The sequence below is a fragment of the Papaver somniferum genome, chromosome 7 (assembly GCF_003573695.1).
Source record: "Papaver somniferum cultivar HN1 chromosome 7, ASM357369v1, whole genome shotgun sequence".
NCBI lineage: Eukaryota > Viridiplantae > Streptophyta > Magnoliopsida > Ranunculales > Papaveraceae > Papaver > Papaver somniferum.
Genome location: NC_039364.1, coordinates 47,003,415 through 47,075,503, shown reverse-complemented (window position 1 = coordinate 47,075,503; position 72,089 = coordinate 47,003,415).

Here is a 72,089-nt window from a genome sequence, read left to right as displayed (position 1 = left end):
GTCTGGCGGTCTACGGAACGTGTGTTCAAACACACGATGGAATGTGAGCAAGTCGTGCAATCAGTTGAAGGAATTCACGAGGTAGTGGGTGGAAAATCGACCAAGTCTCCACACGTTGAGAAACTGGTTTCAAACATGATCTCCACTTCCCCACTCCTTGATTCCATCAACTGTCACACTTCATGGGGTCATGGTGTCTAAAATTCCAGCAATATAAATAAGTCTCTGAATCATGATTGAATCATCGAAATCAACAGTATCATCAATCTCACGTCTCATCGACAACACAAGATCATCAACTCATCAATTGAGCAACTACTCTCAATTGAGCAATTTCAATCATTCAGAGCTTATTATATTCAGAATTCACACACCAAAAATATTTGATTACTATTGATTCCACACATTTCCCATCTTCTCTCCTACAGATCAACCCATCCTTTCTTGTGACCGAATTTACTCTGGAACAATCATTGTCTTGATTTAGGCCGGAGTACTACAGATTGATCTCTCGAATCTAAAGCACCCCCTTTACAGCGGTGCATATGTGTGAGGTTTAACATTTCGCTCGGTTCGAGGAGTCTCCTCCGTACAGTCGTCTCCTCAATTCCTTAAAAACCATCAAATCGTTTTTCCCCATCTACAGGGGGATACAAATATCGAGTGGAAAGAGAAATTGCTGAAGAATATACTAAAGAGAGAATTCTGGAAGAGAAAGCAGTACAGCGTTTTAGGGATTGAAAGGCTCGAGCCATCGCGGGTGAACTATCACACCCCCCAGCTTGTCTATGTTGATGAGCTTGCAATAACCCCCCAGAAGGACGTCTGCCACCAGATATGGCTCGTCTTCTTTTTCCTTGGGTAAACTGGTCCGAACAGCTATCTTCACCGTCATCTTTCTGACTTGAAATGAGGTCACTTTGACCACCATATCTCCGATTTGAAACGAGTTCGGGTGTTGTGTAACCGCTTGAATCTTGGCCTCGTCGGTCTCGATTGCAGCTTCCAAGTTCTTAGCAAAGCGTTTGAATGGCCCAGCGCCCCACTCACATCTCTTGACAGCGTCCGCGCCGGTAATAGCACTAAGTCCCCATGACGGGATAAGAGAAGAAATGACTGGTTGTAGAAAAGATCGTTCGACCAAACTTACTTGCGTTCGGAATCTATGAGTTAGCGCCGATGACCGAGTCTCATTGGTAAATCGTTGATACGGCAGCAGGTGGGACGGATTGTTGGAGATTCTTTCGGGCGTTGACATCGGTAGAGGGGATGTTCCCAGTTTCTCCTTGTTTTCGAGTACCCACAAGTGCCCCAATATCGTGTTGTAACCTAGTTCTTTGAAAATGTGGAACTTGCCATGTGGTATAGCGTCTCATATCTTGATCTCGAGTTTAATGTATCCGTACGCATTCAAGGCTTCCCCCTCCGGGTTCTTAATCACGGATGGGGAATGGGTAGCCTCTTGTTTCGAAAATCCCGCAGCTTTCAGAGTCTTGAAGGTAACAATGTTGAAGTCATAGGCCGCGTCGATTAGTGTGTTGTCGAATTCAATACCTCTTAAATAGGACGTGGTCAGCAGTCCCCAGTCGTCCTTTTCAGTTCCGCTTCCTGAGAGCTTGGGCTCTTGGCGCGACTTCCGTAGTAGGAAAAAGTTGTTTGTCCGACACGACATAATTGAGAGCCGTGAAGATATCTTGACGTTGCACCTTGGAAAGGTAGAGAATTTCGCATACATGTTGCATCATGGATTGTACAGTCTCGTGCACGGAGTCCCCAGAGACTCCACAATTCCTCACCGGAAGTGGATCTCGATGTACTCCCTCGTTCCCCATCTGAACTTCCCCTGCTTCTATATTTTCTTTGAAGATATGCTTTAGTCTATTGCAATCACTTGTTGGGTGATGAACAAATCTGTGGTAGTGGCAGTATTTGGGGCTTGCCATCTCGGCCTCGGTCGGTGGGCGTCTGGGAGATGGTAGTCTGATAACATCATCTTGAATCCATGCTTCTAAGAGTTCGATCACCTCCTCAATGGGAAATGGAAAATCCAGAGCATTTCCTTCAGCTTCGTGATGATGCATGGACCTTTAGTGGCGGACTTCCATGGCGGAGTTGCTCGTCGTGCTGGTGCTTCGCGTTAGGCTGTTGGTCTGCAGCCGGGGCCTTGCTTTTTCCTCCCTCATTTACTACGCTCACAGAGGAGGGACCGGCGTTGTACTGCTTGTTGATGAGACGTCTATTCCCGCGAGTTTCGCGCACGTCTTCAGCTCTGGTTGGTCTAGATCTTTCTAATAATGCTGGCACTGTCGTTGCTGATCTCTTGGCAGCTTCATGGAGTTCAGAGAATGTCTGGAAACGCAGGTTTTCTAGCAAGGCGCGGTAAATGAGAGCCATACAGTTGATGCATTAATTCACCAACTGTTGCTCGGTCACGTTTGGGTCATGACAGTCTAGTGCTTGAACCCTGAATCTCTTGACAAAATCATTTGGATGTACGTTGTCCCATTGGTACATCCTTCCTAGGTCCGAGAAGGTAACTTGTTCAGACACAAAAAAGTACTTCTTGTAAAATGCGGTTACCATGTCACCCCAGTTGGGGATGTTGTTTGGCGCGATGTTGTTGTACCACGTGTATGCTCTTCCGGTAAGCGATTTCGAAAACTCCCTCAGACAAAGAACGTGATTGTATTCGTGTTCGCCTAGGGACTCCAGGAATAGAGAGATATTCTCACGTACATTTCTGGTGCCGTCGTATAGGGTGAATTGAGGAGAGGAGTATCCTCTCGGAAGAGGAATTCTTTGTATTTCAGGTGGGTAAGGGGGTTGACGCTGATGCATGTCTATTTCATCACTCTTGATTCGATTCCGAAGAAGTTGTTCTAGATCCTCTCGTGTGACAAAATTGGACAGCTGATTTCTTTCCAATGGGGTTCTGGCACGAATCTCTTCGTCCGCGGAGATGCGTTCTGCCAAGGTGCTGGCGCCGGGGGTGTTGGAGGCATTTCTTATCGGCTCTGGAGGGCGTGACTCCTGTGGTAGCCGCTCTGTCAGGGCTTTGAGAAAGACGAGTACTTCTTTCTGCGTCGAGACCATGTCCGCCTGGGCTCTAGCGAGAACCTCTTGTCGTTCCATCAAATCAGCAATGGTGATATATGGTCGGCTTCTTCTGGTTCCTCCGGTTTCTCGTCCCATTGGTGGGGTAATTGGAGTCTTAGTGGCGGTTGGAGGCGCCATGATTGACGAAGCATTAGGAGAGGTAGCGGCAGCTCTGGCCCTGGTGACTGGCGACGTAACGCCTGAAGGAGCGCTTTGGGTGCTGCCAGGATTAGCAAGTTGCGCAGGAACATTAGAGGTGGCAGCGGCTCTGGACCTGGTGATTGGTGATGTTACACCTGAAGGAGTGCTTTCGGTGTTGCTTGGGTCAGTAGGTGGTGTAGTGATGTCGCTGGAAGTATCGTTAACACCAGGGACAGATTCTGCGTTGGTGTTCTCGGAGCTTGCAGCTGATCCGGATCTGAGTTCCACCATGTTGAAGTTGGAAGTGAAAGGTGATATCGGAAATTGGAAATTGATATTGCAACCGAGAGATTGATCTCCCACTGTGGTCGCCAATTGTTTGAGGGTGAAAACGGTTTCTGCTGATTTAGGTAATTTCGGGTGTGTGGAAGAGTAGTTGTTTGACGACTTGTATCAGAAAGTGGGAAGCTCACATATGGGAAAGCTAGCAAATATGCTCCTAACCAGAACTTGTTGTTCGGTGGAAATAGGTAAGCCCTATTTATACAAGTCGAAGTGAAACGTACTCTGGTCTCGTAAGAAATGGAAACGGATGAGTAAATGGGAGGAGGTGGTAATCGGTAACGCCTGGAATTGATGTTCCATAATGAAGGAAAGCGTTTCACCATTACTCCCTGTATTTACTAACCGCCTCATCCTTATGACACTGTCTTGAAACGGGATTAGTGTACGCCGCACGCTGTAAACCGCCAAACCAATACCCCAATGAGCATCCCCCAGTTTGTGACATGTGTTGATGTCTCGAGTGTTTTCGTGGAAAACATGTAGCATGTTGTTGCTGTTTGGAAAGTTGAGCTTGGGAGACTTGCCGGCTCGGTGGTGACCTTCGACGGTCGAGATTTTGCATCTTGAGAGGAAGGGTAGCCGTTGATTATTGGAACCCTTCGTTTGGTAGCCAGTGGCATGAAAGCATGCCGGCATGGTTAGGCATGGCCAAGCTAGGATTTTGACATAGTTTAGGCGCGGCCAAAAACTAGGGTTTTAGTATTTTTTGGGCGCGACTAAATTAGGGCTTGGCATCGGGCCAAAGGTTCCCATGCGTTAGCTGGTAACCTTGGACGTCTAAGATCCACATCTTAGATGGAAAGGTGGCCGTCGATTATTGCAACCCTTCGTTTTGGCAGCCGTAAAGGGAAGGCCGACATGGCATGGTTTAGGAGCGGCAAGGTGGCTGGCACGGCATGCCATTGGCACATGTGGCATGGTCGGCATGCCTTGGAGAGGTAAAGCGTGGCCCAAACTAGTGTTTGGGCCAAAGGTTACCATGCATTAGTTGGTGACCTTGGACGGCTAAGATCTGCGTCTCAGATGGAAGGGTGGCCGTTGATTGTAGCAACCCTTCGTTTTGGCAGTCGTAAAGGAAAGGCCGGCATGGCATGGTTGTAGATGGGGCAAAACGATTTGCTGGTTTTCACGGGATTGAGGAGACGACCGTATGGAGGAGACTCCTTGAACCGAGCGAAATGTTCAACCTCACACAGATGCACTGCAAGAAGGGAGTTCTTTGAATTCGAGAGATCAATCTGTAGTACTTCGGCCTAAACCAAGACAATGGCCGTTCCAGAGTAAATTTGGTCACAAGAGAGGATGGGTTGATCTGTAGGAGGGAATCTGAGAAATGTGTGGAATCAATGGTAATCGAAGACTGTGGGTGTGTTATGTATTCTGAATAAGATAAGTTCTGAATGATTGAAATTGCTTAGTTGAGAGTAATTGCTCAATTGATGAGGTTTTGATCTCGTGTTGTCTGTGAGACATGAGATTCTTCGTTTTTCAATCATGATTCAGAGACTTATTTATATTTCTGGAATTGTAGACACCATGATTCCATGAAGTATGACAGTTGATGGAATCAAAGAGTGGGGAAATGGAAATCGTGTTTGAAACCAGTTGCTCATCGTGCGGAGACTTGGTCGATTTTCCATCCACTACTTTGTTAACTCCTTCAACTGATTGCACGACTTTTCCTAATTTTATATTATATTTTTCATGGATTTATGAAAATACCATGAGATTAAGGAGTTTTCATGAGATTAGGAAAATAATAATAAAATAATGAGGAACCATGAGGTGTGGGGCCGACCGGGATCAAGGCATGGCCGGTTGGTCAATAATCACGGCCCCACAATGTTTTTCCTCAAAACGAAGGATATTTGTTCAAATGAAAGGATTTTCATAAGATCAAAGAAAATAACAAAAAATATGATAAAATATAAAACTGGCATGGGATTGGCCACGGCACGGCCGGCCGGTCATGAGCCCAATCCCCTGGCGCCTTGGTCAATATTTTAATTATTTATTATTTTCTTTCCTATTTTGCATAGGTTCATCGTTTCGTCGTATTTTGAAATACTCGTTCGTGCGGTGATTGTTAGTGTATCATCGTTGAGTACACTTGCACCTTTTGAGCCGGGGCTTACTTAGAGGTAGCTCACATGTCGTGCGTTGAATATTTATTACTAACCCATGGAATTCTGCTGGGAAGAACCATAGATTGAAGTAACAAAATATTGCGAAAATATTTGAATATTTTCGGAAATTCAGTGGATGAATCCAAGAATTTAAGAATAATTAACTGATGGCTCTATACTAGCAGAGCAAGCTGTCTAGGAGCATTAATTATTCTGACATGAGCTTGCTGGAGCTTCATATCCTTTATATAGTCAGGTAAAACTTGTTGTTTGTATCCTGAAGACGTTATCGTTCTATACTAGCAGAGCAAGCTGTCTAGGAGACGTCAATCTCGTGATTATATATAGAAATAATTACTGAAATGTTCAGTATTCATGAGATATGCCGTTGTACAGCTGAGAGACTACATACCTGCATGTACTCCGAGAGAAATTATTCTCAGTCAGAGATTCGATGAGAGACTCGTGTCTCAATACTCGCGTCTGATTGCTGGGTCAGAAGTTCGTATAATTATGGGTTTATGATTTTAGCCTTTGTCGAAATCCACCATCTACATTAAGTCCCCTGCTTAGTGAGGAAAGTCGTATTCCTCAATCAGCATTGAATGGTAATTTTCCGGTCATAACAATATAAGTAATTAAACTTAGTTGTAAGTTAAGACGTTACCGAATTTTGATAGTGCGAGCATACCACGACTTGAATGAAGATCTCAGTGGCATGATAGAGCATCGTTTGATGGGTATATATTGGTGTTGAACCGCTGATTCGGATGACGGGACGTTGGTCGTTTAGGATTTGCGGGCCGGGCCCAATAAGGAAATCCTTGTGAAATTAGGTTTTGGAAATAAAATTTGGTATAAAAGGAATTAATCCTTTTCCTTTTTTTTTTTTTTTTATTTATCCTTCACACAAGACCAGCACCTTCATCACCTCTCCATCACCTTCACGTCAGCAGCGAGTGGAGGAAAAAATTTCGCCGCAGCATCGACCGCCGCCGACGTCCGATCACCACCGACCGGCCATATTCCGGCCGGCGTCGACTAGGTAGGCGCAATTTTTTTTATTTTTTTAAGAAGTTGATGAGTTTCATGAATTGATCATGTTTGAGTTATATATATGTGAGCATATATTAGTGTGAGTTTTGTTGAAAACCCTTGTTTTTGAAAACGTATGTTCGTTTGATCGTTAGTTTTGAAAACTAATAATATCCCTGATTTAGGAGAGACATTTTTCACATATGTAGACCTAGGTCCAGTGATAAAACTTAGTTTATGAGCTTTCATGAGAACCAAGGTTTTATCGTAAAAGGAGTGAATTTTCACAAAACCGAAATAAACCCTCGTTTTAAAGAATGACGATAGTACGAAGGAGAAAAGGTTTTTATACATGAACTTGTGTCCAGTGATAAAATTTTGTTTATGAGATTTCATGTAAATCAAAACTTTATCTTAAAAATTGTGAGCTTTCACAATATTGAAATAAACCTTCGTTTTAAAGACGAACGATGATAGGAAGGAAAAGAGTTTTTTTTATATATATATATATAATCATGGTCTGTCCATGCAAAATATATTTGTATACAAAACCGTGACTTGCTTTTACGGAAAAGAGTGTACTCTTTTTTTTTGCGTGAGTTGTTACTCACTAAAAATAAAACGTGAGTTATTATTTCAAGTTTTGTAAACATATATTTTCAAAACTGATTTTGAATAATGTTCAAAGTAAACAATTAATTATGATGAGATATTGTTTTAGTTTTTCAGAATTCCATGGTAAATGTTCACGCAGTGGAAATGTTCATGATTTTATGAAAAATCTGAATTTCGTTCGTTTTTTGTAGGTTTCGAAGGAACGAACGATTTTTGAGGTGTTAACTCTAGCATTAATACACTATCGTTAGTGGAAGCGTAAAAGGTAAGAGTTAAGAGTTACCATTAGATGCTTGTACTTCCTTGATTTATATCTGGGCGACATACTGAAGTAGAATGTAGTATGAACTTTACAGCTACTCCGCAAAGATGTCCAACTCCCAAGCTAACGACACTCCAAGGGACGAAATGTGTATTGATGATGATACCTTCAGAGATGAGACAAGTATGGATGAGACTTCCATTGGAGAAGAAGAGGATGAAGCCTCTGGGATTAAGAATGTCCCGAATATAGATGATGCATTTTTTGCGGAGGTTGAGCAGGAAACTGAGAATCATCTCAAATCTCCAGTGTATCGTCTTCTGATAAATCCCAGAAATGTTACTCAGAAGAAATTGGTGACTTTATCTTGAACGAGGGATCTTCCTTGCATCAATCATAGAGTTTAAGCTTTCTCGACGACCTTTGGAGAAGTTCTCTGGATGGGCGAGACATATGTTGGGTTTCTCTCATGTCAGGGCCATGCTCGATCAAGCGCAAGTGACGAGAGCTATTCAGGCCTCTAGAGACTTATTCATTTTCCATGATGCGATAGGTATTGTGGCTCTACTTTATTGTTGGTGTATTCCCACTCACACCTTTATATGCAGATGGGGAGAGTTTACCGTTACCTTAGAGGATGTGGCTGCTTTGATGCATCTCCCAATCACGGGCAATCTCCCTGGAGATCTTTCAGATGAGGAGATTGCAATTTCCAACATCTTGACAGCTGCAATAGAGGAAGTGAATAAGGCGTCTGGCAGTAATGGTTGTTATGCTCACTGGTTGACACGCTGGTGGCCAAAAGACGAAGTTTATGATAGTCCCATCGACGGTATGTTACCCATTGCTGCCTTCTTATGTTTATGGCTGTCGAGAGACATATTTGAAGACAGTGGAAAATTGTTGAAGCCCTTCATGATCCATTTGTATTCTAACTTAGACTCCTTGGTTATAGACTCCAGTGTATCGAATGGCTTTATGAAGATTGAGTGCTACGCCAATACGATGTTTATTCAAGATTTGATGTGGGATCACTTCAAGAATTATGCGCCTATTCCACGTAATATTTTGAAAGGACCAAATGCTGATGCTCGTCACATTTTCTATGAAAAAGATAATGCCAGGATCATGCGTTGGTCTACAAAGCAGCCTCGGTCTAAAGCACGCCTCATTGATGTGTTGGATGATGAATCTGAGTTCAACTTTCGCCCGTGGGTGTTAGTTCCTTCTTATGTTTCCCAGCCAAAAACTTTCAATACTGGAGAGAGTGTGATGCTGATGTCTGGTGCAAATATGAGTGATGGCGAAAGATCTTTCATGTTGAGTTGCACCCCTGGTCATTTGATATCGGCTATATACGGAGGATTCTCAGTGGAGGAATATAATATTGATAGAGAAGCTCGACAAATGGGTATGGATCAGTGTATTCCAACTTTTCGAAGGAGGAGCCATCAGTTGAACAGCTTAGAACCCATTTAGACCGTACTCATGTGGAAGGAAGTAATTACTCCAGGTTATGTAGACTTTTGGGATCAACAACTTCAGCGATTGCGTGATTACGTGATGGATGGTCAGCCTCCAGTGAAGGATCCTCCTTCTACTGAGATGATTTCTGGTCGACCAAGATTGAAGTATCTCTCTGATGATAAACGAAAATCGTCTCCAGGATCTTCTCAGGTATGTTTCTTCGTATAATCTTCATGAAATTATGAGAACTGTATTCTAATTATGTTACTGAATTTTACCATAGGACAGACGTAATGTAAGACCTCGAATCCGTGTAGATTTCTCAGAAACTGAAGCGATTGTTCACGGTGGAGAAGGAAGAAACAAAAGTTATAAGTTGTTACCTAATACCATAAAGTCCCCAGTCGGTTCTTTGGTGAGTTCTCGGTATTCCCCTTGCCGTGACTTTTTCTCGCCCACATTATTAGGATCATGAAACCAATGTTGTTATTCCGTTGCAGAATTTTACTCCATCAAGTATCGATGGTCTTCGGTTTTCTGCAACAATTCCTGATTTGAGCGATGAAGAAGAAGCCGTAAGTATCCCTTCGCGTATTCAATTATGATGTTTTTTAGATAAAATGTTGATTGTTTAGGATGTGTCCAGGAGGATGTCGTCATGGAGACGGAGAGTGCTGATACTCGACCATCCTCTGAGAATAGAGATGAATGCACTTCCAAAGAATCGGAGTCGAATAGAAGTAATGAGCCCTTTGTCGTTAACACGGATAATCCCAATTCCTCGAACACTTCGGAGACTCCCTAAGTAAGTACATGTCTTGTATCCTATTCATAGAAGTATGAAATTGCTGATTTGTGAATGGATGAACGAGAATCCATGTGTATACACGAAAAACTTAGTCGAAATTCGTCGTCAGAAAATTCAGAACTCAGTTTTTTAGCAAAAACGCCGTAAAACCTTCATATGGAGTCGTATTTTCATGATCTGCATATGCATATTCAATCCCGGAAATTTTCCAATCTTTACCAAAGAAGATTTTTAAGTTTTGAGCACGTTCAGGGCCTGAAAAAGGCGAAATAGTAAACTTCCAGGAGACTTTCAAAACTTTTTCAGATGGTATGTTGCTCAATGTTTTGGCCACATCGCCTTGCTAGTTCATCGAATTGTTATGAAATTTTGACAAGTTGTAGAGTACATCCATACAAAGAGAATGGTATATAAATCATCTGAAGATTCCTTGTAGATTACTTCCAGTTTGTCTTCTAGTACAGGGCAGAGTACAGTTTCTTCAGACGAGGTTACCGTAAAACGTATCTTCATGACTTTCATGTTATTTGCTCGTGTCTTGGGTGCATAATGATGAACTTTGATGATGTTTAATTGCTTGTATACTGTATTTTATACTCTCGCTTGATTTCATGCTTAAATGATTCTAACCTCATGTAATCTTCGTATTAGGTGTCAAATACCGAAGTTGAGGATATTGAATCCAATGAGGATAAATCGAACTGACCTGGAGTTATTGATGAAGAAAAAACCATACCTGCACTTCAAGGCCATTAGAAGGTTGTCACTGAAGTTGTGGATACCCAGATTGTTGCTGCTTCAGTGGTAGAAGAAACTGAAACACCGGTAGAGAATACTGTTGCGCTGATTGTAGAAGCTCCCCCAGTAATTGAGAACCGTACAGTAGTGCATGAATATACAAGTGCAGGAGTTGCTTTTGATCCTCCATTTGATGCTTCACTCCCGTATCATGAACTAGTTGGTGGATTCAGCGTTCCCATTGGATATGCAAGCTTGTATGCGAAAATATGGAAAAAGTTTGGTCACATGATCGTTGATAAGAACCCTGGACGTGCTTATGCCTTAACAATGCAAGTAGGTATTATCTTTCGTGTCGTGAGTGATATATGCACCAGGGCCAGAAATACTATGACTCCGGATATACTCTTTGATTGGGAGTTTAACTTGGAGAATTCAGAAAGACTTGGCTTCAATGTGAAGTGGCTTCGTAAGCAAATGAACGCTATCAAGAACTCATGTGAAAACAACATACCCTTTCCCAATGATGCTCTGATGGAGAAAGAAGACAAGATTTCCAGGCTGACTGAAGAGTTGAACAAGGAGAAGGCGGCTTTGCAGGCCTTGAAGGATGCAGAGGAGCGAAAATCCTTTCTTGCTGATTTTCTTTGATTTCCTTTTTCATGATCTCTTGAACTTCTGAACTTTTGAGAGATGTGAGGTTTTATTTGGGTTTTGATATTAGCTGGTTTTGGATTGGTAGATGGTTAAGGATTTTCTTTTGGATTTGATAAAGATTTTCTTTTAAGAAATATGAACTGAATTTTGATAAACTGCTGAATTCAAATACTGATTGCAAGTATTGCAAACGTTTTGGAGGAATTGAAATACAATGAAAGAAAATCCTAAATGCCAAATCCAGACGTCATGAATGCTTCAAACCCCCAGTACCTCAAATGTTCGATAATTTCAGACAAACGCCTTAAGCCAATTCTCGTGAATTACTGGTAGGGTTCTGCCATCTGTGTTGATCAGTTTGTAGTATCCTCCGGTTATGGACTTAGAAACCATAAATGGTCCTTCCCAATTGGAGTTCCTTGTAGAATGAAGACCACGCTGAGCTGCTTTGATAACCAGGTTCCCTTCATGAAATTTGTTAGGTTTGGTCGTCCGCGCTTTGAATATCTTCTGTTGATTCGGAATTCTTCGTGTGGTGGGATTCCATGGTGGCACATATGGACACTCGTGCAGGAAGGAGTATCCCTCGTAATGTCTGTCATGCTTAGCCACATCTTCAGCAATGAATCTTTTGATAGGATGATCAACTTGAAGAGATTCTTGACTCAACCATTGGGTGAAATATTGCTGAGGCGAGATTATCCACTCATAGCATTTTGCGATTGCTAAATTATTTGTGGAGTGAAGCCCTTGAACCAGATAAGCATATTTGAAAACTGACGATATGGGCACATGAGAAGGAATGAGACTTGCCTGAGTGAGAAATCTCTTGATGAAAGTGTTTGGATGTTCCTCAGGCCTTTCGTAAGTTCTCTCAAGGCTTTGATCTCCTCCAAATACTCGAATGGTGAGATATCTTCTTTTTCTTCCTCTGAGTCAGAGGTTCCTTCAGCGGAGAGATGTGTGATTGAAGGTGTCAGTGTCACCTTCCCATCATGAATCCATGTGCGTCCAATAATCATGTCATATCCCGAATCTTCTCGGATTATGTAAAACTTGGTCTCAGTGCAGACCAAATTTTCTTTGATTTTGAGTATGACGTAGCCGTACGCGTCTCTGAAAACTCCTTCCTGATCTCTGATTGCCATGGGGGCATGAGTAGCTTCTTGTCGAGTAATGCCAGCGACTCTGAGAGTTTTCAGAGGAATGATGTTGACGGCTATGTCGACGTCAACAAATGCTCTCTTGAACTCGTTTCTTTTGATGTGCACTGTGGTGAGCAGTCCCCAGTCATACATTTCTTTGTCCGATTCTAGAGGCTCAGTGAATGTCTCTTGAATCAGTAGACGCTTGCCTGACACGATGTGGTTTAATGCCGCAAAAATGTCTTTCCTTTGAGCCTTTGATAAGTATAGTAATTCGCAGACATGCTCGATTAAGGATTGAACTGCTTCTTTGACGGGAGGCTCAGAGATGGTAAAGGTTCGGACCGGGAGGGGTTTTTTATGTACTCCTTAAGTCCCCAGGTTGATTTCTCTCGATTCTACTTTTTCTTTGAATATGCGTTTCAAAGTTTTACAATCACTTGTGGGGTGACTGACGAACCTATGAAAGCGACAGTACCGAGGATTTTCCATGGCCTCTTCGGTTGGTTCCTTCTTGACATATGGCAACTTGATTGCACCGTCTTGAATCCAGGCGTCCAGTAATTCGATAACTTCTTCAGTAGAGCGTGGAAAATCAGGTGCTTCTGGATCTTCCATGTGTTGAGGAGGAGCTTGCACATCATCCTTCTTCTGCGCCTTTGAAGGGGTTGAGGAAGTATGCTTACGTTGTGGTTCAGATTTCCGTTTTCTCCCTTCCGCAATAGCATTTGTGGAAGTTTGAAGGTTGTATTGTTTGTTGATCAAACGTCTGTTGCTTCTGGCCTCTCGTGGTTCTTCAGCTTTTGCAGTCTTAATCCTTTCTAGTAAAGCAGGTACAGGTAGTTGCCGACCTCTTGGCTGCTTCATGGAGTTCTGAGAAAGTCTGGAACCTGAGATTCTCCAATAAGGCTCTGTAGACTGGAATCATTCCATTGATGCATAGGTCCACAAGTTGATGTTCTGTGACATTCAGATCATGGCAATCCAACGCTTGAACTCTGAACTTCTTCACATAGTCGTTAGGATGTTCGGTGTTCTTTTGAAACATCCTTCCGAGATCAGAGAGGGTGACTTGCTCTGAAACAAAGAAATACTTTCTATAGAAAGCATTGACCATTTCTCCCCAACTGTTGATAGTTCCTGGTGCGATGTTGTTATACCAGGTGCATGCCCTGCCTTTCAAGGATTTTGAAAATTCTTTGAGACGAAAAACATGGTTATGCTCATGTTCACCCAAAGCTTCCAGGAACCGAGAAACATGTTCTCGAGCATTGTCGGTTCCAACGTACAAAGTAAAGGTTGGAGAGATGTAACCTTTGGGAAGAGGAATCCTTTGAGTAGCAGAAGGGTATGGAGGTTGGTGACGATGGACATGTGGGGTCTTGTCCTTTTCACGGTTCTCCAGAAGGCGTTCCAAATCCTCCCGAGTGATGAAGTTTGACGACTCCTTCGCTGACGGATCGTCTGCAGCTTTGCGGACTTCTTCATCATCCACTGTATGAATCGGGATTACCTCAGGATCAGAGTCTGAGGATTTTTCTTTCTCTTTTCTTTTGTCTTGAGTTTTCTCTGACATCTTGTCAGTGAGAGTCTTCAGATAATTAAACAGCTCTTTCTGTGTAGTATCCATATCGGTTTGATTCTGTGCAAGGGTATCTTGCACTTTGATGAGATCAGCAATGGTAGGTGATGGGTTTCCTCTGACTTCCTCAGTGTGTCGGACGAACAGAGGATGACCTTCTGTGTTATCATGAGGAGGAGTAATATCATCACCGCCAGTGTTAGAGGCTGGAATTGTTCCCGGGATATCTTCATTGTTGTTTTTGCTAGTTCTAGCATTATTTGTGTTAGGATGTGCGATCGTACGTGACCTAAGATCAACCATCTTGTGAAATCTTGAGATTGCAACCGAGAGATTAATCTCCCACTGTGGTCTCCAATCTGTAGATGGGGCAAAATGATTTGCTGGTTTTCACGGGATTGAGAAGACGACCGTACGGAGGAGACTCCTTGAACCGAGCGAAATGTTCAACCTCACACAGATGCACTGCAAGAAGGGAGTGTTTTGAATTCGAGAGATCAATCTGTAGTACTCCGGCCTAAACCAAGACAATGGCCATTCCAGAGTAAATTCGGTCGCAAGAGAGGATGGGTTGATCTGTAGGAGGGAAGCTGAGAAATGTATGGAATCAATGGAAATCAAAGACTGTGGGTGTTTTATGTATTTTGAATAAGATAAGTTCTGAATGATTGAAATTGCTCAGTTGAGAGTAATTGCTCAATTGATGAGGTGTTGATATCGTGTTGTCTGTGAGACGTGAGATTCTTCATTTTTCAATCATGATTCAGAGACTTATTTATATTACTGGAATTGTAGACACCATGATTCCATGAAGTGTGACAGTTGATGGAATCAAAGAGTGGGGAAATGGAAATCGTGTTTGAAACCAGTTGCTCATCGTGCGGAGACTTGGTCGATTTTCCATCCACTACTTTGTTAACTCCTTCAACTGATTGCACGACTTGCTCACATTCCATCGTGTGTATGAATACACGTGTCATAGACCTCCAGACCAAAACCCTAGTTAATATCCCCCATGTGACACGATTGACGTTTCGTGATAAATTAGTCAGTTGTTGACTTCATGACTTTATGGGACGACGAGTCCATGTATTTGCTGAGTTGAACATGATTTTACAAAATGTTCTGAGACTCATGAATTGAACGTGTCCGTTGAGACAGAGGTGTAATTCTCACGTTGAGGCGAGCAAGTGTTGCTCATTCGATGAATTGTTGAATATTGATAGTTGAACCAATATTCCTTGGTTTGAGCAAATATTGCTAATGTGAGCAAGTGTTGCTCGGCTGATGAATTATAAAACATTAATTAGAATACTGGTAGTTGAAACGAGCACAATTAATAAGAATATTGATCATGAGATCGTCGTAAAGTTATAAATGTTCGAGTCTGGAATTATGATCCTTGGACTCAGAAACCCTAATTTGATCAATTGATGACCAAATGATGGTTTATTTCAAAATAAACCATGGAACGAAGGAGGGATCTGCTACATGGGATCATATATCGACCATGTAGCGCCCATATGCTCATATGAGCAAATACCAAGGTCTCTTGAAGAGTTGGTGACTTGTTGATGAAAGAATGATCAAATACTGGTTCAATCATTTCTCATATAATGCTCGTCTGAGCTTAGGTGATAAAACCTAATTAATTATGAAGAGGTTAGGGACCGACCAAGGGGTGATGAAACCAGCCCTGGGTGGTCACGGGATCGATTGATGATCATTCTATGAAATTCCAAAATTATTTGGAAGAGTTTTGGACCTAATACGTGCAATTGCGCAAATTAGGTCAAATCGTGAAAATACGTGGGACCGGCTTCTTGCAAGACAAAGAGACAACCTTGGTCAATCAAGGTAACATGCTCACGTCGCCAGGGTGTCCGTGTCTCAGTCCTGAGAATTTTGATATTTTCTGGCGTGCGTTTGAGCATCCATTTGAGAAAATATGACAAAATCAGGGTTTTGCTGAAACTGAGGAAACTTCATGAGATGAAGGAAAATAATGAAGGAATAATGAGGCGTGGGACTACTGAAGCCAAGGCATGGTCGGCCGGCTAGTGTCCACGGTCCCATGGTGCCTTTTCCTAATTTTATGTTATTTTTCATGATTTTATGAAAATATCATGAAATCAAGGAGTTTGTTAAAATTAAGGAGTTTCCTTAAAGTGAAAGAGTTTCCATGTGATCAAGGAAGCAAATAATATTAAAAAATAATAAAATAAGGGTGTGTGGGACCGGCTGAGGCATGGCCGGCCGGCTGGGGCCCGGTCCCGTGTGTTTTCCCTAATTTTATGTATTTTTTCCATGATTTGAAGGAATTTTCATAATTTGAGAGAAATACCATGAAATCAAGGAATTTCATGGGATCAAGGAAACCTTTAAATAATAATAATAAAATAAAGGGACGTGTGGGATCGTCTAGGGCATGGCCGGCCGGCTTGGGCCCGATCCCACGGGTTTCCCTAATTTTATATTATATTTTTCATGGATTTATGAAAATACCATGAGATTAAGGAGTTTTCATGAGATTAGGAAAATAATAATAAAATAATGAGGAACCATGAGGTGTGGGGCTGGCCGGGATCAAGGCATGGCCGGTTGGTCAATAATCACGGCCCCACAATGTTTTTCCCAATTTTATATTATTTCCTTGGTGCGAAGGAAACATCATGAAACTGAGGAGTTTCCTCAAAACGAAGGATATTTGTTCAAATGAAAGGATTTTCATAAGATCAAGGAAAATAACAAAACATATGATAAAATATAAAACTGGCGTGGGATTGGCCACGGCACGGCCGGCCGGTCATGAGCCCAATCCCCTGGCGCCTTGGTCAATATTTTAATTATTTATTATTTTCTTTCCTATTTTGCATAGGTTCATCGTTCGTGCGGTGATTGTTAGTGTATCATCGTTGAGTACACTTGCACCTTTTGAGCCGAGGCTTACTCAGAGGTAGCTCAGATGCCCGTGCGTTGAATATTTATTACTAACCCATGGAATTATGCTGGGAAGAACCATAGATTGAAGTAACAAAATATTGCGAAAATATTTGAATATTTTCGGAAATTCAGTGGATGAATCCAAGAATTTAAGAACAATTAATTGATGACTCTATACTAACAGAACAAGCTGTCTAGGAACATTAATTATTCTGACATGAGCTTGCTGGAGCTTCATATCCTTTATATAGTCAGGGAAAACTTGTTGTTTGTATCATGAAGACGTTATCGCTCTATACTAGCAGCGCAAGCTGTCTAGGAGCCTTCAATCTCGTGATTCTATATAGAAATAATTAATGAAGTGTTCAGTATTCATGAGATATGTCGTTGTCCAGCTGACAGACTACATATCTGCATGTACTCCGAGAGAAAGTATTCTCAGTCATAGATTCGATGAGAGACTCGTGTCTCAATACTCGTGTCTGATTGCTAGATCATAAGTTCGTATAATTATGGGTTTACGATTTTAGCCTTTGTCGAAAATCCACCATCTACAATGGTTTAGGCGCCGCAAGGTGGCTGGCACGGCATGCCATTGGCACATGTGGCATGGTCGGCATGCCTTGGCGCGGTTTAGTCGTGGCCAAAACTAGGGTTTTGGCGTTGGGACAAAGGTTATCATGCGTTGGTTGGTGACCTTGGACGGCTAAGATATGCATCTCAGATGGAAGGGTGGTCGTCGATCGTTGCAACCCTTTGTTTTGGTAGCCGTAAAGGGAAGGCCGACATGGCATGGTTTAGGCGCGGCAAGGTGGCTGGCACGACATGCCATTGGCACATGTGGCATGGTCAGCATGCCTTGGCGCGGTTTAGGCGTGGCCAAAACTAGGGTTTTGGCGTTAGGCCAAAGGTTACCATGCGTCGGTTGGTGACCTTGGACGGCTAAGATCTGCGTCTCATATGGAAAGGTGGCCGTTGATCGTTGCAACCCTTCATTTTGGCAGCCGTAAAGGGAAGGCCGACATGGCATGGTTTAGGCGCGGCAAGGTGGATGGCACGGCATGCCATTGGCACATGTGGCATGGTCGGCATGCCTTGGCGCGGTTTAGGCGTGGCCAAAACTAGGGTTTTGGCGTTAAGCCAAAGGTTTCCATGCGTTGGTTGGTGACCTTGGACGACTAAGATCTGCGTCTCAGATGGAAGGGTAGTCGTTGATCGTTGCAACCCTTCGTTTTGGCAGCCGTAAAGGGAAGGACGGCATGGCATGGTTTAGGCGCGGCAAGGTGGCTGGTACGGCATGCCATTGGCACATGTGGCATGGTCGGCATGCCTTGGCGCGGTTTAGGCGTGGCCAAAACTAGGGTTTTGGTGTTGGGCCAAAGGTTACCATGCGTTGGTTGGTGACCTTGGACGGCTAAGATCTGCGTATCAGATGGAAGGGTGGTCGTTGATCTTTGCAACCCTTCGTTTTGGCAGTCGTAAAGGGAAGGCCGGCATGGCATGGTTTAGGCGCGGTAAGGTGGCTAGCACGGCATGCCATTGGCACATGTGGCGTGGTCAGCATGCCTTGCCGCGGTTTAGGCGTGGCCAAAACTAAGGTTTTTCCGTTGGGCCAAAGGTTACCATGCGTTGGTTGGTGACCTTGGACGGCTAAGATCTGCGTCTCAGATGGAAGGGTGGTCGTTGATTGTTGCAACACTTCGTTTTAGCAGCCAGCGACATGGTTTAGGGTCAGCATGGCTTTGGTATGAAGGCGTGGCTGGCATGGTTTGTCATTGCCACGATGGTGCGGCGGGAATGCTGGCGTGCCTTGGCGCGGAGACGTGGCTGGCATGATTCTGTATTGGCACGGTGGTGCGGCTGGCATGGGAGCGGAGACGTGGCTGGCATGGTTTGTCATTGGCACGGTGGTGCGGCTGGCATGCTGGCGTGCCTTGGCGTGGAGACGTGGCTGGCATGGTTTGTCATTGGCACGGTGGTGCGGCTGGCATGCTGGCATGCCTTGGCGTGGAGACATGGCTGGCATGGTTTTCCATTGGCACGGTGGTGCGGTTGGCATGATGACATGCCTTGGCGCGGAGACGTGGCTGGCATGGTTTGCCATTGGCATGGTGGTGCTGCTGGCATGTTGGCGTTCCTTGGCGCAGAGACGTGGCTGGCATGGTTTGCCATTGGAACGGTGGTGCGGCTGGCATGCTGGCGTGCCTTGGCGCGGAGACGTGACTGGCATGGTTTGCCATTGGCACGGTGGTGCGGATGGCATGCTGCCATGCCTTGGCGCGGAGACGTGGCTGGCATGGTTTGTCATTGGCACGTTGGTGCTGTTGGCATGCTGTCATGCCTTGGCGCGGAGACGTGTCTGGCATGGTTTTCCATCGACACGGTGGTGGGGCTGGCATGATGGCATGCCTTGGCGTGGATACGTGGCTGACATGGTTTTCCATTGGCACGGTGGTGCGGCTAGCATGCCTTGGCGCCGAGACGTGGCTAGCATGGTTTGCCGTTGGCATGGTGGTGCGGATGGCATGTTGGCATGCCTTGGAGCGGAGACGTGGCTGGCATGGTTTGTCATTGGCACGGTGGTGCGGATGGCATTCCTTGGCGCGGAGACGTGGATGGCATGGTTTTCCATTGGCACGGTGGTATGAGAATTAGGGTTTGGCATATACGAAGGTGATGTCGGGCAATACTAAGGGTTCTACCGTGGAACATGACACACGTATATAAAAAAAAGGTACCTTGGTAATTCTTACGTAGGCATGTTGAATGATTCAATAAATGCGCTAGTGGTCATAGTGACGTCATGTCAGATGTGCAATTTTACGATTTTAACCCTAAGATAAAAACCACCATCAACACTAACTTATATGTGTTGCACATGTCCATAGGATCGGTTCCCCTTTCTGCTATAAACCTTGTTGCACCCCATACAAGGATCAGTTCCCTTTGATATACTGCACCCCTTACTAGGATCGATTCCCGTTCCCTTACTAGGATCGATTTCCTTTCCCTTACAAGGATCGATTCCCTTTCCCTTACAAGGTCAGATATACGAAATCCGATCATACCACATGTGATTACTTAAGATCAGTTTACTAATAAAATTTATACCAATACATAAGTCAGGCCTTTGTGAACAGTTCTACTAAGAACACAACAAGTAGTGTGCGGTTATACTCTATCACACATATTGGTTGTTCATAAGATATGCAATGAATAAAAAAACCAAAAACACCTGGCAATTTCCTTTTCGGTCCACAAACAAGTTTATGAACTTACTTCCTTAGAACACAGGTAAACATTTTTCCTTAGGATGAAATCCTCACCTCATACCCATACATAATCACAATAGCATTCAAATGATTATGGCGATGTCTTATCTACAAAGTTTAATGGTTAAGCAATAAACCTCGTATTGTATTCCTTAATACTATGTCTATCTAGAGTTCATATATGCTTCGCAGTTATGTTTTTCAATATGCACGACTTGAAACATACGTTAGGGAATGAAAAAGTTCAAGTCAAATATCACTAACCTCAAGTGGAAGGATGATTGTTGTCGTTGTAGCTCCTTGCTTCTTCACATCTTCAAGTCTTCGCAATACTTGTAAAGTCTCATATCCTAATACTTTCAAGCTAACCTATATGAAGTTTAACTCTAGTACGTAATCAAGCGACTCTTAACATGAGTTTTGATTCACTAAAATATGACAACCAAACTTGACATACCAACACTTGGTGGGTTCAACCGATCCATGCTCTAACAATCTCCCCCTTTGTCAATTTTAGTGACAAAACTCTTACATCATATGGATAAACAAATTACAATCCGCTTGATTCCCGATTCAACAGCACAGTAAAACTGCTTACATTCAATCCTTGAAAATGCCGCTGTTGACATTATAATAACAAAGAAAATACCCCCCCCCCCCTAAGGAAGATAGGTAGATATTCAATCCGCACGTCTTTGTTATACCACTCATATGACATGTTACTCCCCCTTAGTCTGTGCTTTCACTCTTTCGTTAGATAAAAACATTCAAGTACCAATGTTCTTTTTTCTAGCGATGCCAATCAATATAAATATCAATGCCAGCATCACCTGTTTAGTCCATATATTTCTCCCCCTTTTTGTCACAAAAATGACAAAGAAACGAAAAAATAAAGGACAACACGAAAAGAATCTTACAAATCTCAGAATAGACTTGCGAACCTGTAGAGCTGTACCTACCGTTTCTTTTTTGGGGTCAATATCAGCAATGCAGTTCATCCAATTAGGCACGAGGGTTCCACACATCATTTTCTGATAACCAATATCAAAACCGAAACTACAAGTAGTCTTATTTTGATATGTTACCAAGGAAACAATTGTCCGAAACAATTTTCCCAATTTAGTTTAGCAAACCAAAAACAACTAAGCATATTAGTTCCTCCGCTAAACCGATTGTTCAAAAAAAAACCGCTTAATTCGATAAGACGAAAATAAAGAATAAACTCCATTTTTCTCATCAGATTCTAATTATCCATAAACTTAGACCTTTAAATTTTAAACAAGCCAAATACCAGGTTAGTTAACTAGCATTTCCTTGTTTAGGAATTCTATTAGACTTGAATAACCGAAACCTCACTTCGATAAGTCTAACTAAGATCAGAATTAACTTAGTTTATCCTATCCGGAATCGAATTGGACTAAACAACTCATCCCGTACACATATTATTTCGTTAAGCCATAAATAATTCATACAAACCAAAATAAATCAACTTGCATAATTATTCACCTCAACCGGAAGCAATTGAAACAACATAGACATTATAAGCACCGCAATTGCACCGTAATTTTGTAAGCCTAAACGATTGATACCATACAAAAGCAAGGTAACAATACTTTTTCTTAACCGGAACCAATTGAATCACACACACATCAATTGTACCGAAATTTTTGTAAGCCTAAATAATTGATATCACACAATAAAGCAAGATAACAATAGTTTTTCTTAACAGGAACCAATTGAAACACACATCCACACACACATCATGGAATAAATATCAATTGAACCTAAATTTTGTTAAGCAAAAGCAACAAATATATATAATACAAACTCAGACTTTTCTTAAACAGGACAATTAACTAACAAGATTGTTAATATATTATTACCTCAAATTTCGCATCCACTTCTCCAATATGATTGCATCTTCGTCTAGGGAGAATTGATATTGAAATATCGCCACGTTGTCATCCTTATGCGTGAAAAAAAATAATAACAACACACCTAAACCTTTACCAGAGAAAGGTTGAAAACCGGTTTTAACAATTGCAAGTAAAAGTTGAAAACCGTCGAAACACATATGCTTTTATGCTAAACCAAAACCGATTCAACATATTGTGACTTTTTCACATATTGTTTCTATCAGAACCCTCACAATCCTTTGATAAAGTCTACCTACTAGGGCTAGAACTTAATCCCGCTAAATCAAAAAGTCACCCAAACCATGAGAGTTCATAATATATGAGATCGAATATTAAGGTAGTAAAACCGAAATCAAACATCCCATGAACATACATAGAAATAAGGTAAAAGCAATTAAGCACATGCTATGTAAACCAAAAAATATCACAAGAAAAATTACTCAACAAATAATTTTATTCATAATAGTTTCTTTTCATAATAGACCAATATAATCAATGAAAGAAATCAAAAATTGATGTCTGTTAAACTAGATTAAGTATTACAGCAAATAACTTAATCTCTAGTAGTACTCTCTCGTTTCTTGTGAAGATTGCTTTCAAAAACCGGATTCAAATTCCTCTGAGTACTTCCTCTTTCAGTAGATATTCTCATTTCCAACAGTTGAGAATGAAGGTTTTCTAGTACTTCTTTTGAATCCTTTAACATCAGTTCATGATACCTAATGCAACCTTTAATAGAGTGAATCTGTTTTCTTAGAGAGTCTTGAGGATCATCATGAAGAGGAACATCATGAGTTTCAGTCATAACTGACGCACAGAGTGCTAAATCACCAAGAAATGATTTTTCTTTTTCAGATTTCTCCATTGAAATATGATAGTCTTCTTTTGGACAGGAAGAATATTTATAAGATGGGAGAAAATCAAGGAATATCTAATAATTTTGGTTAAAGGAAACCGAAATTATTCTTCCCCAAAAATAAGACATATTCAATATTTTTTACTAAAGAAACAATCATGAATAACTTGCCAGATTTTATGCTTCCTCACAATCAGAATTTTGGGCAACAAGTGAGGATGCAAAACGCAACACTATCAGTGTGTGTTGAGGTGAGAATTATTCTCACCATTCTTAGCAAAAATATCCTTAGGATAATTTAACAACACGGTAGACTGTGTTCCCTTCTGTTTTTCCTCTCTCTTGTAATTGCGAGAGTTTGCAATCACTTTTTGTAACCCAAAAAGTTTTCCGGTCTTCCTTATCCCTTTTTGAAGGGCTTGAATGAGTTTGATTTCGCAACATGAAGAACTAGTTGTGTCATCATAAAAACAGGTTTCCGATTTTCTTGGTATTTCACCCAATTTTTCTGGTTCAAATTCTACCATACAGGATTTATCTGAAATATACTTCAAAAGGTTTTCAAGATCTAGGCTTAACCTTTCTTTTTCCTTAATTTCCAACTCAAGTTTTTCCAGGAGTTGATTATACACACGTGAATCAACACAATTGGAGTTGGAAAGAAGTGCACTGCAATTAGATATTTCTTCATTGGTTTCTTCCTCCGGAATATTACCAAGAGTGGAGACATATTCCCTATTGCACTTTCTAGTTTTTCTAGTTGGGACAGTGTTTTGCCATATGTACGATTTTACGACATTTGAAGCATTGGACTCCATCATTATCCTTTTTATGGCAAACTGATAATGTATCAGGAACACGTTTATCACAAGATAAAATGTTCTTAATTCGTTACGCAAGAAGCACAATAGTTGAGTCAAGCTCCTATTCAACAGGTGCCATAACCTTTTGGCAACGTTTCCCAGTTTCATTCTTCAGCAGAATTTATCTATCGAAGATCTTTAACTTTCCTACATGGGAGCTTCGAGAAAGTGTAGAAAGATCATTTCCTTCTATTATGGCATGTTTCTTAGATCGTATCTAGATGGTAACGATCTGAGAGTTTTGCATACTATTTCCTTTTCAGGTATTGCCTTTCCAAGGAGAAAAGATGCATTAACAATCTCAGAAAGTTTAGAATTAAACTCCTCGAAGGTGTCGTTATCATCCATATGGAGATGTTCCCATTCAAATGAAAGGGTGAGAAGTCTAGCTTCTTTTTCAGATTCATCTCCTTCAAATACAGTCTCAAGAATATCACATGCCTCTTTAGAAGTTCTACAAGACAACACATGATGAAGAATATCATCACTAACTGCATGTATAATGGCGTTTAAACCATCAGAATTCTGTTTTGCAAGAATCCTTTCTTTAAGAGTATACGACGCTAGTCATTTAAACTCTGACTCCGAATAGTCTATCGGATGTTGGTATCCATCTTCGATTAATAGCCATGTATTAAAATCTTGAGATTCAAGAAAGGCCTTCATAGCCGACTTCCATAATGGATAATTAATTCCATTAAATCTTGGAGGAACGTTAACTAAATCACTTATTAGATTCATTCTTATAGGTTGGATCGCACCAAACACAGATTGTTAGATCTTTTCGTGTTTGCCCGCTCTGATACCAATTGAAAAGGCGAGGGTACCCAAATATAACTCAAGCTAAAACTTTTCCTACTTATAAGTCCTTTCTCCAAAAGTGATTGTCTATGGACTGAGTCGAGACAATGCAACTAATCGGTTCACACTTCGTGTGATCGTCTATGGATACGAGATCAAGACAATACAACAACGAAGTATGTTTACTTGATACAAAGGTTCGGACTTAACCAAACACAATACGATTTCTTATCAAGTAAATAGGAATTAACGTTTGTGTGATTTACTTTAATTATAATGAAACAATTATAATGCGGAAAATAAAAGTAAATGACACAGCAAGATTTTGTTAACGAGGAAACCGCAAATGTAGAAAAACCCCGGGACCTAGTCCAGAATTGAATACTCTCATGATTAAGCCGCTACACAAAATTACACCTAACTTCGTATAGTTGAGACCAAGTAACTAACCCTATAGTTCACTTAGTTCCGTCTGTATTCCCATGCCTCTAACTTGTGAATAAGTCACGTACTTGGAACAATTCCTTTGGTTCGTATTCCAAACTAGGTAAGCAATCCTATTGTGTTTGGAAGAGAATAGAAGATTCTCAAGAATAAACAAACTAGGTGCAATCAGATTTCAACCACCGTTAGTCAATCAAATCAATCGAAAACAAAGATAAACCGCAATTATCTAGTTTCCCACCAACGGGTCGCGCTAGAGCTTCTCAATCCCAAAGAAGACTTTAAAACGAGCGGGCATAAGAGATTTCACCTAATTAGATTACTCTCCACTCTGATAGGCGGTTACACCAGTAACAAAGACAAAAGAGGAAGTTTGTTGTTACGAAGGATTAGTTTGCTAGAAAGGCAAACTTCGTGTATTTATAGACAAGGAAGTTTGGACACCAAGGAATTTCCAAAACCGAAAATATTCTCAAGATATTCATTAAAGCACAAATTCGGTTTCCATGATTCCTGGAAATGCTCTATCCAAAAATAACGATCGAAATCTCTCGGAAAATCTAATTAGTAAATGCACATTACTAATTCTGGAAGTTCCTACAAAATGAAATTAATAACCTTAATTAAAAGATTCTTAACTTACTTATGTTTCGATCCTGGGATTCTCTTCTGTTATCCGTTAAGGAATATCTTTGAACAATTATAGAAATAAACATTCTCATCACGTGTTCAAAGTTTGTCGACATCTTAACTTTGTAAGTTCTATTTCACACTTACAACCTTGAAACCGATTTGCAACACTTCCAAACAAGTTTAGAATTGGTTCATCTGACTTTCAAGAACTATGTGATTGATCAAACCAACATTCAATCACAATCATGGGTTTATGGTTCTACCAAAACAAGTTTCGGTTCTACCTCCATGTGAGTACTATGCATAGTGACACTAGCTTCCCAAAAGTTCGGTTGACTAGGTACTAGGATCGGTTCCCCACATATATATGGTATCTAACTTATATGTGTTGCACATGTCCATAGGATCGGTTCCCCTTTCTGTTATAAACCTTGCTGCACCCCCATACAAGGATCGGTTCCCTTTGATGTACTGCACCCCTTACTAGGATCGGTTCCCTTTTCCTTACTAGGATCGGTTTCCTTTACCTTACAAGGTTATATTCCCTTTCCCTTACAAGGTCATACATACAAAATCCGATCATATCACATGTGATTACATAAGATCGGTTTTACTAATAAAAGTTATACTAATACATAAGTCAGGTCTTTGTGAACAGTTCTACCAAGAACACAACAAGTTGTGAGCGGTTATACTCTATCACACATATTGGTTGTTCATAAGATATTCAACGAATAACAAAACCAATAATACCTGGCAATTTCCTTTTCAGTCCACAAACAAGTTTATGAACTTACTTCCTTAGAACACATGTAAACATTGTTCCCTAGGATGAAATCCTCACCTCATACCCATACATAATCACAATAACATTCAAATGATTATGGCGATGTCTTATCTACAAAGTTTAATGGTTAAGCAGTAAACCTCGTGTTACATTCCTTAATACTATTTCTATCTAGAGTTCATATATGCTTCGCAGTTATGTTTTTCAATATGCACGACTTGAAAGATTCGTTAGGGAATGAAACAGTTCAAGTCAAATATCACTAATCTCAAGTGGAAGGATTATTGTTGTCGTTGTATCTCCTTGCTTCTTCACATCTTCAAGTCTTCACAATACTTGTAAAGTCTCAGATCCTAATACTTTCAAGCTAACCTATACGAAGTTTAACTCTAGTACATAATCAAGCAACTCTTAACATGAGTTTTGATTCACTAAAGTATGACAACCAAACTTGACATACCAACGCTTGGTGGGTTCAACCGAGCCATGCTCTAACAACCTTCCCTATTAACGAAAAATAAATAATAAAAGAACATTAGAAACAAAAGTGTAGAAAGTAATAGCAGTTAAATCTTCCTAACACTCCTGTTACACTCTATGTATGAGATGTCATACAACCAGTGGCCCTCTCTGTAACTGTGTTGTCCTTTTTCTATTGGTTAATTAAGTTAGTGTAGGATATCAGGTTGATAGGCTGTCATTGTGTACGTTAGTAAGTATTAAATATTTGTGTCGGTCTGTAACTGAAACTTTAAGTTTCATTATTTTGTTTTCAGTCAATCTTTCAGAGAGATCATTTCTTGATCTTCTGTTTTCATTTTTCATTATTTATTATCTTTGATGATCAGATATTCAATCAACTATGGTATCAGACTCATAAATCATTAATTTCTGAGGGTTTTCGATGTATTCCGCTACTTTTCTTTCTTTCTTTTGTCTTGTTTATTCCTTCAATTTTCTTTTCCAATCTATTTCTTTCATCATCAAATTTACTTCAAATTGTTCTTTCCTCTATCTGATTCGAGAATTCTCTTGATCATCTATGGAGAATCCAACATCAAATTCGTTCTCCGAAGTTCCGCTAAGTCAATTACATCATTTTGTTACTTTGAAATTGAAGGAGGACAATTTTCTTACATGGAAGAATCTAATGCTTCTTGTGATTCGCAAATACAAATTGATGAAGTATCTTGATGGTTCTTTACCTTGTCCTGATCAATACACTAATCAACACAATATGCTTAATTGAATTGAAAATCCAACATACACATATTGGATCTATAAATACTAAAAAATCACTATGTGGATTCATTCAACTATCTCTGACTCGGTAATTGCTTATTTTGCTTCATCTCCTACTTCTCATCATCTTTGGACAAGTATTGAGGAAAGGTTTTTTCGATCTTCCTCAACTCACTCAATTCAATTGCGTACAAAACTTTTGGCAGTTAAACAAGGTACTAATCTATTTCTGAGTTGATTAATGAAATTAAAACGCTGTCTGACCAACTTGTGGCTGCTGGTGAGACCGTGTCTAATAAGGAATTAGTGGTAATTACCTTATCTGCACTCAATTCTAATTACATTCCTTTTTCTATTTCAATGAGACATAGATTTCCTCATGTTTCTTGTGTTGAGGTCCACAATAATTTGTTTAGTCAGGAGGTAGTTGTTAGTGAAAGAAATACTTCTTTACTTGTTGAATCTAACAATAGTGCCTTTACTGCTAAACTTAATACTTATAAAGCATAATTTTCTTATGGTAGAAGTAATGGTGGTACAAGATCTGGTGGTTTTATGCCCAATTTTGGTAGAGGAGGTGCTAGGTCTGCACCTTATAGCTCTTTTCAGTTTGGGAGAGGAAATCCTTTCTTAACATGTGGAATAATTGATTCTCCTTCTTATGCTTCACCTTCTAAACCACCTCTGCCCATCCAGTCACCTAACACTCTTCTTGAATGTAAAATTTGTAGAAAATCTGGTCATGGAGCATTAGAGTGCATAAATTGACTCAACTTTGCCTATCACAATTCCTATACATCAAATCATCTATGAGCTATGTCGTCTTGTGCTAATATTATGGGTGAGAATCCTTGGCATGCTGATACTGGTGTCGATCATCATATTACTTATGATGAGTCTGAATTGCAAGTTGCTTATACTTACGAGGGTGTTAATGAAATACAAGATGCAAATGGAGAAGGTATGTCAATGACTCTTACTGGTTCTACTTTGAAGTCTACACAAAATCATACATTTAACTTAGACAATATTCTTTTGGTACCAAATGCTGCTCAAAATCTTTTATCAGTTCATAAATTCACCTCAGACAATCATTGTTCCATAACTTTTGATTCTGCTGGTTTCTCCGTGAATGGCTTGTCAACTGGGAAGATAATTTTGCAAGGGCCTCACAATAATGGTATTTATCCTCTACACTTCATCCAAAACTCACAGAATAAAGCTCTCTCTGGTGTCACTACTATCTCATCTGCAGTTTGGCACAGAAGACTAGCTCATTCATCTTTTCAAACTATGAAATATGTTTCTAGTTTATTATCTTTACCTTTTATAGTAAGACATCCTAACTCTTTTAGTGACTGTCAAGTAGGGAGAAGTCACAAATTTCCATTTACTTTACCCACTCATTGTAGTTCCTATCCCTTAGAATTATTACATATGGATCTCTGGGGACCAAGTCCTGTAAGTTCTATCTCTGGCTAAAAATATTAAGTTAATATAATAGATGATTACTTAAAGTGTTGCTGAATTTTTTTGTTTGTTTGATAAGTATGATTTTAAGAGGATTTTCTTTCAATTCAAGACTCAAATTGAAAAATAATTGCAACATTGTATCAAAACAATAAGAACTTATGGTGGAGGTGAGTTCTCGCATAACAATATTAACATCCTTTTTAGCTACTAATGGAATTAGACATGAGTTTTCTTGTCCTCATACACCTGAGCAGAATGGTGTAGTTGAATCAAAGCATAGATACCTTATGGATGTTGGTAGAAAATTTCTCATTCAATCTAGTCTTAGTACTTCTTTTTGGGTTGATGCTTTTTCTGCTCCAAATTACACTATTAACAGGCTACCTACAAAGTCCATTGGTATCAAGACACCATCTGAACTTCTTTGTCATATGGTTTCTGATTATTATTCTTTCAGTACATTTGGATGCTTATGCTTTTCTTGGCTCAATCCATATGCAGCTCACAAATTAGCTCCTAGAGGTATTTCATGTGTTTTTCTTGGTTATTGTACTAATCAAAAGGGTTATAAGTATTTAGATTTCACTACAGAGCAGAGTTTATATTTCTAGACATGTAACTTTTTAGGAATCTTTGTTTCCTCTTAAACAATTTTTCTGTGTTTCTGACCTTATTGTTCCAAAGTCATCTACACATACTTCTGCTGCAGTTAATTCATCTTCAGTTGTCCTTAAATCATCCACAACTTCAGATCCTATCACGCCCGATATAATTGTTGTCTCTGTTCCTTCTGATTGCAATGTCACATCATTATCTACAACTTGAGACTCATCCACCACATCTATCTCAGATACTATTACTTTAGCAACTTGTGTTCATAATGACCATTTAATGACTACCAGAGGCACAATTAGTGTTTTCAAACCAAAGGTATATTCTACTAAACATTCTATTTCTTCAGTTGTAGTTGCTAAGATTCCACCTGCAACACCAACTTATTTCAGTTAGCCTGACAGAAATCCAAAATGGAGAAAAATTCTGGTGGAAGAACATACTGCTCTACATGATGCAAATACTTGGAAAAAGGTACATTTTCATCCTTCCATGAATCTTATTGGGTATAAATGGGTATTTAGGATAAAATACAATCATGATGGCACGATTGATAGATGTAAAGAAAGATTAGTTGCTAATGGGTTTCATCAACAACAGGGTTTGGACTACTCTGAATCACTTAGTCCCGTGGTAAAACCTTCAACTATTATAATCCTTCTAGCAATTGCAGTAAATTTTGACTGGTCTATTAATTACAGAACTTGATGTTAGCAATGTTTTTCTTTATGGGGATTTATCTGAAGAAGTTTAGATGTCACAGCCTCTTGGATTTATTAATCCTAATCATCCAACTTATGTTTGCAAATTGAATAAGTCTATATATGGATTAAAACAGGCACCAAGGGCCTGGTATGCCAAACTGCAGCATGTTCTTCTCTCATATGACTTTATTCTCTCCACAGCTGATACTTCTTTGTTCCTTCAGAAGATTAGTTCTAGAATCACATTTATTCTAGTTTATGTTGATGATATTTTGATAATTGGAAATTCAAAGTGATATTGTAATGATCTTATTATTCTGCTACATAATCATTTTCATATCAAGAATCTAGGTGATTTACATCATTTTCTTGGTATGGAAGTCAAGAGAAACCACAATGGCCTTTTTCTTTCTCAAACCAGATATGATTTAGATATATTAAAATATTCAATGAGTGGTGTCAAACCCTGTTCATCTCCAGTTCCACCTGATTTTAAACTTCAACCATCTTCTAGTGACATTCTATCTGATCCAACTCCATAAAGATCTCTTGTGGGTGCTCTTTAATATCTTACATGGACTAGGCCTGAAATATGCTATTTTGTTAATCAAGTTTGTCAGCATATGCAGTGTCCTATTTCTGATCACATGGCTGCAACTAAAAGAATTTTAAGATACATCAAGGGTCTATTGATTATTGAAAAATCGGGGGTCTAACAACCACACCCGATGGACTAATTCCATTATAATTCCAAGAGAATCAACTAGACAATCAGACTCAATCAATGGAAAATATATCCAAGAGTTATATCTCTGTTTCTCAATGTAATTAGCAAATCAAACAGATAGAATATGTGGGCTTGATTATTATGACAAACAACTTGAACGATACCAAAGACCAATGTTTAAGTGTCAATCAATTTATATCAACAACCAAAATAAAAAAACAATTTATAAACAACTAGAACCGCACCAAAGACCAATGTTCAAATGTCAATCAATTTATATCAACAACCAAAGGTTGGATTATCTAAATGATTGAACTGCGCACAACCTGTGATATTTCAATTATATAAACAAATATAATGCGGAAAAGAAATAACACAGACACCAGAAATTTTTTTAAAAGGAAACCGCAAATACAGAAAACCCCTGGGACCTAGTCTAGATTTGAACACGACAATGTATTAAGCCGCTACAGGCACTAGCCTACTGCAAGTTAACTTCGGAATTGAATGTAGTTGAGACCTAACCAATCTCACATTGATCAAGGTACATTGCGTTCCTAACGCCTCTAGAACCACGCCGGATTCTGGGCACTTGATTCCATTAGTTGATCTCACCCACAACTAAGAGTTGCTACGACTCAAAGTCAAAGACTTGATAAACCAATTTGTCTCACACAGAAAAGTCTATTGAATAGATATATTTGTCTCCCACAGAAATATCTACGAGTTTTGTTCTGTCTTTTGATAAATCAAGGTGAACAAGAACCAATTGATGCACCAAACTTATATTCCCGAAGAACAACCTAGTAATATCAATCACCTCACAATAATGTTAACTGAATGGTAGCGGAACAAGGTATTGTGGAATCACAAACGATGAGATGAAGATGTTTGTGACTACTTTTTATCTTACCTATCGGAGATTAAATCTTGAGCAAATCTTAGAGAAGATACTACTCAATACGATTGAAGAAAGTAAGATCAGAACACAGAACTACAGAAAAAATAGTTCGGTCTGGCTTCAGAATCCCAATGAAGTCTTTAAGTCGCTAACCTATAATGGTTTTTGGAAAAACCTAGGTTAAAGGAGAATCGACTCTGGTCGCAACTAGTATCACACATGAGGTGTGGGGATTAGGATTCCCAGTTGCTAGAGTTCTCCCTTGTATAGTTTCCAAATCAGGGTTTGGAATCAATGTTACCTTGGTAACAAAGCATTCAATATTCACCGTTAGATGAAAACCTGATTAGACTCAAGCTAATATCTTTCAACCGTTAGATTGACTTAGCTTCTTATACACAAATGAAATGTACTTATATTTAGATATGGGTAACCGTACCTAAACCTGTACACCTAGTTGTATCAACAATAGTTAACCGAAGTTAGACATATGAACACTTTCATATCAACCTTGTTCATCTTAACACAACTAGTTCAAATAAAACTAGTTATAGAGTTGTTCAATTATTTATATTCTCATAGAAGTATACAAGACACAGTTGAAGAAAAATCGATTTGATTCACTCGAATCAATTCATGAACATTATAGCCACGGTTTGCAAAAGATTGCATTACTTATTATATAAATGCATTTTTTCATGATCAACTGATTTTAGAACTTAACCCACTCAAGTATGCAAATGGGTACGCATACCTAAGTAGCCGGACTTGGCCTGTGTTCGCCATTATGAAAATAGGTACACATACTGTCGTTCACAAACTCGGTTGAATTAGTATGTAAACGTGTACGCATACTAAATTCCGGGACTTGAATTGTTACTCCAGTACTCATACGGTTATGTATACTAAGTTCCCGGACTTCAACTGTCAAACCGGTACGCATACGGGTATGCATACTATGGTTCCCGGACTTGGAATAACTTGCAACAGTTAGCATACAAGTACACATACCGTGCTATATCCAATCAATGGTTAATCGTTCTAAACTCCCATTTTAATCATTGAAACATTCTTAGAAGACGACAATAGCTGTCTCACACAAACTATTAGCTTCAAAGAAATTTTCAAGTGATCAAATGATCAATACGAAACATTCCGAGTCTACACCAAATGACTGTCTCACACAAATCATATAAAATGTTACCAGGAATTTTTCACATGATCATCTTTTGACTTTCGTCAAGAATATAAGATGTTAAAGCGAAAGCTTACCAACACGTATTTCGAGAAATATGTAAGCGAATTAAACTTAGATAGAAATATCAAATGTGTATAATATGAAGTCATATAGCTATACGACTTTTGTCTCAAATACAAATAGAGTAGAAATAGACTTTTGAGTGATAGAGTTCAAGTCTCCACATACCTTTTGTTGATGAAGTTTCACAAGCTCCCCTTAGTAGTTATTTGTTCTTCAATCGATGAACGCCGTGAAGTCTAAAACTCAACTACACATTCTATCCTTTTCCGAGACTTAGCTATAAGTAGACTAGAAATTAAGATTTATAGTTTTGGCAACTAAACTTGACAAACAAGCTTGAGATAGCAACGCTTGCGAGTTCGACCGAGCAGAGCTTTAACAATCTCCCCCTTTGTCAATTTTAGTGACAGAACTGTCAATATATACAGATTACAAAATAAATAAACTTTGTAGCTTCTCATCCAAATGCTTGATTTCCTTGGTTCTTCAACATTACTCGAAATCTTCGTCACTTCCAAGTACTCCAGTGATTTTGAACGTGTTCAACTCAGCATCATAGTTGTTAAAGATCTGTAGCTATAACAATATATTAAAACAAGATGTTTCTGTATTGTCATTGTATTATTACACAAATTCAAAGTTCAATTGTATCACAACTTTGACAACAATATTATGGTGATATGTATCACTCCCCCTTAGTCAATATTTCATCTCACAATGAAAACCACTCCCCCTTACATAATGATCCGTACACCATATGTATTTGTAGTGTGAACTACACAATAATTCTCCCCCTTTTTGTCAATATAAATTGGCAAATGTACGAAAACTAGCGGGATCATAATGAAATTCTCATAGAGATACTTCATGACTAAAAGAGAACATATCAACCTTGTTTAGATGATTTCACATAGTCGAAACTTAGTGTATTCATCAAGGAGTTTATAAAGATACAAGATAACTCCTGCAATGTTCCACAGTTGCACTCCCCACAAAAATTTGGCAATTAAGCACAAGTTCAATTAAGAACTCTCTCCCATAAAATGTCATTCCTGAAAGAACAACAAGGACGACCTTACTTTTACAAGAAAAAAAAAAAGATTTCTTTGGACATTAACAAATTACATGAAACATGAAGTTGTATCGAGAAAACTAAATTAAATTAACCACAGGAGAACAATTTAGTCGGAAATGCTCACCATAAGAGAACTTACGGAGCCGCACAGTACTTTCACATAGTAGCGGATCAGGGAAAGATCAATATTGCGGAATATACAAAAGTTCATTCTATCTTTTATCAATATTTGCATAATGACATAATAGACTTAACTTTTAACATATACGGAATATCACGGACGTAAACACACATATCCCATAACATTTTTTTGCAATATATAAAACCAATAAAGATTAATACTGCAAAATCATCTTCCAAATAACTTAGAATTTAACTAAATAAATCTAAAAACATTGCAAGATGAAAATCGTTGGCAATAGCTATGTGTAATCACAATATTTGCTATTCCAAACCCTAGTTATCCTTCTTAAAACACAAGAATAATTTCTCAAAAGAAGTTTCCTAGACAACAACACAAAGAGACAAACAAACTCGTAAAGAACATACAAGATGATTTGCCATTAGAAGGTAGAATCAATCTTTTTTCGCACGAATTTACACCAAGAATGGCTACCAAAGGCATATAAAAATATTTTCTTAACAAAAAAGAAAATAGAAAATCATTAACAACCATGCACCATAGTTCACATAAAAGGATTGTGAACATTCAAGAATCCCACAGTAATGCGTATTACTATCCATTCTTGAACTTTCTTCTTTGTGATTCACCAACAACATTCTTACAAAAGCTAAAAATGATCCAGACACCAGAAGTTTCGTTAACGAGGAAACCGCAAATGCAGAAAAACCCCGGGACCTAGTCCAGATTGAATACACATTGTATTAAGCCGCTACAGACACTAGCCTACTCCAAGCTAACTTCGGACTGGACTATAGTTGAACCCCAATCATTCTCCCACCGATCCAAGGTACAGTTGTACTCCTACGCCTCTGATCCCAGCAGGATACTGCGCACTTGATTTCCTTAGCTGATCTCACCCACAACCAAGAGTTGCTGCAACCCAAAATCGCAGACTTGATAATAAACAAATCTGTCTCACATAGAAAGGTCTATCAAATGATAAATTTGTCTCCCACAGAAAAACCCTAGGTTTTGTTCCATCTTAAGATATGAAATCAAGGTGAACAGGAACCAATTGATAATCCGGTCTTATATTCCCGAAGAACAACCTAGATTAATCAATCACCTCTCTACAATCCTTCCTGACTACACATGCGGTTTGTCGAGGAATCACAAACCGTGAGACGAAGATGTTTGTGACTTCTTTATCTTGCATATCGGAGAACTCTCACGATCTCAAGCCAATCAATAGATTGTAATCGTACGATAGAAGATGCAAGATCAAATCACACAACTACGATAAAAGTAGTATTGGTCTGGCATCACAATCCCAATGAAGTCTTTAAGTCGTTAACCTGGTTTTAGAGGAAAAAACCAAAGGTTAAAGGAGAATCGACTCTAGCGAGTGCACTAGTATCACACAGACGTGTGGGGATTAGTTTTTCACAATGCTAGATGTCTCCTTTATATAGCCTTCAAATCAGGGTTTTGCCTTAGTTACAAAGCAATCCATATTCACCGTTAGATGAAAACCTGATTTAGATTCAAGCTAATATTTCTCAACCGTTAGATCGAATACTTAGCTTGTCACACACACTTGGGTACACGTTTACTGGGTTTGCAAAATCCATGCCCAAACATGTACGTGTATGTTGGTTCAACATAGTAACCCAAAAGGTTAACCATATGAGCATTTCATATTAACCTTGTTCTTCTTCACCATAACTAGTTCAATTAACTCAAAAGAACTAGTTATAGAGTTGTTTAATTGCTATGAGATCTTATGTAACTACACAAGACACAATTGAAACAAAGATGATTCAATTCGATTGAATCGGCTCATGAACTTTATAGCCACGGTTTGCATAAAGCATTTCTTAGTAATTTAAGTTTTATGTTCAGAGCACATATTTAGATCACAACCACTTAAACTCACAAACAAGTTCGTGGACTTAAGACTACCGGCAGAGTTTTCCAAACTCAGCAGAAAATCTCGGCAAAGACATTTCCGCCAGTTCACGGGCTAGGTTCGCGGACTAAACACGCAAACCAGCTTTTGGAAAATCCCAACATAAATTCTCGGTAAGAGAACTTCCGTCAGTTCGCGAACTGAGTTCGCGGACTTGGCAAAGCCAATTCCTCCGGTTTCTCTCGATCAACAAAGTTCGAAAACTTCGGATTAAGGAATACATGGTTATGTAATCTAAACTCTCATTCCAATCATTGAGACATTCTCAGAGGAAGTTATATAGCCGTTATTCACAGACCGTTTCACGTCAGAGAAATTCTCAAAGTAATTGAAACTTTTCATGACTTTCGTCACTAGGTGAAGATAAACTTGATCAAAGCGAAACGCTTTACCAACACACGATTTCGAGATATAGATAGGCGAGATATACTCGGCTCGAAATATCAAATATGTATGATCCAGTCTATATAGCATACAATTTTGTCTCATGAGAAGTAGGAGATAGAAGAGATAGACTTTTGAGTGATAGATAAGTTCAAGTCTCCACATACCTTTTTGTATATATGAAGTTCCACGGTTCCTTGAGTAGATCTTCGTCGTTGTATGATGAATCGCCATGAAGTCCTTGAGCTCAACTACACTTTTCTATCCTAGTCCGAGACTTAGCTATGTAGGTTAGAAATCAAGACTCATAGTTTTGATCACTAACATTGACAAACCTGCTTGAGATAGCAACGCATGCGAGGTCGACCGAGCTATTCTCTAACAATCTCCCCCTTTGTCAATTTTACTGACAAAAATGTCAATACATACAGATTACAAAATAAATAAACTTTGTAGCTTCTCATCCAAATGCTTGATTTTCTTGGTTCTTCAACATTACTCGAAATCTTCGTCACTTCCAAGTACTCCAGTGATTTTGAACGTGTTCAACTCAGCATCATAGTTGTTAAAGATCTGTAGCTATAACAAGATGTTTCCGTATTGTCATTGTATTATTCCACAAATTCAAAGTTCAATTGTATCACAACTTTGACAATAATATTATGGTGATATGTATCCCTCCCCCTTAGTCAATATTGCATCTCACAATGAAAACCACTCCCCCTTACATAATGATCCGTACACCATATGTATTTGTAGTGTGAACTACACAATAATTCTCCCCCTTTTTGTCAATATAAATTGGCAAATGTACGAAAACTAGCGGGATCATAATGAAATTCTCATAGAGATACTTCATGACTAAAAGAGAACATATCAACCTTGTTTCGATGATTTCACATAGTCGAAACTTAGTGTATTCATCAAGGAGTTTATAAAGATACAAGATAACTCTTGTAATATTCTACAGTTGCACTCCCCATAAAGATTTGGAAATTAAGCACAAGTTCAATTAAGAACTCTCTCCCATAAAATGTCATTCTTGAAAGAACAACAAGAGCGACCTTACTTTTACAAGAAAAAAAAGATTTCTTTGGACATTAACAAATTACATGAAACATGAAGTTGTATCCAGAAAACTCAATTAAATTAACCACAGGAGAACCCATGATTAATTTAGTCGGAAATGCTCACCATAAGAGAACTTACGGAGCCGCACAGTACTTTCACATAGTAGCTGATTAATGATTTTTCGTGGGTTGTAGTAATGAGGTTCAAACTCTCGGACTTGTGAAGGATAATTTTTTAAACTTAATAAAAAAATATATATATACAATAAAAATATTAACACTGGTGCGAGAAACTGGGACTAAAGATTCGGCCATTTTTCATTTTCAAGTGGTTCAGAATTTAATTCTAGGCGATTATAGTTCAGAAAAAAACAAATATTAACTCTATTCTTTGCCAAAGTAGATTCTATAAAATATTACTTGTATTTTATGAGCATGGCGCATCAAGAATCCCTATGACTAAGCATGCTCCATCAAATAAAATCACAAATAATTAATTAAAATCCTAATTCAATTAAAATTGGTGCAAAAAGTAAATAAAGAATTAATTTAAATTACCACATGGATGAAACACGGCCTCCTCCGTCATCCCAGTGCTTGGGGTTTAACTCGTCATATTAATCATGTTCTCAAAATACATAATTGATGCTCAAAATTTGATTAAAAGAGTGTAAAAGTATAGAACAGTGAATCTACGACCCACAAAAGGCATCCAGAAATCAACGATAGAAGTGTACTGCTGTAGAACAACAAAACTTACTTGCTGTTGTTGACACTGTTGAAGAACGACGGTCCTGGGACGTCTGTTCTTCGTCTTCTCCTTATTCTTCAACAGCAGCAGGAAACTTTCCTGCAGTTCTTCTCTTCGCCTCTGCAACCTCCCTGTGGTCTCCCAATCGACCCCAAACTCTCGACCCCCTTATAGGATACACCAGAACTCTATTTATACTCCACAGCTCCAGAAAATCCTTGTAATAACTCCATATATTATTTGTTTACTTCGCTGCATGTGGACGAGATTTTATTTACATTCTTTTCTTTCTTCTCTTCTCACACGTCTCTGCAGTTGTAAATATATTTCCTAAACAACAGTATACATGAATCCCTGGAGAATATCTTCTTTTAAAGCTTACGTATCTTCCAAATATCACAAAATATTCCGTAACTTTTTATTCCCTGTTTTATAGAACAACCATTATGAGAAGATTTGGTTCCTTGTTTTCCTTCCAAAACACGTCCTCTCGACCTATCAGTCGGATGTCAACATAATGACAACATGATACTCACGAAAATCACCCAAATATTTCTCCCAATTCTCGTGCAGTTGTGAACAAAAAATTCCCGCCAGTTTTCAAAATTCAAAAGGTAGGCGATGACCTACCCTAATCCATTCCTGGGGTCCCTTTAGCAATTCGGGAGGAAATAGTAATTATTGGGGCTGAAACAGTAATTTTTCTGGGGTTCCTCTGGTGCATTTCTGGGGTGCCTTTAGTACTTTATCCTGGGGTGTAAAACACTACTTTTTCGAGCCCATTTCGCCGCAAGAGCTTATTTCTCTAAAAACATCTACAAAAACACAAAATAACACAATAAGTATTTAATCGAGTCTAACAATACACAAAATTGAGAACAAAATAGACACATAAATGCGTCTATCAGTAGCGGATCAGGGAAAGATCAATATTGCGGAATATACAAAAGTTCATTTTATCTTTTATCAATATTTTCATAATGACATAATAGACTTAACTTTTAACATATACGGAATATCACGGACGTAAACACACATATCCCATAACATTTTTTTGCAATATATAAAACCAATAAATATTAATACTGCAAAATCATCTTCCAAATAACTTAGAATTTAAATAAATAAATCTAAAAACATTGCAAGATGAAAATCGTTGGCAATAGCTATGTGTAATCACAATATTTGCTATTCCAAACCCTAGTTATCCTTCTAAAAACACAAGAATAAATTCTCAAAAGAAGTTTCCTAGAATACAACACAAAGAGACAAACAAACTCGTAAAGAACATACAAGATGATTTGCCATTAGAAGGTAGAATCAATCTTTTTACGCACGAATTTACACCAAGAATGGCTACCAAAGGCATATAAAAATATTTTCTTAACAAAAAAGAAAATACAAAATCATTAACAACCATGCACCATAGTTCACATAAAAGGATTGTGAACATTCAAGAATCCCACAGTAATGCGTATTACTATCCATTCTTGAACTTTCTTCTTTGTGATTCACCAACAACATTCTTACAAAAGCTAAAAATGATCCAGACACCAGAAGTTTCGTTAACGAGGAAACCGCAAATGCAGAAAACCCCCGGGACCTAGTCCAGATTGAATACACATTGTATTAAGCCGCTACAGACACTAGCCTACTCCAATCTAACTTCGGACTGGACTATAGTTGAACCCCAATCAGTCTCCCACCGATCCAAGGTACAGTTGTACTCCTACGCCTCTGATCCCAGCAGGATACTGCGCACTTGATTTCCTTAGCTGATCTCACCCACAACCAAGAGTTGCTGCAACCCAAAATCGCAGACTTGATAATAAACAAATCTGTCTCACATAGAAAAGTCTATCAAATGATAAATTTGTCTCCCACAGAAAAACCCTAGGTTTTGTTCCAACCTAAGATATGAAATCAAGGTGAACAGGAACCAATTGATAATCCGGTCTTATATTCCCGAAGAACAACCTAGATTAATCAATCACATCTCTACAATCCTTCCTGACTACACATGCGGTTTGTCGAGGAATCACAAACAGTGAGACGAAGATGTTTGTGACTTCTTTATCTTTCCTATCGGAGAACTCTCACAATCTCAAGCCAATCAATAGATTGTAATCGTACGATAGAAGATGCAATATCAAATCACACAACTACGATAAAAGTAGTATTGGTCTGGCTTCACAATCCCAATGATTTCTTTAAGTCGTTAACCTGGTTTTAGAGGAGAAAACCAAAGGTTAAAGGAGAATCGACTCTAGCGAGCGCACTAGTATCACACAGACGTGTGGGGATTAGTTTTTCACAATGCTAGATGTCTCCTTTATATAGCCTTCAAATCAGGGTTTTGCCTTAGTTACAAAGCAATCCATATTCACCGCTAGATGAAAACCTTATTTAGATTCAAGCTAATATTTCTCAACCGTTAGATCGAATACTTAGCTTGTCACACACACTTGGGTACACGTTTACTGGGTTTGCAAAATCCATGCCCAAACATGTACGTGTATGTTGGTTCAACATAGTAACCCAAAAGGTTAACCATATGAGCATTTCATATTAAACTTGTTCTTCTTCACCATAACTAGTTCAATTAACTCAAAAGAACTAGTTAGAGAGTTGTTCAATTGCTATGAGATCTTATGTAACTACACAAGACACAATTGAAACAAAGATGATTCGATTCGATTGAATCGGCTCATGAACTTTATAGCCACGGTTTGCATAAAGCATTTCTTAGTAATTTAAGTTTTATGTTCAGAGCACATCTTTAGATCATAACCACTTAAACTCACAAACAAGTTCGCGGACTTAAGACAACCGGCAGAGTTTTCCAAACTCAGCAGAAAATCTCGGCAAAGACATTTCCGCCAGTTCACGGGCTAGGTTCGCGGACTAAACACGCAAACGAGTTTTTGGAAAATCCCAACATAAATTCTCGGTAAGAGAACTTCCGTCAGTTCGCGAACTGAGTTCGCGGACTTGGCAAAGCCAATTCCTCCGGTTTCTCTCGATTAACAAAGTTCGAAAACTTCGGATTAAGGAATACATGGTTATGTAATCTAAACTCTCATTCCAATCATTGAGATATTCTCAGAGGAAGTTATATAGCCGTTATTCACAGACCGTTTCACGTCAGAGAAATTCTCAAAGTAATTGAAACTTTTCATGACTTTCGTCACTAGGTGAAGATAAACTTGATCAAAGCGAAACGCTTTACCAACACACGATTTCGAGATATAGATAGGCGAGATATACTCGGTTCGAAATATCAAATATGTATAATCCAGTCTACATAGCATACAATTTTGTCTCATGAGAAGTAGGAGATAGAAGAGATAGACTTTTGAGTGATAGATAAGTTCAAGTCTCCACATACCTTTTTGTTGATGAAGTTCCACGGTTCCTTGAGTAGATCTTCGTCGTTGTATGATGAATCGCCATGAAGTCCTTGACCTCAACTACACTTTTCTATCCTAGTCCGAGACTTAGCTATGTAGGTTAGAAATCAAGACTCATAGTTTTGATCACTAACATTGACAAACCTGCTTGAGATATCAACGCATGCGAGGTCGACCGAGCTATGCTCTAACAATCTCCCCTTTGTCAATTTTAGTGACAAAACTGTCAATACATACATATTACAAAATAAATAAACTTTGTAGCTTCTCATCCAAATGCTTGATTTCCTTGGTTCTTCAACATTACTCGAAATATTCGTCACTTCCAAGTACTCCAGTGATTTTGAACGTGTTCAACTCAGCATCATAGTTGTTAAAGATCTGTAGATATAACAATATATTAAAACAAGATGTTTCCGTATTGTCATTGTATTATTACACAACTTCAAATTTCAATTGTATCACAACTTTGACAATAATATTATGGTGATATGTATCCCTCCCCCTAAGTCAATATTTCATATCACAATGAAAACCACCCCCCCTTACATAATGATCCGTACACCATATGTATTTGTAGTGTGAACTACACAATACTAGCGGGATCATAATGAAATTCTCATAGAGATACTTCATGACTAAAAGAGAACATATCAACCTTGTTTCGATGATTTCACATAGTCGAAACTTAGTGTATTCATCAAGGAGTTTATAAAGATACAAGATAACTCCTGCAATATTCTACAGTTGCACTCCCCATAAAGATTTGGCAATTAAGCACAAGTTCAATTAAGAACTCTCTCCCATAAAATGTCATTCCTGAAAGAACAACAAGAGCGACCTTACTTTTACAAGAAAAAAAAGATTTCTTTGGACATTAACAAATTACATGAAACATGAAGTTGTATCCAGAAAACTCAATTAAATTAACCACAGGAGAACCCACGATTAATTTAGTCGGAAATGCTCACCATAAGAGAACTTACGGAGCCGCACAGTACTTTCACATAGTAGCTGATTAATGATTTTTCGTGGGTTGTAGTAATGAGGTTCAATCTCTCGGACTTGTGAAGGATAATTTTTTAAACTTAATAAAAAAATATATATATATACAATAAAAATATTAACACTGGTGCGAGAAACTGGGACTAAAGATTCGGCCATTTTTCATTTTCAAGTGGTTCAGAATTTAATTCTAGGCGATTATAGTTCAAAACAAAACAAATATTAACTCTATTCTTTTTCAAAGTAGATTCTATAAAATATTATTTGTATTTTATGAGCTTGGCGCATCAAGAATCCCTAAGACTAAGCATGCTCTATCAAATAAAATCACAAATAATTAATTAAAATCTTAATTCAATTAAAATTGGTGCAAAAAGTAAATAAAGAATTAATTTAAATTACCACATGGATGAAACACGGCCTCCTCCGTCGTCCCAGTGCTTGGGGTTTAACTCGTCATATTAATCATGTTCTCAAAATACATAATTGATGCTCAAAATTTGATTAAAAGAGTGAAAAAGTATAAAACAGTGAATCTACGACCCACAAAAGGCGTCCAGAAATCAACGATAAAAGTGCACTGCTGTAAAACAACGATACTTAGCTGCTGCTGTTGACACTGTTGAATAATGACGGTCCTTGGAAGTCTGTTCTTCGTCTTCTCATTCTTCTTCAACAGCAGCAGGAAAATTTCCTGCAGTTCTTCTCTTCGCCTCTGCAACCTCCCTGTGGTCTCCCAATCGACCCCAAACTCTCGACCCCCTTATAGGATACACCAGAACTCTATTTATACTCCACAGCTCAAGATAAATCCTTGTAATAACTCCATATATTATTTGTTTACTTCGCTGCATGTGGATGAGATTTTATTTACATTCTTTTCTTTCTTCTCTTCTCACACGTCTCTGCAGTTGTAAATATATTTCCTAAACAACAGTATACATGAATCCCTGGAAAATATCTTCTTTTAAAGCTTACGTATCTTCCAAATATCACAAAATATTCCGTAACTTTTTATTCCCTGTTTTATAGAACAACCATTATGAGAAGATTTGGTTCCTTGTTTTCCTTCCAAAACACGTCCTCTCGACCTATCAGTCGGATGTCAACATAATGACAACATGATACTCACGAAAATCACCCAAACATTTCTCCCAATTCTCATGCAGTTGTGAACAAAAAATTCCCGCCAGTTTTCAAAATTCAAAAGGTAGGCGATGACCTACCCTAATCCATTCCTGGGGTCCCTTTAGCAATTCGGGCTGAAATAGTAATTATTGGGGATGAAACAGTAATTTTGCTGGGGTTCCTCCGGTGCATTTCTGGGGTGCCTTTAGTACTTTATCCTGGGGTTTAAAACACTACTTTTTCGATCCCATTTCACCGCAAGAGCTTATTTCTCTAAAAACATCTACAAGAACACAAAATAACACAATAAGTATTTGATCGAGTCTAACAATACACAAAATTGAGAACAAAATAGACACATAAATGCGTCTATTAGTAGCGGATCAGGGAAAGATCAATATTGCGGAATATACAAAAGTTCATTCTATCTTTTATCAATATTTGCATAATGACATAATAGACTTAACTTTTAACATATACGGAATATCACGGACGTAAACACACATAACCCATAACATTTTTTTGCAATATATAAAACCAATAAAGATTAATACTGCAAAATCATCTTCCAAATAACTTAGAATTTAAATAAATAAATCTAAAAACATTGCAAGATGAAAATCGTTGGCAATAGCTATGTGTAATCACAATATTTGCTATTCCAAACCCTAGTTATCCTTCTTAAAACACAAGAATAAATTCTCAAACGAAGTTTCCTAGACAACAACACAAAGAGACAAACAAACTCGTAAAGAACATACAAGATGATTTTCCATTAGAAGGTAGAATCAATCTTTTTTCGCACGAATTTACACCAATAATGGCTACCAAAGGCATATAAAAATATTTTCTTAACAAAAAAGAAAATACAAAATCATTAACAACCATGCACCATAGTTCACATAAAAGGATTGTGAACATTCAAGAATCCCACAGTAATGCGTATTACTATCCATTCTTGAACTTTCTTCTTTGTGATTCACCAACAACATTCTTACAAAAGCTAAAAATGATCCAGACACCAGAAGTTTCGTTAACGAGGAAACCGCAAATGCAGAAAAACCCCGGGACCTAGTCCAGATTGAATACACATTGTATTAAGCCGCTACAGACACTAGCCTACTCCAAGCTAACTTCGGACTGGACTATAGTTGAACCCCAATCAGTCTCCCACCGATCCAAGGTACAGTTGTACTCCTACGCCTCTGATCCCAGCAGGATACTGCGCACTTGATTTCCTTAGCTGATCTCACCCACAACCAAGAGTTGCTGCAACCCAAAATCGCAGACTTGATAATAAACAAATCTGTCTCACATAGAAAAGTCTACCAAATGATAAATTTGTCTCCCACAGAAAAACCCTAGGTTTTGTTCCATCTTAAGATATGAAATCAAGGTGAACAGGAACCAATTGATAATCCGGTCTTATATTCCCGAAGAACAACCTAGATTAATCAATCACATCTCTACAATCCTTCCTGACTACACATGCGGTTTGTCGAGGAATCACAAACAGTGAGACGAAGATGTTTGTGACTTCTTTATCTTGCCTATCGGAGAACTCTCACGATCTCAAGCCAATCAATAGATTGTAATCGTACGATAGAAGATGCAATATCAAATCACACAACTACGATAAAAGTAGTATTGGTCTGGCTTCACAATCCCAATGAAGTCTTTAAGTCGTTAACCTGGTTTTAGAGGAGAAAACCAAAGGTTAAAGGAGAATCGACTCTAGCGAGCGCACTAGTATCACACAGACGTGTGGGGATTAGTTTTGCACAATGCTAGATGTCTCCTTTATATAGCCTTCAAATCAGGGTTTTGCCTTAGTTACAAAGTAATCCATATTCAGCGCTAGATAAAAACCTTATTTAGATTCAAGCTAATATTTCTCAACCGTTAGATCGAATACTTAGCTTGTCACACACACTTGGGTACACGTTTACTGGGTTTGCAAAATCCATGCCCAAACATGTACGCGTATGTTGGTTCAACATAGTAACCCAAAAGGTTAACCATATGAGCATTTCATATTAACCTTGTTCTTTTTCACCATAACTAGTTCAATTAACTCAAAAGAACTAGTTAGAGAGTTGTTCAATTGCTATGAGATCTTATGTAACTACACAAGACACAATTGAAACAAATATGATTCGATTCGATTGAATCGGCTCATGAACTTTATAGCCACGGTTTGCATAAATCATTTCTTAGTAATTTAAGTTTCATGTTCAGAGCACATCTTTAGATCATAACCACTTAAACTCACAAACAAGTTCGCGGACTTAAGACAACCGACAGAGTTTTCCAAACTCAGCAGAAAATCTCGGCAAAGACATTTCCGCCAGTTCACGGGCTAGGTTCGCGGACTAAACACGCAAACGAGTTTTTGGAAAATCCCAACATAAATTATCGGTAAGAGAACTTCCGTCAGTTCGCGAACTGAGTTCGCGGACTTGGCAAAGCCAATTCCTCCGGTTTCTCTCAATCAAGAAAGTTCGAAAACTTCGGATTAAGGAATACATGGTTATGTAATCTAAACTCTCACTCCCATCATTGAGACATTCTCAGAGGAAGTTATATATCTGTTATTCACAGACCGTTTCACGTCAGAGAAATTCTCAAAGTAATTGAAACTTTTCATGACTTTCGTCACTAGGTGAAGATAAACTTGATCAAAGCGAAACGCTTTACCAACACACGATTTCGAGATATAGATAGGCGTGATATACTCGGCTCGAAATATCAAATATGTATGATCCAGTCTATATAGCATACAATTTTGTCTCATGAGAAGTAGGAGATAGAAGAGATGGACTTTTGAGTGATAGATAAGTTCAAGTCTCCACATACCTTTTTATTGATGAAGTTCCACGGTTCCTTGAGTAGATCTTCGTCGTTGTATGATGAATCGCCATGAAGTCCTTGATCTCATCTACACTTTTCTATCCTAGTCCGAGACTTAGCTATGTAGGTTAGAAATCAAGACTCATAGTTTTGATCACTAACATTGACAAACCTGCTTGAGATAGCAACGCATGCGAGGTCGACCGAGCTATGCTCTAACAATCTCCCCCTTTGTCAATTTTATTGACAAAACTATTAATACATATGGAATACAAAAAAGATAAACTTTAGTGGCTCCTATTCCATAGGCATAAATTTTGTATTTGTCAAAAGTCCATTCGTCCTTTCATCAATACGAATACTAATTCATGAACGACTTTACTTTTGACAGCATATGGGACCTTCAAGTTCATGGACACAAACAATACATATCCCATGATCAAATTGGAATATCACAAAATCATAAAGATCAATACTGCAATAACATCATCCTCCAAATATTTTAAGAATTTAAAACAAATAAACCTAAAAAAAATAACATAAGAAGATGAAAACAAAAAAATAGCTATGTGTAGTCACAATCATCGCAATTGAAAATGCTAGTTATTCTTCCAAAAAGAAGACATACTAGGCAACAATTCCATTGAGAAATTCTTTATCATTCTCGAACTCCTTGTTATCGGCAACCATCGGGACATAAGGTTCACGGAGATAAGTGTCAATACCCACGAACTGTCTTGGCTGAAGAGGTCGAGTTAGGGTCCTCTGAACTTCCAAAGATTTAGACACGAACGTCTTTATTTCATAAATATCCCTTCTTATTTCCTTTAACTCATCAAGAACATCGGAAAACTTCTGAGAGTTACAAGGAAAAGCCCTGGGTTTTCTTGTATTCCTTCTTTTTCTTTTCAGGGACTTAGAAACAAGAGATTTTTCTTTTTCCTTGATTGAAGACTTAACAATCATGTTGACATCCTTTCCATCTGACGACATAGTGCTTTGAGAACAGTTATGAACAACTGGATTTGTGTGATGGAATCACTTAACTCAAAAAGAAGTCTTATAAAGGATGTCAAAAGGAAAAAGGAATGTAGGGTTCGAAACCTATTAACAGGTTCGTATACGCCTAACTCTAAAACCCTATAAACAGTAGAATTGTCGGTAATAACCCTTTATTTTATTTGATAGACAAAAAAAATAACAAATCTAAAAAACTTTTTTGAAGCCTGGATCAGCACTCAATCTTGTCTCTTTTCGAACAGCCACATGAGACAAGATTTTCCCAACAACACAATCAAGTTGTGTTGTAATGAACAACGATTTGTCCATCTTTTTTCTCATGGGAGGAATCCTCTGATCTTTGTCTATCAAAACGATTTTGACTTTATTTTCTTTTCAAATGGTCTTATTCTATCCTTGGAAACCAACTTCTTAGACGAAGATAAGATCCTACACACCTCGGCGGTCTTCTGAGCAAGTTTCAGCTTCCTTGCTAATCGATCTGCTCTTCGTTGAAGTTTGTTGGCGTGCCTTACTTGGTGCTTGTATTTGTAACACCTTGATAGCTCGCGTCCCTTCATCAAACAAAACGAGCACGTCAATCTTGGATAGTATTCAGGCATCTGAGATGTGCAAGCAGCTAGACATATAGGTTATCCTGAAACATCACTGATAGGGTTTCAGTTATTGGATTCAGTGAATCTTCCAGCTTGATTTGGTTTCGCTCTTCTCCGAACCCATTGACGTTGATATATGTATTGCTACAAGTATCAATACGATGTTTTCACAAAGAAACCCTACACTTGATTTCCTATCTTCATCGGTATCATAGATTTCAGACATTTCATCAAGTGTTACAGCTAGACCTTTGTTCCCAATGTATTTTCTACGATTTGGGCATTCGTTAGAAAAATGGCCAAAAACCTTACACTTAAAGCACTGAGACATGTCCTCGTCCTCAGCCTCGTCAGCATCCCTTTTTTTAGGAGGTACGCGACCGTGAGGTTTGTCTAATGACTTAGGTTTGTCTCTTGAAAACCGTTTACTTCTCTTCAACAGAAGATCCCTAAACTTTCTTGTGATCATGGAGACTGATTTGTCAAGATATTCATCTGAAAAATCATCCTCAGACTGATTATCCTCAGAGAAATGAACACTCTTACCTTTGACAAGTAATTTAGTGTTCTTTTGTGCTTTAAAGGCAACATCCTTACCGACTTTGGATGTATGATCATGGTCAAAGATCTTAAGATTTCTAACCAAGGTGTTTCTGGAAAGATTATCGAGATTATTCCCCTCAACTATGGCATGCTTCTTATAATCGTATCTAGATGGCAGCGATCTGAGAATTTTCATCACAATGTCTTTTTCAGGAATAGTCTTACCCAATGCAAAAGATGCATTAACAATTTCAGACACTTTGTGATTAAACTCATCAAATGTTTCTTCATATGCCATACGAAGGTTCTCCCAATCGGAATTAAGGTTTTGAAGCCTAGCATCCTTTTCACTGGAGTTGCCTTCAAATACGATTTCTAAGATATCCCAAGCATCTTTAGATCTAGTGCAGTTTTTCACATGATGCTGAAGATTTTGGGTAATGGCATGTATGATAGCATTCAAACCTTCGGAATTTTTCTTTTTAGCAGTTATCTCAACAGCGGTGTATTCACCAATAGGTTTGGGAACGTTTACATCACCGACTGCCACAACGGGAGCATCATAGCCATTAACCACATATACCCATGATAGAAAATCACGCGATTTAAGAAAAGAGCGCATAGAAATTTTCCACCATAAGTAATTGGAGCCATCGAAGACTGGTGGTACGTTAATAGAGATAGCACCTCTGTCCATAGAGTCAGATCGCTACAAACACATACTTATAAGGTCTTAAATGTGTTTGCCTGCTCTGATACCAATTGAAAAAGAGGAGGTCTAACAACACCACCCGATATTTCGCTTAGCAATATGTATGGAATAACTCCGAAATATTTTGCTAGAGAATCAACTAGACAGCCAGACTCAATCTAGATAAAAGTATCTCAAGGAATTAATATCTCTCTCTTGATTTGATATTACTCAAGCTAATAGAAATCAGCGAGTCCTAATCAAACACAAGGAATAACTTGGACGGTACCGAATACCAATGTCCAAGGATCAATCAATATCGATCAACAACCAAAGGTCGGATTTCCAACTGATGATCACGAATGCACAACATGTATTATTTCAATTATATAAAATATAATGCGGAAAAGAAATAACACAGACACCAGAAGTTTTGTTAACGAGGAAACCACAAATGCAGAAAAACCCCGGGACCTACTCCATATTGAATACACACTGTATTAAGTCGTTATTCCAAGCTAAATTCGGACTGGACTATAGTTGAACCCCAATCAGTCTCCCACCGATCCAAGGTACAGTTGTACTCCTACGCCTCTGATCCCAGCAGGATACTGCACACTTGATTCCCTTAGCTGATCTCACCAACAACCAAGAGTTGCTGCAACCCAAAATCGCAGACTTGATAATAAACAAATCGGTCTCACACAGAAAAGTCTATCAAAGGATAAATCTGTCTCCACAGAAAAACCCTAGGTTTTGTTCCGTCTTAAGATATGAAATCAAGTTGAACAGGAACCAATTGATAATCCGGTCTTGCATTCTCGAAGAACAACCTAGATTAATCAATCACCTCTCTACAATCCTTCCTGACTACATAGGCGGTTTATCGAGGAATCACAAACAGTGAGACGAAGATGTTTGTGACTTCTTTATCTTGCCTATCGGAGAACTCTCACGATCTCAAGCCAATCAATAGATTGTACTGGTACGATAGAAGATGCAAGATCAGATAACACAACTACGATAAAAGTAGTATCGGGTTGTCTTCACAATCCTAATGAAGTCTTTAAGTCGTTAACCTGGTTTTAGAGAAGAAAACCAAAGGTTAAAGGAAAATCGACTCTAGCGAGCGCACTAGTATCACACAGACGTGTGGGGATTAGTTTTGCACAATGCTAGATGTCTCCTTTAGATAGCCTTCAAATCAGGGTTTTGCCTTAGTTACAAAGCAATCCATATTCACCGTTAGATGAAAACCTGATTTAGATTCAAGCTAATATTTCTCAACCGTTAGATCGAAAACTTAGCTTGTCACACACACTTGGGTAGACGTTTACTGGGTTTGTGAAAACCATGCCCAAACGTGTACGTGTATGTTGGTTCAACATAGTAACCCAAAAGGTTAACCATATGAGCATTTCATATTAACCTTGTTATTCTTCACCATAAGTAGTTCAATTGACTCAAAAGAACTAGTTAGAGAGTTTATCAATTGCTATGAGATCTTATGTAACTACACAAGACACAATTGAAACAAAGATGATTCGATTCGATTGAATCGTCTTATGAACTTTATAGCCACGGTTTACATAAAGCATTCCTTAGTAATTTAAGTTTCATGTTCAAAGCACATCTTTAGATCATAACCACTTAAGCTCACAAACAAGTTCGCGGACTTAAGACAACCGGCAGAGTTTTCCAAACTCAGCAGAAAATCTCGGCAAAGAGACTTCCGCCAGTTCACGGACTGAGTTCGCGGACTAAACACGCAAACGAGTTTTTGGAAAATCCCAGCAGAAATTCTCGGTAAGGCATTCGTTACATCTAGACCTTTGTTCCCAGTGTATTTTCTACGATTTGGGCATTCGTTAGAAAAATGGCCAAAACCCTTACACTTAAAGCACCGAGGCATGTCCTCGTCATCAGCCTCGTCAGCATCCCTATTTTTAGGAGGTACGCAACCGTGAGGTTTGTCTGATGACTTAGGTTTGTCTCTTGAAAACCGTTTACTTCTCTTCAACATAAGATCCCTAAACTGTCTTGTGATCAAGGAGACTGATTTGTCAAGATCTTCATCCGAAAAATCATCCTCAGAGACATGAACACTCTTACCTTTGACAAGTAATTTAGTGTTCTTTTGTGCTTTAAAGGCAACATCCTTACCGACTTTGGATGTATGCTCATGGTCAAAGATCTTAAGCTTTCCAACCAAGGTGTTTCTGGAAATATTATCGAGATTATTCCCCTCAACGATGACATGCTTCTTAGACTCGTATCTAGATGGCAGCGATCTGAGAATTTTCATTACAATGTCCTTTTCAGGAATAGTCTTACCCAATGCAAAAAATGCATTAACAATTTCAGACACTTTGTGATTAAACTCATCAAATGTTTCTTCATATTCCACACGAAGAAACCGTCGGAATTTTTCTTTGCAGCAGTTATCTCAACAGCTGTGTATTCACCAATAGGTTTGGGAACGTTTACATCACCGACTGCCACAACGGGAGCATCATAGCCATTAACCACATATACCCATGATTCAAAATCATGCGATTGAAGAAAAGCTCGCATAACAATTTTCCACCATAAATAATTGGAGCCATCGAAGACTGGTGGTACGTTAATTGAGATAACACCTCTATCCATAGAGTCAGATCGCTACAAACACAGACTTATAAGGTCTTAAACATGTTTGCCTTCTCTGATACCAATTTAAAAAGCGGGGGTCTAACAACACCACCCAATATTTCGCTTAGCAATCTGTATGGACTAACTCCGAAATACTTTGCTAGAGAATCAACTAGACAGACAGACTCAATCTAGATAAAAGTATCTCAAGGAGTTAATATCTCTCTCTTGATTTGATATTACTCAAGCTAATAGAAATCAGCGAGTCCTAATCAAACACAAGGAAAAACTTGGTCGATACCAAAGACCAATGTCCAAGGATCAATCAATATCAATTAACAACCAAAGGTCGGATTTCCAATTGATGATCACGAATGCACAACCTGTATTATTTCAATTATATAAAATATAATGCGGAAAAGAAATAACACAGACACCAGAAGTTTTGTTAACGAGGAAACCACAAATGCAGAAAAACCCCGGGACCTATTCCAAATTGAATACACACTGTATTAAGTCGCTACTCCAAGCTAACTTCGGACTGGACTATAGTTGAACCCCAATCAGTCTCCCACCGATCTAAGGTACAGTTGTACTCCTACGCCTCTGATCCAAGCAGGATACTGCACACTTGATTCCCTTAGCTGATCTCACCAACAACCAATATTTGCTGCAACCCAAAGTCGCATACTTGATAATAAACAAATCTGTCTCACACAGAGAAATCTATCAAAGTGTAAATCTGTCTCCCACAGAAAAACCCTAGGTTTTGTTCCGTCTTAAGATATAAAATCAAGTTGAACAGGAACCAATTGATAATCCGGTCTTGCATTCTCGAAGAACAGCCTATATTAATCAATCACTTCTCTACAATCCTTCCTGACTACACAGGCGGTTTGTCGAGGAATCACAAACAGTGAGACAAAGATGTTTGTGACTTCTTTATCTTGCCTATCGGAGAACTCTCACGATCTCAAGCCAATCAATAGATTGTACTCGTACGATAGAAGATGCAAGATCAGATCACACAACTACAATAAAAGTAGTATCGGTCTGGCTTCACAATCCCAATGAAGTCTTTAAGTCGTTAACCTAGTTTTAGAGAAGAAAACCAAAGGTTAAAGGAGAATCGATTCTAGCGAGCGCACTAGTATCACACAGACGTGTGGGGATTAGTTTAGCACAATGCTAGATGTCTCCTTTATATAGCCTTCAAATCAGGTTTTTTCCTTAGTTATAAAGCAATCCATATTCACCGTTAGATGAAAACCTGATTTAGATTCAAGCTAATATTTCTCAACCGTTAGATCGAAAACTTAGCTTGTCACACACACTTGGGTAGACGTTTACTGGGTTTGCGAAAACCATGCCCAAACGTGTATGTGTATGTTGGTTCAACACAGTAACCCAAAAGGTTAACCAGTTCACGGACTAAACACGCAAACGAGTTTTTTGGAAAATCCTTGCAGAAATTCTCGGTAAGAGAACTTCCGTCAGTTCGCGGACTTGGCAAAGCCAATTCCTCCGGTTTCTCTCAATCAACAAAGTTTGAAAACTTCGGATTAAGGAATACATGGTTATGTAATCTAAACTCTCATTCCATCATTGAGACATTCTCAGAGGACGTTATATAGCCGTTATTCACATGCCGTTTCACGTCAGAGCAATTCTCAAAGTAATTGAAACTTTTCATGACTTTCGTCACTAGGTGAAGATAAACTTGATCAAAGCGAAACGCTTTACAAACACACGATTTCGAGATATAGATAGGCGAGATATACTCGGCTCGAAATATCAAATGTGTATGATCCAGTCTATATGGCATACGACTTTTGTCTCATAAGGAGTAGGAGATAGAAGAGATAGACTTTTGAGTGATAGATAAGTTCAAGTCTCCACATACCTTTTTATTGATGAAGTTCCACGGTTCCTTGAGTAGATCTTAGTCGTTGTATGATGAATCGCCATGAAGTCCTTGAGCTCAACTACACTTTTCTATCCTAGTCCGAGACTTAGCTATGTAGGCTAGAAATCAAGACTCATAGTTTTGATCACTAACATTGACAAACATGCTTGAGATAGCAACGCATGCGAGGTCGACCGAGCTATGCTCTAACAAAAACATATCTTAAGTAATCACCTGTGGTATGATCGAATTTTGTATGTCTGACCTTATAAGGGAAAGAGAATCGATCCTTGTAAGGGAAAGGGAACCGATCCTAGTAAGGGAAAGGGAACCAATCCTAGTAAGGGGTGCAATACATCAAAGGGAACCGATCCTTGTATGGGGTGCATCAAGGTTTATAGCAGAAAGGGGAACCGATCCTATGGACATGTGAAACACATATAAGTTAGATACCATATATATGTGGGGAACCGATCCTAGTACCTAGTCAACCGAACTTTTGGGAAGCTAGTGTGACTATGCGTATTACTCACATGAAGGTAGAACCGAAACTTGTTTTGGTTGAACCGTAAACCCATGATTGTGATTGAATGTTGGTTTGATCAATCACACGGTTCTTGAAAGTCATATGAACCAATTCTAAACTTGTTTGGAAGTGTGGCAAATCTGTTTCAAGGTTGTAAGTGTGAAAGAGAACTTACAAAGTTAAGATGTCGACAAACTTTGAACACGTGCTGAGAATGTTTATTTCTATAATTGTTCAAAGATATTCCTTAACGGCTAACGGAAGGGAATCCCAGGATCGAAACATAAGTAAGTTAAGAATATTTTAATTAAGGTTATTAATTTCATTTTGTAGGAAATTCCAGAATTAGTAATGTGCATTTACTAATTAGATTTTCCAAGAGATTTCGATCATTATTTTCGGACAGAGCATTTCCAGAAATTATGAAAACCGAATCTCTGCTTTTATGAATATCTTGAGAATATTTTCGGTTTTGGAAACTCCTTGGTGTCCAAACTTCCTTGTCTATAAATACACAAAGTTTGCCTTTCTAGCGAACTAATCCTTCGTAACAACAAACTTCCTCTTTTGTCTTTGTTACTGGTGTAGCCGCCTATCAGAGAGGAGAGTAATCTAATTAGGTGAAATCTCTTAAGGCCGCTCGTTTTAAAGTATTCTTTGGGATTGAGAAGCTCTAGCGCGACCCGTTGGTGGGAAACTAGATAATTGCGGTTTATCTTTTTTTTTTTTATTGATTTGATTGACTAACGGTGGTTGAAATATGATTGAACCTAGTTTGTTTATTCTTGAGAATCTTCTCTTTTGATATAAGATTCACTCAAACTAGTTTAGAGTTTCGGAAAGGATCTTTAGACTGTTGTTAGTTCTAAAGACGATCTTGTGATAATCCATTGTTAACAGACTTCGCTCTGTGCGTGATTGATCACAAGAGATTCAAGTGATTATGTGCAGGTTTTTATTTAAGATTTAAGAAGATTTGAAGACAAAGAAGATATTGAAGATCTGACTTGGGTTTTATAATCTTTGGTGTGCACAATACTTGTTTCAGTAAAAGAGGATCCAATTAATAATCGGTTTATCCTTGTGGTAGATTGGATTTATTAATTGATTAGATCGGCATCAATACGTTGCCTTGTGATTAAAGGTATTGATTGGCTTAATCTTAAACGATTACCTTAGGGTGATTGAACATAAGATATATCTAAGGACCCGACAAAGGAGTTTATGTTAAGATAAACGGGAGAGCCTTTGTCCGAATCATATCACTTGGTTGAATAGAGTTGATACCAAACAGATTTGTTGTTCCTTTACTGTTTGGAATACGAACCAAAGGAATTGTTCCAAGTACGTGACTTATTCACAAGTCGGAGGCGTGGGAATACAAACAGAACTAAGTGAACTATAGGGTTAGTTACTTGGTCTCAACTATACGAAGTTAGGTGTAATTTTGTGTAGCGGCTTAATCTTGACAGTATTCAATTCTGGACTAGGTCCCGGGGTATTTCTGCATTTGCGGTTTCCTCGTTAACAAAATCTTGCTGTGTCATTTACTTTTATTTTTCGCATCATAATTGTTTTATTATAATTAAAGTAAATCACACAAACGTTAATTCCTATTTACTTGATAAGCAATCCTATTGTGTTTGGTTAAGTCCGAACCTTTGTATCAAGTAAACATACTTCGTTGTTGTATTATATCGATCTCGTATCCATAGACGATCACACGAAGTGTGAACCGATTAGTTGCATTGTCTCGACTCAGTCCATAGACAATCACTTTCTGAGAAGGGACTTATAGGTAGGAAAAGTTCTAGCTTGAGGTATACGTGGGTACCCTCGCCTTTTCAATTGGTATCAGAGCAGGCAAACACGAAAAGATATAACAATCTGTGTTTGGTGCAATCCAACCTATAAGAATCGAATCTATGATCGATTCATTTAACGTAGTTGCAGGATTTGATTATTTTACAAGATCGTGGTGGAGATCACGTATGAAGTATGTAACACTTCTATTCCTAAATATGTTAGGAATCATGCTTATGTATGTCTTGAGTGACTTACATGTTCCTTTGGTAAACATAGGATTATGTTTCATCTTGTTGTGTGACAATGATGCTAAGGCCTATGTAACAGGTTGTATCTTGAAAATGCATAAGATTCCTCTTATGATTTGTATGAACCATGGTTGTTGTGTTCTTGATAATTCAGGAATCTTAAATATACTTTGGAGGGCCTACCAAACTATATACATGTACATTTTCAGGTATAATTTTGTCAATGCTTCGCAATCTAGGATGCGATTTTGGAAAATTTGTGTTCCTTCATGGAATAAGTTTTCGGCTAATAATTTTATTAACAATGGATTGCTTCATACACCTCACACATGTTTTAATGAAGCAAGTGATCTTTTGAAATATATGATTTTTGATTCTAATGATATTTTCAACAAATATCATATTTTGTTCAATTTTACCTCTGCATACTCTATTAAATTCTTGAATAAATTTCAAGTAATATTATCTCATCGTGGTAATAAAAAAGTACACAGGTTATTGGACAAAAACATGGAATAAACCCAAATTAAAGATCCAATCCATAGAAAATCGGTTTTCCAAAAGAAAGACCTAGACAGGAAATCGGAATTGTTTCCCCACAAGCCTCGGTTTCCGATTTTGAGTGATTTTCCTAAAACTAGTTATTTCCGGTCTTTGTTAACAAGTCTTCCTATAAAAGATAATCTCTTGCTATGTGGTCTAACATATTGGGGAAGATTGCTCAAAACCGTAACTAGGGTTTCTCATATTTTCACAAGTATGAGAAGAGGAAAATCAAGAACTAAATCCGATAATAAACGGTTTAGAATTGAAGATATGGATGAAATCAGATTTCCTAAAAGTATTGATGACGAGCATGAACTTACTAGTTTCGTTGACAGTTCTTGCTTTAGAAAGTACGAAACACTCAAGGGAATGGATTTCACAACTGAAAAGATGTTTAATCCTGATGTCTTAAATAAAGACTGGAGAAGATAGAGCCGTTATTAATAATGGATGGTTAGGATCGGGTGTGAGAGAGGTGTCAACGAGAAAAGGTCAAACAAATAATTTTACGAAACGGCTACTGAGTTGTCGTGCAAAATGCTACGGCTACCGAGTAGCCGTATCAACGGTTATACGGTTACTGAGTTTCCGTAAAGCAGAATTTCACACGGCAACTCAGTAGCCGTGTGATTTTCCTTCCCTACAATCGTGATCAGATGTGATCATCCATGTAGGGAAAGAGGGTGATATCCCTACATGAGTAGGGATTTGGGAGACCATAGGGTTGGGTTTTTGGATTTTTGAGGGAAGTTGAGGGGTAGGGAGGGGATGAACCCCTTCAAAGTGCTAGCTCTTATATTGGATTTTACATATAGTTTTTTTCCCATGAAATACCTTTCATCCTATATGTAAAATAAATAAAAAAATCCCAGAATTCTCATGATACCAAAGGTTCCTCCTATGCCAAATAGAAGGCTAATAGCTCATAAAATAAAATAAGAATATGAAAAATGATTCACTTTCTTTTGGGCTTTGATTCACTTTCTTTACTTTGGTCTGATGTAAGCCGAAAACTTCCTTCTTTTATGTGTTTTAACGTTTTCGATCATTTTTAAAATTAATAAATACTACCTCCGTTTCTAAAAAAAAATACTTTCACTTTTATAATTTAGCCTAATTAAAATGAAAAAGTGAAAGTAGTTTTTTTAGAAACGGAGGGAATATTTTTTTTTTTTTTGCGAAGTATACACATTCTAATTTTCCTTAAAGCTCCTAAAGAATTGCCGCATAAACAATTAGGTTGGGTTGCTTATTTTAGAATGAAGGTGTGATATTTTCAACGAAACTGAAGCGGGTTAGTATTTGTACGTCTAAGATTTTTGGTGTCACAACTCACAAGCATAGTTGCTTATACATACATATTTACTCACAACCAAAATTATTAAAACCGTGAGTATGGTAAGAATGGGATTTCCAAGATCATTTAACTTACTGAAGTTGGAGTCTGCTGAACCAAATGCATATTTTGATTGACTTTATATTATTACTTCAGGTGCGATTAAAGGATTTAACGATGTGCTTTGGAAGGTGAAAAGTTACAAACCATATATCTATAACTTTCCCCTATGATGGTTAGGATGGTGAACAAGGTATTATCCCAAGTTCAAGATTTCATATTTTACTTATAGTAAACTCCAAAAATTATAGGTCCCAAGTTTCTGTGCTATAATAAAATCCAGTTTTTGTACTAATACATGATTCCTTGGAAAATATCTGTATAACTCTGTCATATATATTGGAACCCAGGTGGTCAAAACAGTGGTGCCATATTATCTCATAATTTATGTTTCAATTTTCGCGAAGCTCATCACGCCTTGGTCCTGACCTAATCTTCTTGGATAAGATTACCCCATTGAAGGTGAAAAAGCGGGGGTCTAACAACACCACCCAATATTTCGCTTAGCAATCTGTATGGACTAACTCCGAAATACTTTGCTAGAGAATCAACTAGATAGTCAGACTTAATCTAGATAAAAGTATCTCAAGGAGTTAATATCTCTCTCTTGTTTTTGATATTACTCAAGCTAATAGAAATCAGCGAGTCCTAATCAAACACAAGGAATACTTGGACGGTACCAAAAACCAATGTCCATGGATCAATCAATATCAATCAACAACCAAAGGTTGGATTTCCAATTGATGATCACGAACGCACAACCTGTATTATTTCAATTATATAAAATATAATGCGGAAAAGAAATAACACAAACACCAGAAATTTTATTAACGAGGAAACCGCAAATGCAGAAAACCCCCGGGACCTAATCCAGATTGAATACACACTGTATTAAGCCGCTACAGACACTGGCCTACTCCAAGATAACTTCGGACTGGACTATAGTTGAACCCCAATCAGTCTCCCACAGACCAAAGGTACAGTTGTACTCCTACGCCTCTGATCCCAGCAGGATACTACGCAATTGATGCCCTTAGATGATCTCACCCACAACCAAGACTTGTTGCAACCCAAAATCACAAACTTGATAATAAACAAATCTGTCTCACACAGAAAAGTCTATCAAAGGATAAATCTGTCTCCCACAGATAAACCCTAGGTTTTGTTCCGTATTAATATATAAAATCAAAATGAACAGGAACCAATTGATAATCCGGTCTTATATTCCCGAAGAGCATCCTAGATTAATCAATCACCTCTCTACAATCCTTCCTGACTACACAGGCGGTTTGTCGAGGAATCACAAACAGTGAGACAAAGATGTTTGTGAATTCTTTATCTTTCCTATCGGAGAACTCTCACGATCTCAACCCAATAAATCGACTGTACTCGTACGATAGAAGATGCAAGATCAAATCACACAACTACGATAAAAGAAGTATCGGTCTGGCTTCACGATCCCAATGAAGTCTTTAAGTCGTTAACCTGGTTTTAGAGAAGAAAACCAAAGGTTAAAGGAGAATCGACTCTAGCGAGCGCACTAGTATCACACAGACGTGTGGGGATTAGTTTTGCTCAAAGCTAGATGTCTCATTTATATAGCCTTCAAATCAGGGTTTTTCCTTAGTTACAAAGCAATCCATATTCACAGTTAGATGAAAACCTGATTTAGATTCAAGCTAATATTTCTCAACAGTTAGATCGAAAGCTTAGCTTGTCACACACACTGGGTTTGCAAAAACCTTGCCAAACGTGTACGTGTATGTTGGTTCAACATAGTAACCCAAAAGGTTAACCATATGAGCATTTCATATTAACCTTGTTCTTCTTCACCATAACTAGTTCAATTGACTCAAATGAACTAGTTAAAGAGTTGTTCAATTGCTATAAGATCTTATGTAACTACACAAGACACAATTGAAACAAAGATGATTCGATTCGATTGAATCAGCTCACGAACATTATAGCCACGTTTTGCATAAAGCATTCCTTAGTAATTTAATGTTTCATGTTCAGAGCACATCTTTAGATCATAACCTCTTAAGTTCACAAACAAGTTCGCGGACTTAAGTTAATCGGTTGAGTTTTCCAAACTCAGCATAAATTCTCGGAAAGAGAACTTCCGCCAGTTCGCGGACTGGGTTCGCGGACTGAGTTCGCGGACTAAGCACACAAATGAGTTTTGGAAAATCCAGCAGAATTTCTCGGTCGAGAACTTCCGACAGTTCGCGGACTGGGTTCACAGACTTGGCAAGCTAATTCCACAATCCTCCCGATTTCTCTTGATCAACAAAGTTCGAAAACTTCGGTTCAAGGAATACATGGTTATGTAATATAAACTCTCATTTCAATCATTGAGACATTCTCAGAGGACGCTATGTAGCCGTTATTCACAGACCGATTCACGTCAGAGCAATTCTCAAAGTGATTGAAATATTTCATGATTTTCTTCACTGGGTGAAGATAAACTTGATCAAAGCGAAACGCTTTGCCAACACATGATTTCGAGATATAGATAGGCGAGATATACTCGGATCGAAATATCAAATGTGTATGATCTAGTTTATATATAGCATACGACTTTTGTCTCATAAGAAGTAGGAGATAGAATAGATAGACTTTTGAGTGATAGATAAGTTCAAGTCTTCACATACCTTTTTGTTGATGAAGTTCCACGGTTCCTTGTATAGATCTTCGTGGTTGTATGATGAATCTCCATGAAGTCCTTGAGCTCAACTAAACTTTTCTATCATAGTCTGAGACTTAGATATGTAGGCTAGAAATCAACACTCATAGTTTTGATCACTAACATTGATAAACATGCTTGAGATAGCAACGCATGCGAGGTTGACCGAGCTATGCTCTAACAGAAGGGTCCATCTTTCAATTTTTAAGCGTACATCAGAAGTAGGATCAAACAGCTTCTCGGAGGTACAACATCAATAATATGATATTTGAGCCTGAATCCATGACGTAAATGAGGCTGACAATGTTATTTGGTAGATAACATTGTTGATTCCATTATATACGATATATAACATGGTAATTATAGGTCTTGAATCTTGATCATCATATATGTCAACTACTTTTATGTTCTTAAACTTGATGATGTACCCTAGCATGTTAGTAAACGTAAATTAGGTTCTAGCACACTGCTTTTAGATGAATGATTGAAGTTGTATAATAATGACATGATAAACTTTATATTGTACCATATGAGATTGTGAGATCCTGACCCGTTAACCTGTTTGAGATATACAATTAATGTAAATAATTTCATATATATAAGTTTGGTTGATATTTTAGGTTCATGTCTCTGGATGGTCTGCCTTTCACCAATCAAATGGGCATTTCCAGTCTCCTTTTATTTGATATTTGAAGTGTGGATCTTTCTGTCCTATGTTGAGGTTCTTAAAACCGAAGTCAAATAGTGTTGGCGTATATTCAAACTTTTTAAGGTGTGTATATAGATGTTTTTGAGCTTTTAGGATAAAATAATTTTTTTAAGAATTTGGGAAAGAGATTCAAAACTAAAGGAGAAAATTAATCAACTAGTTGTTTTATGGTCAAATTTTAGTCCCAATAGATGTGATGATCTACATTTTAAACTGCGCACAAAATATAATACCAGGAAACCAACCGATGAGAAGGTATTTTGCTTTGGGTTGTAACTTTTGGATGAACAACTGAGCGAATCTGGAAAGTCACTTGAAGATTTCGAGGAAATGCCAAGACCAAAACTGACATGGAGTGATATTGTTGGTGACATGTTCATGTGGGAGCATTGGTTCCCTCAACTTGCAGTGTGTGATGCTGAAGTAGAAGAGAGTATCAGGAAGTTGAACTCTGCCTAGTCATCAGCGTACAACGTCGTGTTTATTTGTGCAAGAGATGGTGACGGTAAACTATTTTTTCTCAGTGGAAAAACAAGAAGTGGTAAATCATTTATGTATAAAACATTGTCGTCTAGCTATCGCAAGGCTGGACACATAGTTATCACTGCTTCATCGTATGAAATGGCTTCACTTATTTTGGTAGTAGGATGTACAACACACTCGATGTCAAGGATTCCCTTAAAAGTAGGCCAGAACAATGTTTGTAGAGTTGGCAAAAAGGATTGTTAGTCTAAAATCCTGAAACAAGTGAAACTAATTATATGGGATAAGGTACCGATGCAACATAAATTTTGTTTTAAAGCAATTGATCGAATACTACTTGATATTGAGAATAAGGAAAAACCATTTGGTGGAACAACCATTGTTCTAGGAGGATACTTTAGGCAGACATTGCATGTTATACCCGGTGGATGTCGTGAAGAAGTCGTTGAACCATGTCTAAGGAGATCATTGTTTTGGAATGATGTCACTGTCTTGGCGCTCCATCAAAATATGCGGCTGGGTGCGCTTGAACTGTAAAATGTATTTTTAATTAGTAGAGGTATGAATGCCCCTAATGTTGCGTTTTTCTATTGACATATCCCTTATGTATATCCGTTGGATATAAATGATAGGTTGGTGATAGTCCTAAGGTAGTTGTTGATCTTCCAAATTCAGTATATAGATGCAAGGACATGCCTGGAATGATAACCAGTTTGTATTCCTGGATGGGAACAAACGAAAGAGTGTCTCCAAAATGCTTTACTGAGTGGATTATATTGTCTTCCCGCAATGGCGTTGCGCAAAATATTAATGCATGAGAAATGAATAACTTAGAATGACATATGTAAACATACCTTGATATAGACAAGCTAAATGTAGACGATACTGCAAATATTCCACATCTTTCCGTAAAATTTTTGCAAAATTTATATCCACATGGAAAGCCTCGGTTCAAGTTAGATATCAAAGTAGGCTTCCCAATCACCGTGTTGAGAAATCTTGCACCAGAATAAGGTCTCTGCAACGACACAAGACTGCTGGTCACTAGATGCGGAAAACATGTAACTGAAGCCAAGATTTTAACCGGCGAAAAACCTGAGAAATTGTATTCATCCCAAGGATGAATTTCAAACCGTCAACGTCGAAGATGAATATTAACCTGATGATTGAGGCGTCAGTTTCCTGTCCGTCTTTCTTATCAACAAATACAAGGATTGTTAGTAAAATACGTTGGGATCAATCTATGCACTCTTTTTTTTTAGCCAAGGGAAACTTTACGTAGCATTCTCTAGATGCACTGCTGCATATAAAATAATTGTGTTACTACCCGATGAAACCAGGGATCTTTCAACCACAAACACTTTCTACCCCGATGTTTTATTGTAGATCTATTGAATTCACATGTGAACTTTGCTGTAATTTTTGAAATATTTTGTTCCGGTTTTCGTGCGTATCAAATATCATTTTTGTAATCTTGATTGTCAGTAAAAAAAAATAATTAAAGATTTTATCTACGTTCATTATGTTATATGAAAATTATCTCCAATATGCCTGCTTCATAAGTTGTTTTTACTATAGGTTGACAAGACGTGGTTGTCTCTCCCTGGGTTGATTTACCATGGACTATGGTCTAGGTAGTAATACTTATATCTGATGCAGGGACATAATCATTGCATTAATATCTCTGAATAGCGTTATTATTACAAATCACTATCTACAATAAAGTAGAAAAATTCCTGCTGCAAATCTCATTTTTAATTGCATCATATATTGTATGTGGTTTAGAGAAATTAATATATTTCCAAAATGGAGTACTTAGCAATTGCATAAATAGCAAGAATTTGAGTTTGAAACTCTCATACATATGTTAGATATAACTTATTTTGTTACATATATCAACTATAACAAGTGAATTTTATTTATATTTAGATTCGTGGTATTGAATTGCATATTTTTCAAAAGAGTTTTGTACAAGTTTTATATTAAAATAAATGTTGATAAGACTGCTTATTTTTATCCACTTTTCCTAATGTGTTGAAACAAAAATATTACTACTGATATAAGGCCTAATTTCGAAACCTCAGTCTGAAATTAAGCATGTGGAACTCAACATAGTTAGAGATTTAACAAAAATAACCTGGGATAAATTCATGTCTGATATTTAGTTAGCTTGAAGAAAAATAATTTGATAACACATGCAGTAATACTTTGATTTTGAGTAGCAACATTCTGACGCCCAATCAGAGATTAAAAAATGATTATATACATACATAATCTTATAGATTTTTTTCTAAAGAATATGCTCTATGAAAGTCATAATACTTTATACCTACCTTCAATTTTTCGGTGGATTTGTTTAGGTATATGCATTATTTAAATTCTTGGTTGGAGTAGTTAGGGCAGACTTAAGGAAAATATCATTTTCTATTGTTATAAACTGCAAATTTACATGTCCATCACAAAAGATTTTACTAAGCCAAGTAGTCACATCTGTACCTTGAAAATGTATGCAACCAAAAATATAACTAAGATAAATACATTTGTGTCTCATCTCATCTTAGTTTTAAATGATTGAGTTCAATAAGTAGTCTTTCCTTGAAACTTATGCTAACCCCATTAACCAAAAAAAGTGGGGATTAGAGGTTTAATAGTAGTGTAAAGGATAAGGGAACTTAGTTAGACATATAATATGCACCAACCACCCAGGAATGCAAGCACACCTGCTAGCATCTCAGACCCTTGAAAGAATGCGAAATTAAAATGAGCTCAATTGGTACACTGATACATAACTCAAGAAATCAGAATAATATTTGTTTGACAATATGGTGATTGGATTCAAGAGAATATGGATTTGACAGCATAATATTCAGTTTTAATAACCCATATTTTACAATACCTTTACAATGCTGCTCATATTTGAAAAATTTGCAACAATAATTCCGAAATTCGATACAATGATCTAAACTAGAGAATGCGATATGCTAAACTGATTAAAACCCTAAAATAATATATTCTTTAAATTCTAGCAATAAAAAATAAAAACTGATTAGCATAATTTGACTGGATATTTACCTATTTTCTCGTTGTTGGCAAGCTAAACAATATCTACTAGCACCGCTCTTTAAGATTCCTTGGTGAATTATGCTCAATCAGTATCTTCAATTTAAGATACAAGATTCCAAACCTAAAACCTACAATATAATCATGTGAGAATGAACATATCAATAACGGAAAACTTTATATCTTCTACATAAGTTAGCTTTGAGACTAAAGATTTGATAACATAGGGAGTAATATTTTTTTCCTAGATTAGAAACCTTACCATGCCCATTCACAGATTAACAAATGATTTGATGCATACAATATCATCATATTGTTGATTTTTTTTTAAAGTAGATGGCACTGAAGAAATCAAGAATGCGGGAAAGAATTCTACAATAGGCAATAAGTTACATCTTAGCCTTACCTTGTTGGTATTTTGTGTCGACTGTTCAGTTGACGATTTTACTGAATTTTGATTATGTAGACTGCTTAATAACACTGAATATGTTGATATACGAGTACATGTATTTTCATGTGTGTGAGGTAGAACATTGAAGGAATGCATGAATATAGTATATTGTATTTCTTTCAAATGTTGAAAACCAAGTTTTTTAGACATATTGAAACCGGAAAAGAATAATTGGAGTGGTGTGTGCTATGTAGGAACTCCATATTGATGATTTAATGACTCATGAACCTCAACTGGATGATACATATGAAACATATGAGATTCTTGGTCATGCAGCTTCTGCCTTCATTTAACTGAGCTTCGATTCGTCTTCATTATCAAGACTAATGGGTATCATATAATTAATGTATGTATCTTATGTGGTCTGCTTGAGGAAGATACCATCCAAATATTCGTACAATGCTCATTTGCTTGCTCCATCTGGCCTTACTTTAGGAATGCTACTAGAAAGAGGGAGGTAATTCCTAATTCTTTCATAGGTTTACTATCAATTTGGAATGTTGCAGGCCTATCCACTTTGACTCCATTGTGTATGATGTTGTCATTGTGGTCCCTCATGCTGTTAAACATGAATGAGCCAAACATTAATCTACAAACTCTATATAACATGCATAATAAAATCATATGTACAAACATTAATTATCTGGAAAGGCTTGGCAATGGGACTACAAAAAACAATCCATTTTGAGAGAAATAAATCCGTTTAACTAACTTAGAAGTAAGTTACTATAGCTAAATACTTCACACCTCGGATTTTTATTTTTATTTTGTTGTACATCCTAGCTCGAGTCTGTGTTTGTGTTAGAGCATTGCTCGGTCAAACTCGCATGCGTTGCTATCTCAAGCATGTTTGTCAATGTTAGTGATCAAAACTATATATCTTGATTTCTAGTTTACTTATGACTAAGTCTCGGTGTAGGATAGTCAAGTGTAGTTGAGCTCCATACTCCATGGCGATCATCTTGCAAAGACGAAGAACTACTCGAGGAACAAGTGGAACTTCATCCGACTAAAAGGTATCTGGAGACTTGAACTTATATATCACTCGAAAGTCCATTCTATCTCCTACTCTCGAGACAAAGTCGTATAAGTATGATAGTTTTCATACATACACATTTGCTATTTCGAGCCGAGTTTACTCGCCTATCTTTTTATCGAAATGTGTGTTGGTAAGCTTTCGTTTTGACCATTTTCATTTTTACCCGTGACGCAAGTCATGATGACGTTTCAATCTTGAAAATAGCTTTGATGACGATAGTCGTGAATAACGATTGTTATAACATTATAGAAGAATGTTTCAATGATTGAAATGTAGAGTGGAGATTACCATCTATGGATATAAGCATATATAGTGTGTTCGCACATTTGTGTTTAAATCCATGTGCCGGAAACCGAGTGCGTGCATATGTGTGCATGTGGTATTGGTGGAGGAGACAGGTTGAGTACGCGTACCCGTATGCGTACCCACGGAAGTTTTCATACCGAAAATTTCTGCTGGAGTTTGTAAGTTTGCAAACTAGTAAACCAGTCACCTTAGGTACCCGTACGCGTACTCACGAAAGTTTTCGAACCGAGAATTTCTGCTGAGTATGTAAACTCAAATCCGGTAGCTAAGGTACGCATACCCGTACGCGTACTCAAGATGGTGATATCTCAAATCGGTAGTTCATGAACTTAAACAATAAATTATAAGGAATGCAATCTTTGCAAACCGTGACTATATTGTTCATGAATTGATTCAAGTGGATCAAACCGATTTTGTTTCAATTGTGTCTATGAATAAAGACCTAAGCAATTGAACAACTCTTGAACTAGTCCTTATGAGTCATTTGAACTAGTTATGAGAAAGATGAATACAGTTAATATAAAAGTACTCATACGGCTAACCATTGGTTAACTATTTGTGAACCAACTAAGTGTACATGTTTAGGTACAGTTACTCAAACCTAAATGAATACATTTCATTTGTGTGTGACAAGCTAAGTTTCGATCTAACGGTTGAAAGATATTAGTTTGGTTGAATCAGGTTTTTCATCTAACAGTGAATATTGAATGCGTTTTTTCCAAAGTAACTTAGATTGCAAACCCTGATTTGAAAACTATATAAAGGAGACATATAGCATCTAGAAAAACTAATCCCCACACCTCCTGTGTGATACTAGTTGGTTTGCTAGATTCGATTCTCCTTTAAACGTATGTTTCTTCTCGAGACCCTGTCGGTTTATGACTAAAAGACTTCATTGGGATTGTGAAGCCAGACGAAACTACTTTTCTTGTAGTTGAGCGATCTGATCTTGCCATTTTCTATCGTACGAGTTCAATTGAATAATTAGCTTGAGATTATATCTCTGATAGGGCAAGATAAAAAGAAATCACAAACATCTTCGTCTCATCGTTTGTGATTCCGCAATATCTTCTTTCGCCGCATCGATTAATATTATTGTAAGGTGATTGATAATACTAGGCTTTCTTCAGGAATATAAGTCTGGGTTATCAATTAGTTCCTGTTCACCTTGATATATCAAAATACGGAACAAAAACTCTTGGGTATTTCAGTGGGAGACAGATTTATTCAATTATATAGACTTTTCTGTGTGAGACAGATTTGTCTATCAAGTCTTCGACTTTGGGTCGTAGCAACTCTTAGTTTTGGGTGATATCAGCTAAGAGAATCAAGTGTGTAGTATCCTGCTGGGATTAGAGACGTAAGGAGCGCAATTGTACCTTAAATCAGTGTGATATTGATTAGGATTAAACTACAGTCCAGACCGAAGTTAGTTTGTAGTAGGCTAGTGTCTGTAGCGGCTTAATACAGTGTGGTGTTCAATCTGGACTAGGTCCCGGGGTTTTTCTGCATTTATGGTTTCCTCGTTAACAAAATTTATGGTGTATGTGTTATTTCTATTCCGCATTATATTTTGTTATATAATTGAAATATCACAGGTTGTGCGTTGTATCGATCAATTGTGAAATCCAACCTTTGGTTGTTGATTGGAAATTGATTGGTCCTTGGATATTGGTCTTTGGTACCATCCAAGTTATTATCCTTGTGTTTGATAAAGACTCGTTGATTTATATTTGCTTGAGTAAAGATCAAATCAAGAGATTGAGATATTAACTCCTCGATATACTTTTCTTTAGATTGAGTCTGACTGTCTAGTTGATTCTCTAGAAAGCATATTGGAGTTAGTACATACAGATTGCTAAGCGAAATATTGGGTGAGGTTGTTAGACCCCCGCATTTTCTATTGGTATCAGAGCAGGCAAACACATTCAAGACCTCAAAAGTCTGTGTTTGTAGCGATCTTACTCTATGGACAGAGGTGCTATCTCTATTAACGTACCTCCAGTCTTCGATGGTTCAAACTACCCATGGTAGAAAGTTGTTATGCGTGTTTTTCTTCAAGCTCGTGATTTTCGATCATGGGTACGTGTTGTTAATGGCTATGATCCTCCGGTTAATACAGAAGGCGATGTATCTGTACCTAAGGATGTTGGTTGATATAGTCTAGAAGAAATCCTTGCTGCAAAGCAAAATTTTGACGGCTTAAATGCTATCAGACATGCCATTACCCCATACCTACAACACTATGTGTCTACTTGCACTAAGTCTAAAGATGCCTGGGATATCTTAGAAACTGTATTTGAAGATAATAGATACGTTTTTAAGAAGCATACCATCGATAGAGGAAATAACCTCAACACTCTCTCCAAAAATACTTCTTTTGGAAAGGTAAAAATTCTTGATCAAAACACTGTTCAAACTTTTGCATTCAATGTTATTTCCAACACAAGTGAAACCTCTAACTTGTCTTGGGATGATGAATGTTGTTCAAATAGTAATTGGTTTGATAAACCATTGATAACACAGAAAGGATCAAAGAATTTGTAAAAAGAAGCATTAGATGTGATAAACGTCTTTTCTTATCATTTGCGGCTAATGATTCTGTGAAAGAAAAATCTTTAAGTGTCGACGGTTTAAATACATCTGATGGATGTGATGAACCCTCGGCTCTTGTATCAGAAACATCCACATACTCAAGTTCTGATTCAGAACTTGAGTCTGATACAGAGATTCTCGAATTCTTGAATAGAGAGGTTCTTCAATAAAATCTTCAATTAAAAGCTTCATTTAAGAAACAAGAATCATTAATCCAGGCGAAAAATATTGAGATAGATCGTCTTAATGATAAATTCGTCAGAACCATGTCTCTAAAGGAAGAAGAGATTAATACTTTCAAATATGACCTGCAAAGGTTTTATGGAAGCTCTTGCAGCAATGTTATTTGGTTAGAGATCCTTTGGAAACACTAATGGTGTAGGATTCAAAAGCAAAACTCAAAGCTCAAAGTTGTTTGTTCCAACTAATCAAGGAACAACGATTGTTGATTGTTGTGTTAAACAGGAAGTGTCACAAAAAGACGAAAAATCCTCATTGATTTGTTCCTTTTGTGTACATTCGAAGCATGATCAGAATACTTGTGGAGATTCAGAAAGAGCAATAAGAGAATCACCAAACTTCAAGAAAACACGCAGAAAATGAATCTGGGTTTGGATAACCAAGCTCTTTTAAAAAAATCCAGATCTAGACGAGGTAAGAAATTTTCTTACACAACAAACAGTGACAAGCCACGAAAAAATAAGAGGTGTGAGCACATGTCTCACTATGTCACCAACTAATGTTGGTGACGTCCGCATCCTCATTTTTAGCTTGGGAAAAATGAGGTTTGCACTAAAAGTGGCTCAAGTCGTTGTTTCTGTAAATCTTTTTCTTATATTTGTTAAGAAAATATTTCCCTAAGAAGATGGGAGGCGGATAACAAATCCTGAAAGACTTATTCAATGTCTTCTAGGGTTTTGTGCTAATAGATCCGTTTTTATTTTTATTCTTCTTTTCACTTTATTTTTAATAAGATACAGTTCCATGGCTCCTGTAACTAGAGGGATCATAAAACAAGATGCAGTTGAAGCAGTTAATGTGTATCTTCGTGAAGGAATCTCTTCCTCAAGAGCAAAGAAAGTGAAGTCGACAATCAATGAAGAAGGTTCTTCCTCTAACTGTCTCTTGTCTGTTTGTCATTATGATAATGATTTTAGAGGCATGGTGAAATATTTCATCAAAAAGAGAAATGATTTAAAATCTCAAATTGTTTCCTCTTTGGAAAAGATAACTCACTATGAACAATGGTGTCTCCAACCAAGAACACCTTGTGTGAACTGAAAAGAGAACTTAGTGAGTTAACTGACATTTATGAAGATCTAGAGGAATTAAATGACCCCACTATCAATAGATTCTTCAATAATGAGAAGGAATTCTCTATTGATGCTCCGAGAAAGCTCTATAATATGTAGTAAATCTTCTATTTTTCTTGTTTGTTTGGAAGAATAACTAGAGTTTGGAATAGCCATTGTTGTGAGTACACATAGCTATGTCCAATGTTTTTTCATCTTCTTGTGTTTAGGTTTATTTGTTTAAATTCTAAAAAAAAAAAATTGTTCTGGAAGATGATGATTGCAGTATTAATCTTTATGGTTTTGTATATTGCAATATGTTATGGGATATGTGTGTTTGC